The following is a 51834-nucleotide window of genomic DNA, read 5'->3' as shown; positions in this document are numbered from 1 at the left end:
GACCTCTCACTCTCTTCTGAAATCCTGAAATTCTCCCCTCTTGTGGCTGCACCTTACCCTCAGCCTCTCTCTCCTAGTCTGTTCTGCATCCGGGTTTCAAAGAACCGCTTTTCAAAGCACAAAGCAGTTTTTACCCCTGGGGTGGGAGGAAACAAGAGACTCTGTACCTATTTTGTATGTGTATAATAATTTGAGATGTTTTTAATTATTTTGATTGCTGGAATAAAGCATGTGGAAATGACCCAACACATGTGCAGTGGCCTCCGAATTTCCTTCCTGGGACTTGGGGCGGGGAGGACCCAGGGAGAGCCCTCTGGTGGGCTTGCTTTTATTTCCCACCCTCTCTCTGCCCCCATTTCTCATCCAACCTTCTTCTTGCCTTTCCTATGCCTTAGAGCTCACCTTCTCCCTTTCCTTTTTCTCTTTTAGTTCTCCTTGCACTACAGTTCCATCCAGGGTGCACAAGTCACGGGCATACCCACATGCACCTCGACTCCTAGTTCACCCATACTTTAGGCCCACTATCCCATCAACGCAATACTTCTCCATGCTGCAGGCTTGAGACCTGGGGAAGGGTTGTCCATGGCAGGCTCATGGGTTCTCAAAGGAATCCAAGGGGAGGGGACAGGGACTGAGTAGTGAGGCCTAGCAGCCTCTTTACTAGGCTCCTCTGTGGTCAAACATGGGGGGATATCTGGCCTCAACCTACTTCTCGCCCAAAGAAACAAGCAACCCTGTATCGAAGGGGCCTGCTGAGCCTGGAGTGTCAGAGGGAAAGAATGTTCCAGGCTCACTCCTGCTCTTACCAGAGGGAGGTGGCCCTGCCCTCAAGGGGCTCAGGGGCTCTCCTGGAGCTCTTAGAGAGTTGTGGTTAAGGAAAGAACAGGACCCCACACCATGGAGGTGCAAGGGTCCCTGGGGCCTTCGGTGTGCCCACAATGCATGCTGGCTCACTGTGGGTGGTCTGTGAAAATATCCTGCCCTACTTCTGTGCCCTTCTCCCCTTTTTCTTCATCTCTACCAACTTGCTTCTTCTTCCTCCTTCTCCCTCCCTTCCTTTGCCTTTCCCCTCTGCTAGCCTGAGAACCTGAGGCCCCAGAGCGATGGTAACTGGTGTTCCCCTCATCTCAGGAAATAGAAGCAGAGGTATAGTAGGAAGACTGAGAATCCAGAAGGCAGATGTCTGGGGTGAACCAGAAACTCAAGATGAGGACATAGAAGACAGCTTCCCCCCTCCACTTCACCCAGGGAATCAGGTTTGAAAAGGAGAGGCTCCTTTTCAGTCTCCCTTTCTTGTGCTCGAAGAGAGATGGCGAGTCTACAGAGGCCATCCACTGGGCACATTAATACTGTCACTGAGTATTCATGACTATTAATTATGACTTTTAATAATTCATTATTTGCAACTTTACATGAGGACAATTCAAAAAGGGAATTTATCTAGAGGGAAAAAAAGAAGTTAGGGAATATAAATGAAGTTTTACTGATATACTAATTATCCAAAATTAGATTTACTAATAGATAGATCCGTTGATTGGTGATGCCTGTCTTCCCAGAAAACCCCTGTATCTCAGGCCTTGGAACTCTTTCTGGCTAGTCCCTATCTCCTTCTAACCCCATGAGGCTCCATCATTCTGAACTCAGCACCCGAGCCCTACCTGGCTACTACTATTCAATTGTCTAAACTCATTGTGTCCCCCATGGCCCACGTCTGTCATATCAGTCAAAAGAGATGACTGCAATTTCTACATATATACCCACTTCTCATTTTATTTCCCTTCCTATTCCTGGCATAATATCCATAATGTTCCTTCTCCTCCACTCATCCCCCAAGGTTAGATTCAAATATTTCCTCTCCCCCTCTTCTCTACCAAGCGCAGGCTGCCCTCAGCCCTCTGAGGTCCCACGTTGCCAGACCTTTACCCAGACATTATCGTCATGCCCCGTGGTCCTAGTGAACCATATTCTTCCCAATGCGGAGGCCAGGTGAGGCTGTGCAGGGCTGGGCACAGTCTCCAGAGGTACCAGAGAGAGACAAGACCGTGAGATAGAGGTCCCCCCATAGGTGTGGGTACAGAGATGGGGAAAAGTGTGGGTGAGTGTGAAAGCAAGAACAAACTAGCCATGTAGGGGAGCAAATGGCAGCTTCCTGACCTGACAGGTAGCTGGGCAGTTAAAGCGTGGCTCGTGAGATGAAGGAATTCAATTCTTACTTTTACTACTGCAACGGCTTTTAATAACTACACATGGAATGATGGTAGCGGAGCTCTAGACAAAGGAGTAACTCTTGCCTCTCACCATGCATATGCAGATCTACATATGAGTCTACACGCACGTGTGTATGTACATATGTGTAGGTACATGAGCAAATCACTTTGTGTCAGACCTTGTGTGCGGCCCCCCACTGTGGCTGTCACGTGGTGTGGGCTGGTTTGCCCTTTCAATGTGTGCACAGAACAGGAGGGCAGGGGGACAAAGAGATCTTTGTATCACGCGCCCAACCCAAGCCCTCCTTTCCGCTGACATCATAGCTGCCTTAAATACAGATGCCAGACCCTGTTCCTGAGACCCTCACTGTCCCCTGTGTGATGACACAGGACCTGCTCCCAGCTCGGCTCCACCACATCCACCTTTGTTTTTATGGGGATGATGAGTCTCCGGGGGGCTGATATTTTCGACAAATCCAAGTGGAAAAATCTAGGCGGAAAAAAAGGCTTCGTTTTGAGTTTTCACTTTTGTGCTGTTTTGGAATCCTGCTCTCTTTGGGGAGTGACCTGAGCCTGGCTGTCTCCTGGGAGGATTTGCTGTAACCTAAAAATGGTGGGTTTGTCTTCCTTGCTTCAGGCTCTTAATCCTGTTTCTAGCTGTTTCCAAGACTTGCACAGACAGAGCTGAGTGGGGACGAAAGGGAACGACTGAGGGCTGCTAGCTGGAGCTTAGAGGTCTCAGCGTGAGGGAGGATGAGAGGAGTGTGTGGAATAGGTGTGAGCATCCAAGTGCAAGCAGAATGGAGAGGCACCCCTACAACCCCAGGGAGGCCGGGGTGATGACATAAAGGAGTAAAGGCAAGCCTCTGAGTGCTCCCGCGCAGTGGAGGGCTGAGTGGGGGAGAATGCATCTCTTTCTGTGCCCACTTACCTGGAACCAAAGGCATCTATGCCCTCAGGCCCCCCCTACTTGTTGTAGGAGATAGGACATACGTGTCTTAAAAGTTTAGTGGTGAAGGGTGATGAATTAGGGGTGAGCAGGGAGACATTTGAGAAAACTCAGGAAGGTCTGGGTATGGAAAGAGACCAGTATCCCAAAGTCCCCGTGCCAGTTAGACTTCTCAGAGCTGGCGAGAGGCTGCGTGCCCTCCTTGAGTGTCTGCTCCAAACTGAGCTGGCAAATTTGCATGGAGGAGGTGGGGACCCGGGAAGAGGCTAGTCTTTCTGGGAGGGTGATTGATTCTTGTGCACACGGAGATTACAACTCTTTGCAGAGACTGTGCAAAGTCAGGCAGGGAGGGAAGTGAGTTGGTACCCAAGGGAGCTGGACCGCGTGTGATTCTCCCTGCCTAAGAGGATGGGAGGACTCAGAAAGGAGGGCAACTGAAGATGGAAGTCAGAGAAGAGGAAGATGCGAGGTGTGGGGGGGGACTGAAGCCACCTCAGAGGCTACATTCTCAAGTTGCTGCTATGCAGCAAACTTCCATCTTGAGGGCTGTGGGCTTCCAGCAGACAGTGAGCAGCAAGAGCCAAGAAAAACCAGGAAACACTCGTTGCCCCCTTAAAAACAGAATGTGGGGCAAGTTAGAGGGCTCAGCAAGTGAAGGGGCTTGCTGCAAAGCCTGGCAACCCGAGTTGGAGCCTCAGGACCATTATGATAGAAAGAGAGAACTGATTCTCACAAGTTTTCTCCAAACTTCCACACACACGTTGTGGATCCCGTACCCCACACACACCAAGTGTGTGTGTGTGCATGTGTGTATGTGTGTGCGCGTGTGTGTATAATGTTAAAAATTAGATTGTGGGCCTCTCATATATTTTTTCATCTTCTAGCACCCATGTTTAAGAAGAAAGAGAGATGAACTGGAGCTGTACCTCGCCTGGCAGGGAGATTTGTAGCGTTCGCAATGCTGTCTGAGTTCAAACTCTAGTATCACACGAGAGGTGGAGACAGGATCAGAAGCTCAAAGTCATCTACCTCTGGGCAGTATATCTAGTTCAAAGCCTGGGTGACATGAGACCCCATGTCAAAAACAAAAAACAAAAACAGGTGAAACTAGTTTCATATCTTATTTAACCTGATAGAACCCCAAAACCCATTAAACCCATACGCATCTCAGTTCGAACTAGACGTGTTCCCCGTGTCCGCATGCAACCAGCAGCAACATGGCATCAAGGGGTGTAAACTTTATCATTCACCTCTATTCAGAAGAAAAAACAATAACAACAAATTTCCTGAGGCATTGGTGAAAGCGGTTCAGATCTGGCGGGCCAGAGAGACCCACACACTGACTGGAGAGGCTGCGCGTGATAGCGGTCTGTTCCTACGAAGTGCCACCATGCCTGTCCTCATGGGTTCTCACATCAGCCCTGAAGGAGGGCTGACTTCCCTTCTGAGCAACCTCATACTGATGCAGCTATGGTGCGCCAGAGCCACGCTTTAACCCTGTCTGGGCAGGCGTTGCCTTAGGGGCTGAGGCCTGGCGTAGGCGGCGCCCTGTATTCCAGGGTCTGGACGACGTGGTGAGGAAACGCCCAACCCGTGTACAGTCTGGATTTAGAGTGAAGGTGGAGGCCACTCAGGCCACAGAAGCAGGGCCGTCAACAGGACTAGCGGGGGGGGGGGGGGGGGGGGGGGGGGGCGGGGGCGGGAAGGGGGTTGGAGCAGCGTGTAGGGTGAAGTCACAGAAGGGGGAGGGGCTAGAGACAGCGGCTGCCCTTTGTCAGAGACTGCAGGAAGTGGTCCCGAGTGCAATATAGACTCTTACTCTTCCAGAAGAGGAGGCTGGTGCCCAGGGAGCAGAGTGGGTACTGAGTGTGTCTAGGTCCTCCTGCTATGCTGTTGGGCAGCTGGGCGTTCACTTGTGTGTGTCCAGGCAGGGCTCGGTGTCTTCTGTAGTCACGCCATCCTCCCGGCTACTTGTCTGGGCCACTTCCTTTCAGGAAGGCAGCCAGGCAGGCTCCTGTGTGCTCTTTGGAACTGAGCTGGGAACTGAGGCTGCCAAGACCCCAAGGCAAGGCCAGGAAGCCAAGGGAGGGAGGAAGGAGCTGACAGTCTCACTCTCCCACCCTTGGCCAGCCCAGGAAGGCCAGACAGAGGTAGAGGGGAGTGCCAGAAGACCCTCACCTTAAAGACACAGGGACCCAGGGGACGCCAGTCTAAGCCATAGGGACTACATTGAGATGCCATCTGAGCTGGAGCCCTGCCTCTCCATCAGCTGAAGGGCCCCCAGGAAAGGAGGAAACAGCCAGTGAGAAGCCAGAGACATAGAAACATCTGTTTGTTCCGCAAGAAACCATTCGATTAGAGATTATTCTTCCAGCCTTTATTCACGGATATATATACTGCGCTAGCATGGGCGCACGCGCATGCACACACACACACATCACCAACCTCTGTCAATGCTTAAAAACTCGGTTCGATGGGTTTGGGGTGCCCAGAATGCAGAGGAGGTGCAGAAGATAGTGGTAGAGACTTAGCCTTTTGCCCAAAGAAGATATGCAGCCTCCTTAAGAGCTCTGAGCAAGCTGATCTGAAGGTAGTGAGTTATCGCAGCTGACTGTTCACGTCAGTTATGGTTTGAATCCTGTTCTCCATTCTCCTCTCCCCTTCTCATTCCTGCTGTTAAAAAAGAAAAAAACTCTGAGCAGGGACTGGAGAGATGACTCAGCAGTTAAGAGCAGTGGCTGCTCTTCGAGAGGACCAGGGTTTGGTTCCAGGCACCCCTTATGGCATCTTCCAACCATCTGTAACTCCAGTCCCAGGAAATCTGATACCTCTTTTGGATTCTGAAGGACATACATGCAACACCCACACACATATAAATAAATAAGTAAATAAACTCTGATCAAACACACAGACAACAGTGTCCCTCGGGTATTCCTTCCAAACAGCCTTGCCTGCAGATCTTTGTGCCGGGCCTATGCTAGGGCTAATGGGGTAGGGGTGGGGTGGGGTGTGGGGAGCTATTAAGAGGGTGGACAGAATCCTGAACCTAGTACTGGAAGAAACATGATGTTTTGATTGTGAGCCTAGCCTTTAACAACTGAGCCATCTCTCCAGCCCAGAACACCTATCACCCATGAGCCCAGACAGCAACTCCTGTCAGAGAGCCAAGGGGGTTATGAAGGGACTCTAGAAGCCATGGGAGCAGAGGGGACAGGGAGGGTCTCTCTGAGGATATGTGTTAGAGCAGAGACCAAATGACTACCAGTGAAGGAAGTTCTGAAAATACTGGGGAGTTTGAGGCCAGCCTGGTCTACATGGTTCCAGGACAGTTAAGGCTATGTAGAGAGATCCTGTTGAAAGAAAGAAGTGGGGGGAGCTGAGGGGCTGGAAGTTGAGTGTCAGACACCTGCGTGCATTCTCTGAGAGCTGAGATAGGCTGGGCCACCTGTCCTTGTTCCTTTGCTGTCACTCTCTACCAGGCCCCCTTCCAGACTTAGTCTCAGCCTGTCCTCCCACTACAGCGGTCACAAAAGAGCCCCTGTCACAATGCAGATGGCAGAGAGCCCAGCAGGGCTGACCCACTCCAGTTGTGGCGACCTGAGAAAACCATCCCAGGCCTCTGCAGCCAGCTAAACACCCCAGAACTCATGGGGGAGAAACCCCGCTGGCAACACTCAGCTCAGGGAACATTCTAGAATGGCAGACCTCTGGGGCCTAGGCTGGTCAGTCAGTAACACCTCCCAACAGCACCATATACTAAGATCAGCTTCTCCCCAAACACAGTGTGCACACCGAAGTCTTGTAGGGAACTGCGGCAGGTGTCCCCAAACACAGTGTGCACACCGAAGTCTTGCCAGGAACCGTGGCAGGTGTCCCCAAACAGTGTGCACACCGAAGGTCTTGTAGGGAACCGTGGCAGGTGTCCCCAAACACAGCGTGCACACCAAAGTCCTGCCAGGAACTGTGGCAGGTGTCCCCAAATACAGTGTTCACACCAAAGGTCCTGCCAGGAACTGTGGCAGGTGTCAACCAGATCTCTAGGTAATTACAGACCTAGATCTCTTATTTCTCAAACTCCTCAACTCCAGAGAAGGCAGTATATGGGCAGACAGGGGCTTGCTCTGTGACACTGGGCAAGTCACTTACTCTCCACAGACTTTAGCATCCTGATCTAGAAAGTGGGGCTTTCCGGTCAAACCTCATGATCAGATCCACTGAATTTGAGAACAGCAAAACTGACAGGGTCCAAAGGGCAAGTTGGAAGCCTCTGGGGATTCTCAGAAGAAGGGGACACAGTGCAGTGACAACTACTGAGAGCGTGGCACCAGAAGCAATAGATGAACAGAGCAGCGGGTATTTATTCTTGGGGGCTGACCCCAAGCACCCTCACCCCTCTCTACCCTATCCCTCTGCTTGTCTGAAGCAGGAGGTCCAAGAAGGTGAGGAGCTGGAATCCGTGATGGATACGGCCACAGGTCAGCAGCTCTGAGTGGTGCAGCTGGACCTGGAACTAAAAGGGCACAAGGAGGACAGAGGAGAGGGTTGAGGGCACCAAACTCCTGCCTTCCTTATCCTGACCCTCTGGTCCTGCGTGCTTGGCAGTTGTGGGGCACAATGCCAGTTCTGCTGAGTACCTTGCTCATGGGGATGGGCAAGTCAGTGTGACCCCCGCCCCCATATTTCACTATGTGCCCGTGCCTTGAGACAGAGGCTCCCTTATTTCTTGGTTAGAGGATGGCACTGCCCAGCCAGACCCACCTGACAGGGCTCTCAATGCTGGTCCAGGATGAGGGGCACTTGTGCGCTGTCCACTCGAGGAGGCAACCGCTCTCCCGTGCGTACATTGAACATGGGCAAGGTGGAAAGAGGCCGGGGCACCTCACGGCTGGCTGCCATCTGCCGAAGCTCCTCTGTATTTCCGTGGATGGTGCAATGGTGAACCATCTGGATGCTGGAGGCACAAGCAGAAGATCATCAGCTCTTGAAACTGGCCTCTAGGGTCTAGCCTGGGACTGCCTCAGAGCCACCCTGCACCCTGAAGTTGCTGGGAGACTCAAACACATGATGTAAGTGCAGGGGGAAATGGGGAATTCATGGTGCCTGCTTGTGCCCAGTGATTGAGACAAGGGTCTGGGTGCAGACAGCCTGGATATAAAGGACTATGCTCTTGGCTTTAACCCCTTCCTGCCTCCACTTCCTCCAGCTGTACAATGGAGATCATAATAAGTATCCTCCTAGATTGTTGTGCAAAGTAAGAAAAATACAGCTGGGTGTCTGGGATAGTGGCCAGCATAGGTACCGTACAAGATGCCGAGGTGTAGCAGATACCCACATGGAGTATATTATTTGCAGAAGCTGGTATTGGCTGGGACTTATAAACCTAGTGTTTGTTTGTTTTAAGACTTAGGTATCCTGGGTGTATTGAGGATGACCTTGAACCCCTGATCTTCCTGTTTCCACCTCCCAACTGCTAGGATCACAGCCCTGTGCCGCCACACTCAGTTTGTGTGGTGCTGAGGATCAAACAGAGTTTCGCACATACAAGTACCCTCCCACCTGGCTGCATCCCCAGCTATGTGGCATTTTCATATTCCAGTGGCCCTCCTGGTTCCTTCCAGTATTCGGCAGCCTCCCTCAGCATCAACTCCGAACCCCTCTCCCCCTTCCTTCCGTCCTTATGTCAGCCTGGCCATCCCACCCAGTCTTTAACCTCCTCTTATCCCCCAGCTCCCAGCTCTTGAGCCTTCTGGGAATACCTTCCACCAAGCTCTGGATCTCATTATTTATCCGGGCTCCTTGAACCTGGTCTCCGTTCCTTTATACCTGACCTCCCCCCCCCCCCCCCATCCCACTCCATTCTGGCCTCTCTGTCTCTGTTTCAGACCAGAGTTCCTTTGAGCTGTTCCTAGCTCCACCCTCAGCAACTTGGAAACCCCTACAGCAGGGAGTGGCCATACGCATCAGAAGGCCTTTCCTGAACTCCAGCTTCAGGTCTGGCTTTAATCACATGTGACCATCCTAGGTCCTTGCTTTCTGTGGTCCAGGAGCAAGCCACAGTGAGTCTGAGCACCAGGCCGGCACGCCGGCACGCAAACGAAGCATCAGGACTTGCTTTGGTTTCTTTCACTGGGGCTTCTACCGCTTACTGCTTTGTGGCAAATTGCTAAACCCCTCTGTGGTATTAATATAGGAAGCTTTATTTCACTGTATCCAGCCCAGCGGGAGGCTGCCTGGCCTCTAGGGGGAGTTGTTCTCAAGCCTCCTTTACAGGAATCCACCTCATTTGTTGGCTTAGTCTGGCAACATTTTCTGATCACCAAGTCAGAGCAGAGAGTTTGCATGGTAGACAATGAAGTTTTCCACTAGAGCTGCGGCTGAGACAGGAGGATTGTGAGTTTGAGGCCAGCTTGGGCTGCACAATGAAGCCATCTCAAAAACAGTTTTAAAAAATAGAATTGGATTTTCTTAGGGAAACCAAGGCAAAATAATGCCTCTTCCCTTGTCATTCAGTTACTAATAAGGTAGGGGAAGGGTCCCTGCCAGGAGTCCAAGTCCCAGTCAGTGGACAGCAGCTGCAGTTAAGAACCCTGAGGATCAGAGCACTGAAGGACAGGCGGCCTCCTGGGGAAGCACTGGCACTCCCCTTGGAGTGGAGCCGAGGGCCCACTGGCCAGCAAAAGAAGTGGGGTCGCAGATTAAGGCCAGGCAGAGTTATTTAAGCTCCTAAATATGGAATCTGACAAACCGAGTTGTCAGAAACACAACTTTCCATCCCTTGGGGAGGAGAGCCCGTGGTGGGATGAGAGCAAGAAGTGTGTGAAAGAGGGGCCAGGGAGGCAGGTGTGTCAGTCACCCAGGCGGGAAAGGCCTCTCCCACCGCCAGCCCCACATCTGGGTCTCATCGCTCCGGTAACACAAGGGTGGGAAAATCTCCCGAAGAAGAGCAAAAGAGCAGACAGCAAACCCAGTGCAGCCATTCCAAGGGGCTTCGTGTAAGTACTCAGGCAGACAGGAGAGCAGGCAACACTGCTACATACAAACACACGCCCACAGACGCATGTGGTCACACAACACCAACAGACATTCTGCCCCCAGCACACAGTCACACAGGGCAATGCCACTGGGGTGTGGAGAACGCCATGACCAGTTAGATCTGATACAGGGGACAGCCAGGCAGCAGGGTCACTACTGGTGGCCCACTTAAAAAGCAGCAGATATTGTCATAAGTATCTAGTAGAACTAAGTCAACCCAAAACTCAGGCCAGCAAAGGCCGCTGGAACACAGGGCGAAAGTATTGGTTACAGTCAAGAGGGAAGCCAGCCTCCCTGACATCAGCGCTACCACCTGAACCAGGAAGGCCGGTGATGACAACGCTGGTCACAGGAGGAAAGCCACAATGCCAGCAATGCAACTGACCAAATCTGGCATAGGCTACGAAAAAGCTATCCAAATCCTCCTTGCGAAATGTTACGTCAGAATTATTGATCTCAGCAGAAGAGATCTATAAAGTGAAGACAGATAAGGCAGAAAACCCAGCCAGGCCGTGGTGGCGCACGCCTTTCATCTCAAAACCAGGAGGCAGAGGCAGGGGGAACCCTGTGTGAGTTCAAAGCTAGCCTGGTCTACATAGCGAGTTCCAGGACAGCCAGAGAGATTCAGTCTCAAGAAACAAAGACAAAACCCAAACCCTTTGTTTTTTCTTTTTGGTTTCAAGACAGGATTCCATGGAACCCAGAATGGCCTCCAATGGAAGGAGATGAGAGATCCTCCTGCCTCCACCTCTACAGGATTATAGGCATGGGCCACCAGGCCCAGTCTAAGAAAGCATTTTAACAGTTTCGTATGGAAGATTACTTTACATAAGTCAACGAACTGCATTTTACCCTGAGAACTATATTCTCCTTTAAAAAGTATAACTATAGGGGCTGGAGAGACGGCTCAGTGGTTAAGAGCACTGGCTGCTCATCTAGAGGTCCAGAGTTCAATTCCCAATTGGTGGCTCACAACCATCTGTAATAAGATCTGGTGGCCTCCTCTGGCGTGCGGTCATACATGGAGGCAGAATGTTGTATACATAATAAATAAACAAATAAATAAATATTTTTAAAAGTATAATTATAATTCTTATGTTTAAAATGTACTGGAAGAGTTCAGTTGGTAAGTGGTTGCCTACCACACACGAAGCCCCGGGTTCAATCCCAGCACCACATAAACTGTGCGTGGCGGCACAGTCATTTCTAGCTCCCAGGAAGGTGAAGGCAGTACAACCAGAAGTTCAAGGTTATTTTCAGCTGTATATTGAGGCCAGTATTCTACATCAATAAAAAAAAAAATGTATCCAGGCGTGGTGGCACACACAGCACTCCAGAAGCAGAGGCAGGTGGATCACTGTAACTTTGAGGCCAGCCAGGCACACAGAGTGAATTCCTACCCATCAAGGACTATATAGTTTGACCCTGTTTCTGCTATCAGTGGTGGCGCACACCTTTAGTCACAGCACTCGGGAGGCAGAGGCAAGTGGACCACTGTGAGTTCAAAACCAGGCTGGTCTAGAGAGTGAATTCCAGGACAACCAGGGATATACAGAGAAACCCTATCTCAACCTGCCTCCCCAAAGTTGGCCCTGTCTCAATAAATATAAAATGTTAGCATTTTTCCCACCTAGAGACACAAAGTAGAGACTGTTGGCAGTTAAAGGGTGGACTTAAAACTGAGTTGGGTTGGGGATATAATTCAGTGGTTAGACACTTGCCTAGTGTGTGTGAAACCGTGAATTCCATGCGTAGCACTGCTAAATAAATAAAACATGAGGATTCCAAGTGTTCTGGAATCAGTTCAGAAATGCGCATATACGCCATATATACATGGGCATTCCCTGTGTGAACCCTCTGGAGGGTATCTGGCACTTCAGATGTCCCCACTATCTGATGCCTTTAATCCTCCTAAGAAGAGACAATGGGGCTACTATGACCCCCAGAGGATTCTGCCCACCTCACAATGGCCCCCTGAGGTCACCGCAGAAATAATTTCACCAGTCCCTGAGCCCACAGCACAAGTCTGCTGAGGCCAACCGTGGGTGATCATCCTCGGTCCTCCCTCTGGCCATCCAGAAGGTGTGGCCCAGACCCCTACAGAGGAGCCTCTGAGGGAAGCAGAAGTCAGAACACAGCTCACCCACGACTGAGAGTAATCCGGTGGATACTTCCAGCCGCCACCCTGGAGGTCCTAGCATCCAGTGCCCGTCAGCCACCTCCGGAAGAGATGCAGAGAGACACGTCGCTGGCGTCACCATCTGCAGGCCCAAATGCTGCGGTGGCTGTAGACCAGGATGCCAGTACATCAGGGGACCCAAGCAAGAGTGAGACTGAGCCCCACAGCAGCCCTCAAACCCTACGGAAACCCAGCATGTCGAAGGTGATTCTGAGGGCTGTGTCCGACAAGGGGGTGCGCAGCCGTGTGTCCCTTGCTGCCTTGAAGAAAGCTGTGACCACCACAGGCTACGATATGAACCGCAACAGCTGGCGCTTCAAGCGTGCACTCCAGAGTCTAGTGCAGAAAGGCATGCTCAAGAAGGTGACTGGCAAGGGTACCTCAGGCTCTTTCCGCCTGGGTAAGAAGCAAGCCTTCAAGTCCAAGGGCAAGGCCAAGAGACGCCAGCGGAGGGGGCGGAGGCAGAAGCCTGGGCAGCGCAAGTCTGGACCACGCCAGTCACTACTAGGCTCCAGAAAGAGCCATAATCGGCTTTTCAAGGGAGTTCGTAGGGTGGCCAAAGGCCGCCGCTACTAATAAGGCAGGTTGGGCGGGTTGCCAGGCTTGCCACAAGCTCAATAAAGTGGAAATAAAAGCCCAACTTATTTCACAACTGTCTTCTGGAATCTTTGGGGTTCAGAGGGTAGGAGAGGAGGCCATGGACAGGAGGAATCTGAGACAGAACAAGATGGGTTTGGAAAGACATGGTGGGACCATATCTGTTAATGGCAAGCCACTTCCTCTTAACCCATGGGAGAATCAAAGGCCAGCCAGGTATCTGGTTCACAGTGGGGAAGGAGGGAAGAAGGGAGAGGGAGCAGGAGATGGTGAGGAAGAGGGAGATTGGGGAAGAGAGGGAGACAGAGAACAGGGAAGAATGAAAGGGACAGGAAGGAGAAAGGGAGGAAGAGGAATACACACTGGGAGCCTTTGGTCACTTCCCAAGTCCTTTCCTATGTACAGTGGCAGGTCCCCTTCCCCTATGCCACAATAGCCTCTTCTATGATCAGAACACATGAGGACAAGGTCAGGAGGGCATGGACTTAGCCTCCAGCCAGTTCAGGGCCAAGGCTCAGAGGTCATTGCTGCTCATAGTGAAGAGTTCAATACAACAATCCGGGGGGGGGACTCCCATATCCAGCCCCCCAGCTTTGCTTCTACTCACTCAGAGGTGGCCATGTCCCTCTTCAGCCTGTGGAAAAAAATGGAGGTTGGGGGTTCAGTACCAGTCCGGCTTTGCTCCATGGTATCCCAAGAGCTCCTATATAGGAATCCCATGTACGTATATTCAGAATCCCTCCTAGTTCCAAGCCAGACAGCACTGGATCCCCCTCTACCTAGAAAAGGGGCCCCACATTCCTCTTATAGTTGAGCATCCCATTCCCCGAGAAGTATGGCTCCCCCAGTCCCAGAGTGGTCCCTTAGATGTACCAGCCCATTGCCCTCCCTGGCCAGCATACTCACCGTCCTTCACGCCGACAGCACATGACATAAGCCAGAAGCAGGGTGAGCAGTAGAGCCACCAGCAAGGGCACCAAGAGGGTGACCAAGGCATCTGCCAGGAAGTCTTTGCCTGTGGCCTCAGTGGGTGGACAGAAGAACGGGTCATGTTCCAGGATCCCGTCACCTGGAGTAGGCACTTCATCCAGGGGCTCCGGCACTGACTTGTCCACCTGTGTAGCAGAGGCCAGAGCTGACCCAGGGGTAGCTCAGTAGACTCAAAGACACTGTCCCAAGGGAGGTGTGGCAACTACCAACCTATTAACCCCATGTAACCACAGACCTTCTTCCTGCCTGCCTCCCCTAGCCCATGTGACTACAGGAAGAACACTGGATGAGGGGTCAGGGAAGCTACTTCTAGGAGAAGCAGGGAGGTGTGATGGTTAGTGCTGGTGCTAGGTTTGGACTGCCTGAGTCTGAACTCTGAGTAGGCTAGTGCTTCGCAGGGGTGAATTGCCTCAACATGGTTTTCTCGTTGAATTCAGAGTGATGATAGTGTGCTTACTCCTGCTCTGAATCACAGTCGTGAAACACGCTGGGGATCTAGTGCCCAGCACACAACCTTCAGTAGGCTGCCAATGACCAGCGCTACTACTCAGCTCTTCTGGAGTCCCCTTGGGCTGGTTCCCAGAAGCAGGGTATACCAACAATTTCTAGCCAGGGTCCCTTGAAACATCACCAAGAGCCGCAATGAACCCCTTATTGCAGGCAGCCTTGTTTGGTGGTACTTCCTCTGGAAGCAGACAGAGCTGTCGCATGGATGCCCCCTCGCTGGAGTTTGGACTTAGGAACTCTTGGGAGTTTTAGCTGTCTGTCCTGCTGAGCAGATCTGGGACTCAGTGCTGGAGAGTCCAGATGTGGACTGTAAGCTTTGTCGCCCTCTGGTGGCAAGAAACAGAATTTCATATGCGTGCATGCCTGCGTGCGTGAGTGCTCTCTCTCTCTCTCTCTCTCTCTCTCTCTCTCTCTCTCCTCTCCTCTCCTCTCCCCTCCCCTCCCCTCCCCTCCCCTCCCCTCTTCTCTCTCTCTCTCTCTCTCTCTCTCTCTCTCTCTCTCTCTCTCTCTCTCTCTCTCTGTGTATGTGTGTGGTGTGTGTGTGGCTATGACAGAGACCACAGACTGAGGTTGAGACCCAAACCGACCCTATCAGAGAAAAAAAGCTGGGCTAGAGAAATCATAGGTACACAGGACTTGATGAGGCTTATACCCTAAACTTAAACCCTAGAACCAGGATCCCTCCTCACCAAAGATACATTGCACCAGTCAACACGGAAGTAGGGTGCCAAGGTGTCGTAACAGGACAGTAATGGAGGCTGTCCCTGGGCACAACGGGCATAGCTGTCAGGTGATGCCACCATCTTCAGGCAGGTGGAGAAGGGCGTGGCAGAGCCCACCTTGATGTATACCCTGAGAAAAGAAGCCATTGTCAGCATTGAGCACCACTCTGCCAGGGAGAGGCGAAGGTGTCCTGGCAGTAGGCAAGGATGGGTGTGGAATAGGGGTGTCCCACGGGAGACACATCAGGGCCTGGTAGGAGAGGTCACAGCCTTCAAGACCTGAGACCAAGTCAGAGCACCCCACTCTTTATGTACCCCAGAAATGACTTTTAACAGATGGATCTCATACGTCCTCATGGGGTACTGGTAAGTTCAGAGTTCAGGGTAATGGGGGTGTGAGCCCAAAGAGGAGAGAGTGTGAAGGGAATGGGAACTGGTGTGAAGCAAAGAGAAGAGATGGCCACTACCGAGGTATGCCACAGTGGTCATCCGGAAATCAGTAGATGGGTATTTTTTGCCCACTCCCTCCCTAGTCAACCAGGAAGCCTTCCTGGATTGTTCCCTTACCCTTCCTTCCGTCCCTCAATGGGAAGAGGAACACGACCTCCACGGTCCAAGGCCGAAGTGATGTTGAGCAACTGGAGCTCCCCTGGCTCCCAGAGTCCCCCCAAGGCGGTGAGGAAGCGGCTGGCAGGTGTGGAGGGCAGAACCTCTTCCACATTATGGCTGCGCACCAGAAACTCGGCTTGGTATGGCAACCGGGGACCTGAAGAGGCCAAGTCGGCTACTTGAACTCCATCCCTCGAGCTACCAAAGCCTCGTCGGCCCTTATGCGCCCTCTCCTGGATGCCTTGCTCCCCACTGCTTCCCAACACTCTTTCTCTTCAAGACTGGCACCAGAAGAGAAACGGGATAGGAACGGAGGTACCTTCGGGCTCCTCGATCAGCAGCAGCAGTCGCTGTCTAGTGGTGTCAAAGCTGTCTCGGTTGTAGGCTGTGACCTGGGGGAATGGAAGGAGGGCTGAGGAGCGGGACTAAGGGGAAGCTGGCACAAATGGAGCGTATGCAAATAAACATGCATAAGCGCCCAGCCCCACTGACAGGGCCAGCCCTAGGAGGCCCCAGTGGCCACCCCCAGGATGTCTCTGTGCTGGCACCTCGATGACCTGGCGTCCACGATCTTCCGGAGTGGGAGTACCATAGAGGAAGCCAGAGTTATAGGGACTGCGCTGTGTGTAGCGCAGCCACCGGGGCAGGTCTGGATGTCCCTGGAGGTGGGCCTGGTAGGTGAGTCGGACAGTAGGTGGCACCGCTGATGGGAGAAACAGGAGGGGATTGGAAACTGGAGACAGGACAGGAGATCTGGATTGGCACACTCCAGCCCATCTGGTCCCTCTCTCACCAATGTGTTCTGGAAGGCGCAGGAAGGTGGCATGTTCCAAGGGATGCACAAAAACACGACCCACGAGTGGGTATAAAGTTGTCTGCTGGGCATTGGTGTCCCTCAACCCTGCCAGAAGACCTGTGGGGATCCCATAAGCCCCAAACACACAGCTTCAGTCATGGGTAGGGGGTGAGTGCCCTTCCCCACAGTGCTCCCGATGTGCCGAGAGCTGAGGGTTCCTGGCTGCCTCCAAGTAGTGGGCTGCAGGCCCTGCTTTGCTCCATAGGTTAGAAAGTGACAAGCCCCAGACTTTTGTTGGCTTTGGATTCATGGAAGGGACCCCAGGCATCTTTCTACTCCACGGTTAAGTCCACAGTGGGAGGGGACTAAGTTTGGCTGAGAAAGGGGTAAGCTGTGTGTGCTCAGGTTACTTGGGAAAGAAGCCCATGCTGAATGTCTAAGAGGCTGGGGGTCGAGAACACCCTCCAAAGAAGGGTAGCCATTCTAAGACCCCCAACTCCCAGAGAAGAACACAGAACAGGGTCTGCAATGTGGGCCGATAGAAGCCCAGCACAGTGGACTTTCCCAGGCTGCCTCCGCCTTCCCTCTTAATGCCAAATTTAGCCTGGTCTGCCAGAGGTAACGGCCTAGTCAGCTCATTAAAGGGCCCACAACCCTCTTCCCTTGTCCTCTCATGCTCACTCGGGACTCTAGGACACCTCTGCCCTCAGAATTTCCTGTTCTCCAGAGACCAGCTCCCAGCCCCTGGAACCTTGAGTGTCTTATCATTACCCACCCCCCAAAAAAACCCTCTAGGTCCTACTTCACCCACCCCAAACCCCTCTTCTGAGGATCCCATACTCTTCTACCTTATAACCTCTAAATTTTACCCGTCATTCTCTCCCTCCCCTGAAGAAGATCCCCAACTTGCCTACAAGGAGAGGGATCCAAATTACTGCTGCTGCCATAGCTGCCCAGCCTAGCCAGCCCTTTGAGTGACAGAGACAGGGGCTGGAGCAGAAGAGGGAGGGGCAGGGAGGGGGAGGAGGTGTGTCAGAGCAGCTGAGAATGGCCTTGCCCAGAGAGCCAACTCTTTCCATTCTCAGAGTGAGCAATGAATCTGGGGTAGACACTGTCCTCACACACGGTGTCCCCTAGTTGTTTCCCGGTGACCACAATGGGCTTTATTTTGTGTGTGTCTCTTTTTTTAATATTATATATTTGTCCGGGTTGTGGTGGTGCCTGCCTGTAATCCCAGCACTCAGGAGGCAGAGGCAGGTGGATCTCAGTGAGTTCGAGGCCAGCCTGGCCTACAAAGTGAGTTTCAGAACAGCCAAGGCTACCCAGAGAAACCCTGTCTCAAAAAACCAAAAAGAAAAAAAAGAAAAACAATATTATTTATTTAATCATTATTCTGCACTTGTTTCTTTTTTATTTTATTATTTTCTGTGATTGCATGTTTTTCCTGCACATTTGTCTGTGCACCACCTGAATGCAGTGCCTCCCAGAGGCCAGAAGAGGGAACTGGACATCCGATACTCTGGAACTGGAGTTACAGATGATGGTGAGCTGCCTGCCATGTGGGTGCTGGGAATTGAACTCAGGATTCAGGAAAAGCAGCCCATGCTTTTAATTACTGAGCCACCTCCTCAGCCCCTCGGCATGTTTTCTTTTTTTTTTAATATTTATTTATTTACTCATTATGTATACAGTGTTCTGTCTGCCTGTATGCCTGCAAGCCATACAGACCTCATTACAGATGGTTGTGAGCCACCACGTGGTTGCTGGGAATTGAACTCAGGACCTTTGGAAGAACAGGCAATGCTCTTAATGGCTGAGCCATCTCTCCAGCCCCTCGGCATGTTTTCTAAACCACCAATTTGGCTCCATGGGCTCTCCCTTGAATTTTTTTAAAGATTTATTTATTTATTATGTATAAAGCATACTGTCTGCTTGGATGCCTACAGTCAGGAAGAGGGCACCAGATCTCATTACAGATGGTTGTGAGCCACCATGTGGTTGCTGGGAATTGAACTCAAGATTTCTGGAAGAGCAGCCAGTGTTCTTAATCTCTGAGCCATCTCCCCAGCCCTCCCTTGAATTTTGAATTTATTTTAAATTTGTGTGTATGAGTGATTGTCTGCATGTGTGTTTATGAATGACATGCATGCCTGGTGCCATGGAGATCAGAAGAGGGGGTCAGATGCCCTGGACCTGGAGTAATGCCAGCATGTGGGTGCTGGGAACTGAACCCAGGTCCTTTGCAAGAACAGCCAATGCTCTTAACCACTGAGCCATCTCTCCAGAAAGGCCCCCTTTTAAAAGTCTCAATGACTCCCATTGCCCTTGAGTCCCCAGCTCATGCCCAGTTGGTGACTTTCTGGCCCTTCCTCTACTGGCCATTTTGTCTAGAACCCCACCCCCACCCCATATGCCCCCAGACTCTGGCCCTCCCTCTGTTCTTGCCTAGCTTGATATGGCTTCTTAATCTCCTGGCATCCATCCAAGCTCTTCCCACTGCCTGGTATTTCCTTCCTGCCTCGTCCCTTGGGCAGACTTTAACCAGACTGCATGGACGTGTGCCCTCCTTCCTGAAGCCTTTTCCTGTCCCTCCTCTTCCTAAGCTGGCTGCTTATGGCTGAGTCTACGCATGCACGTGCACAAGTGCGCGCGCGCGCGCGCACACACACACACACACACACACACACACACACATCTCTGCGTCAACTCAGCCTCACAGGATTGTGGTGTGGAACAGGTGTTCTGGTCTCCTCATCTCACCACCATTTTATCCCTGCACCAGACATGGGGTCTAGCAGCTAGTAAACGCAGAGGGTTGGTTGACAACTTCCTTAACAGTTTCCCCAGGCCGAGCCCCCAGACCGAGCATCTCCCATGTGAAGGCCTGGATGGAAAGAACCCAGATGGTACCAGCCAGGTGGAGACAAGTAAGCAGAGGAGAGGCTCTCTGGCTCAGCCTGACAGTTCCTGCACACACGGCCTCAAGTCATTCTTCCTTTCTAGGCCTGGGTCCACGACTGTACACTGCATGACTAGTGCTGGCCTCCGGGCACCACTGTGGAGGATCCATAAAAACACCAATGGCAGAATGTGTTCAGCCACCTATAACATAAAGCGATGACAATCCTCCCTGACTGGGGCTGGGGTGATGGTAGGAAGGACAGCTGGTTCCCAGGCATCTGTGTGCACTACCCCATCCCCTATCCACTGCAATACCACGAGGCAGACGTTACTGTAGCCCCATTACTGTAGCAGATGTTACCGAGGCCTGTAGGTTTCTAACTTCCTCCAAAGCCAAGCTGCAGCTGAGCGAATGCTCGGAAAGTGTGTGGCCCTGGGTCCAGCTCCCTCTTTGATGCACTTGATGATGGGTACCACTGAGGAAGAAACAGCCCCCCACCACGACCAGCATCCCACGGTCTTTGCAGGCATGGCTCCAAGCCTCCCGTGTTGCTTGCCTTGACTCACCCTGAACGCCCAAGCAAGGATGTCTGGGACCTGTCTTGGGTCAGGCTTGCATTCAGGTGACTAGTGGGCAAGTTTTGTCCTTGTCCCATCTTTCTTCCCACCTGACCACCCTGCTTATCCCTGGAGAGTCACAAAATTTCCAAAGTCAGCATGCACTCGGGCTCACAGGCAGGAGTTTGTCCCCGGGTCACCTTGCCATCTCCTGCCTTCACCACGGAGATAGAGGAGAGAGGAAAGGGGTTTGGAGGGAGGTACTGAGTGTGGGCGGGGCACAGAGCTGGCAGATGGCCCTGCCCTGCCCCTGCCTCCCGTGTGACACCCTCCCCAGATGCCTTATTGCTATTTTTGATGCCACTCGCTCACACCCTTAACTGTGTTAAGGCAGAGTGTGCCCCAGTGCTACCAACTCACAATAACACAAGGCCCTCATAGGCCAAGCCTCCCGCAACAGAAAAGCTACAGTCATTTCTCTTCTGGTCTTCCCCAAGAACACCCCCATTCAGGAGAGCCAGGGACTGCCCCAGGAATCCACCAGAGGCCCCCAAAGCTCCCAGGTCACAGCTGCTGAGGTAAAATACCTGCAGCCTGTTGGGATCTAGGGAAAAGAAAGGGGCTGCAGAGGCCTTAAGCTTTGCTCGAGAAATCTTTGTTTTTAGGAAACCGGGGCTGAGCATGGAGGCACACTCCTTTAGTCCCAGCACGAAGGAGGCAAAGGCAGACAGGCCTCTGTAAGTTCAAGGCCAGACAGGGCTACATAATGAGACCGTGTCCCAAAGAAAAAAGCAAGGGCTGGAGGGAGAGCTCAGGTTGGGAGCACTTGGCTGTCCTTCCAGAGGACATGAATTTGGTTCCCAGCACCCACACAGGAAGCTCACAATCACCTGTAACTCCAGCTCCAGGGGATCCTGCTAAGTGTGGCATACACTCACACCTGTATATACACTAAATGAAAAAATTTTAATGATTTATTTTTATTTTATGTACATCGGTGCTTTGCCGGCATGTCCATCTGTGTGAGGGTGTCAGATCTGGGAGTTACAGACAATCGTGAGATGCCATATGGGTGCTGGGAACCAAACTAGTCTGCTTGATGAATGAGTAGTCAGTACTCCAAACCACTGAGCCATCTCTCCAGCCAGGAAAAAATATTTTTGAACATGCACAAAATAATAAAATGAGCCCTTATATGTCTATTATCCGCCTCTAACAGTTACCAGCTCCTGGCCAATCTCCTCCTGTCTGTGTCTCCCAGGTCCCCTCTCCCTTTTAGTTTTATTTGCCAATATCTCGGTACAAATCTTTTACAGATAATGACGCTTTCTCTCTAAACACAATCACAAAGGATCACCAGCTATCAAATGTCCATTCTCTCGTAAATTTCATCTTTATTTATTCTATACGACACTGACCTTAAACTCACGGGCTTAAGGGATGCCCCATCTCAGTTTCCCAAATACCTGGGACTATGGCTTCATGCCTTGGTACTCGCCTCATCAGGTTTTTTTTTTTTTTTTTTTTTTTTTGGTTTTTCGAGACAGGGTTTCTCTGTGGTTTTGGAGCCTGTCCTGGAACTAGCTCTTGTAGACCAGGCTGGTCTTGAACTCACAGAGATCCACCTGCCTCTGCCTCCCGAGTGCTGGGATTAAAGGCGTGCGCCACCACCGCCCGGCCCAGGTTTTGTTTTGCTTGTCTTTTAGACACAGTTTCACTTCGAAGCTCTGGCTGGTCTAGAAGTCTTGACTCTCCTGCCTCGGTCTCCAAATGGGATTATAGGTGGTGTATCACAACACCCATACATATTTTAGTTCTTTTCTTTTTTAAACCAAAGTATTTGTTTGCGTTAGGATCTAAATAGGTGGGTACACTTTAACTGGTTGGTAGACGCAAATATTTCTGTGTTTTTATAGGCTTTCCATCATCTCTTTCTCTTTTCCTTCTTTGCATCCCTCGGTGCTCCCCTCCCTCCAACCCTCTCTTCCTTCTTTCTCTTGCCCTCTCTCCTGTGAAGAAGTCAGATCAGTTCTGCGATGCTCACACCCTTGATTTGCTGAGAGCATCTCTCTGGTATTCTACCATGTCCCTCCCACCTTTGCACCATTCATAAATGGAATTCTCTGGACACTGTTATCTTCTGGAGACCGGGTCATATTGAGGTTCTTTCTTCTACAAGTCTACTTTATAGATGGGGACAGGCTCTTCATCTAGAAGCTGGGTATGTGCCATCAGCATTACAGCTTTTGTTGTTCTCTCTTGCAAAATGGTAACACTCAAATTCTGCCACTCTCTTTCATCAGTTGGAATATAACAAGATAGAGAAATTGCTTAGGTGGCACAGTCCATAATAAGAAAGGGTGGTTTCAAAATAATGGGTTGATTCCCCAGCATCCTCCAAACTCTGGCCAATTAGCATCTTTGTTTTCGCTAGTAACACAATCATTACGTTTAAACATATAAGATTGCTTCAATCCATCACAAACAGCATCCCTCCTGGTGTTCAGGGTGTTCCACCTTTAATTTGTTTATTTAATCCTCATCAGATAGAGCATGTGATCCGGCATGGGTCAGGTCTCTGCCTCTCTTAGCTTCATCCCTGTAAGCTCAGTTGGAACTTCCCCCTGCTCCCCTCCCCCCTGCCACCGAGTCCGGCTCTTTGCTAACAGGGTCTCTTTCCTCACCCCCACCCCCACATCAGCGACCATTTCCCCAGCTTCCTATGCCATCTGTCCAACCCAAAGAATGTTGAATGAATGAATGAATGAATGCATGCATGCATGCATGGAAGCATCATCTCCCCAACAGCCTCATTCTATTCTAGTCTCTCTTTTGATCTCTAAGGAGCATATTTCTTTATCTGCATCCGAAACGCATATTATACGTCTTTGTGAGGGACAAAGGAAAGGCATCCTCATCATTGAGACCTTATTCTCGGTTCTGCCTCCCAGACTCCACCCACATCTTTCTCCCTCCTCTTCCCCGCCCCCAGAGCAACAACAAAGAATGCAACTGGGTCAGTCCACCACGAGAGGGCGCGTTTACCGGCTCCAACCCTCCCTGCGCTTGCGCAATGTAAGGACTGAGCTGTGAGTGCTGTGCTGGGAGGAGCGAGGCCTGCGCAGCGCCCACTTCCAGGCTGGGAAAGTACCACCAAGGGGCATGCGTGCTGGACCAGGCCGTTAGCCGAGCGATACATGAGGACACCCAGGACCACGAGCCTGTCGCGTGTGTCGTCCATTTCCCTGTCCAGAAAAATATATTTTCTTATAGTGTGAAAGACTCACGTAGGGGTAGGTGGTTGGAAATAATGCTCACCCCCCCACACCCTCCCTCACCCACCCATCATCTGTCAACATTGGTTTCCAAGGACATTTTCTGTTCCCCCACCAACCTCAGAGACATTTTGGGAATATCGCTTTGAAGACCTCGTACATCTTCCCGACCCCCTTGTTTAATTTTTGTGCTGTCTTCCGCTTGAAAAGGGTTTCGGAGAGCCCAGGCTGGCTGTGTAGCTAAGAATGACCTTGAATTCCCCATCCTCTCGCCTGTGGTGGTGCTGCAGAGTGCTCAGGGTTTTGTGCACACTAGCAAACATTCTACCTGCTGAGTCGCACCCCTTTCTGTAAGTGGACTCCAGGTGCCTCAAGGGTGACCATCCAAGAGCATTTAAACCGGAGTACCGCACTATTCTTGAACAAATTTCTTCTATTACAAGAGAAGGAGAGGGATTGTTCCCGGTGCCTCGGCCATTGCCACTGAGATACCCCCCTCTCCAAAGTGGAGGTAAAAAAGAAAAGAGAGGGCAAAGTGCTTTGTAAACAACTGTAAAGCTCGGGAGAGAGCTTTTCGTTTTGTTTTGTTTTGTTGTTTTGTTTTGTTTTTTCAAGACAGGGTTTCTCTGTAGTTTCGGAGCCTGTCCTGGAACTAGCTCTTGTAGACCAGGCTGTCGAACTCCCAGAGATCCACCTGCCTCTGCCTCCCGAGTGCTGGGATTAAAGGCGTGCGTCACCACCGCCCGGCTCGGGAGAGAGCTTTTTATAACCGAATAGCAATAGCTGGTAAGGGCAGCCCAGAGCAGAGTTTGAGGGTTTGAGAACTGGAAGAGGTCTATCTCTTTTTTTGTTTTTGGTTTTTTGAGACAGGGTTTCGGTTTTCTCCGTGTGGCCCTGGCTGTCCTGAAACTCACTCTGTAGACCAGGCTGGCCTCAAAAACACAGAGCTCTGCCTGCCTCTACCTCTTACGTGCTGGGACTAAAAGTGTGGGCCACTACACCCAGCTTACAAGATATTTATGAATGAAGCACTGCACTATAGTCTAAAATGAACTAAACGGAGCCATGCCGTGAAGGGGTGGGTTTGAGGATTCTCACTGCCATGCATTCTCTGCACATCTAGCAGCTGATTCTATGCATGCCCAGTAAAGATCTCAGCAGAAGCTTCTAACTGATTCTCAACCTCATACAGAGCAGCAAGGGGCTAAGGAAGTGCTGGGCCATTCTGAAGAGGAAAGTAGACCTGCCCCAAAGAGACACCAAGACTTTCTTTGAAAGTGAGAGTAATTAAAACCGTGTGGTATTGGTGCCGGGCTGGACAAAGAGATCAATAGAACAAAGTGCCCAGAAATGGAGCCAAGTGTATGTGGGGATTTGATTTATGATGGGGGTGGTGTAGCGACTCAGTGAGAGAGAACAGTCTATTCAACAAAAAGTGTTGGGACAATTGACTTTTCATACGAAACCTCTTTACGCCATCCATAAATATTAATTCCAGATGGATTAAAGATCTAAACGTGAAAAACAAAACTTTAAAATAATTAGGAGGAAATGTAGGCAAGCCAAGGGTAGGGAAACAGGTCTTACATAAGAGACACAATTCAGAAAAGATTGGGTTTTATTATATTACTGCCCCCCCCCAAAGCCTCTAATATAAAAATGACATTATGAACAAAGCGAAAAGACAAGGAACAGCCTGGGTGGCAATATTGGGGACACATAAAAGAGATAAAGGGTTAGAATTCAGAATATAGAAAGACCTCCCAGAAATCAGCCCTCTAGATGCTGAAGAAGAACGGGAATTCTAAGCCAGCCTTGGCTACACAGGGATGCCTGATCTCAAAATAGGGGCTAGGGATGTAGCTCAGTGCCGTCAAGTCAATCCCCAGCACTAAAAATATTCTTTATCGCCGGGCGGTGGTGGCGCACGCCTTTAATCCCAGCACTCGGGAGGCAGAGGCAGGCGGATCTCTGTGAGTTCGAGACCAGCCTGGTCTACAAGAGCTAGTTCCAGGACAGGCTCCAAAACCACAGAGAAACCCTGTCTTGAAAAACCAAATATATATATATATATATATATATATATATATATATATATTCTTTATCTTTTGGTTTTTCGAGACAGGGTTTCTCTGTGTAGCCCTGGCTGTCCTGGAACTCACTCTGTAGCCTGGGCTGGCCTTTAACTCACAGAGATCTGCCTGCCTCTGCCTCCTGAGTGCTGGAATTAAAGGTGTGTGCCACCACCACCATTACCACCACCACCCTGCTTAATTTTTTTAAAACACAGACCAGGACTAGGTATGGTGGTGCACACCTTTAATCTCAGTATGCAGAAGGCAGAGATAGCTGTTCTCTTGAGTTTTGAGGCCAGGCTGGTCTACATAGTGAGTTTGAGGCCAGCCAGAGATACACACACAGCAAGACCCTGTCTTTATTTAAAAAAAAAAAAGACATATCATCTACATTCCAAACAGCATCATTTCTCTCTTTCCATCATAGGCCACTAGGGCTGGAGAGATGGCTCAGTGGTTAAGAGCATTGCCTGCTTTTCCGAAGGTCCTGAGTTCAATTCCCGGCAACCACATGGTGGCTCACAACCATCTGTAATGAAGTCTGGTGTCCTCTTCTGGCCATCATAGGCCACTGAACTCGGCCAGGCGGTCAGGCTTTGGGGACAGATGACCCATCCCTAACCCTGTCCATGCACTGTGATTGATCAAAACAGAGCAATAATTTTGTTACTGTGGCCAATAATTGATTTGGGCATGGACATCTATAGACTTCTGGTCACCAAGCAAGAAAGGAAGGATATCTGATGGGAGGGAAGTGGTGGCTCTGGGAGAGACTTTAAGGTGACAGGCAGCTCCTACTATCTTCTGCCTCTGGATATCTCCATGGTGTTGCCTGTGTGGCTGCGATCTTGGAACCATGGGGGGGGGGTGTCAGTTTAAGAGCAAAGCTAACATATTTTTTTAATTAATTCATTTATTTTTCAAGGCAGGGTTTCTCTGTGTAACAGCCCTGACTGTCCTGGAACTCCCACTGTAGAGCAGGTTGGCCTCAAACTCAGAGATCTGTCTGCCTGTGCCTCCCCAGTGTTGGGATTAAAGCTGTGCGCCGCCAACCTGGCTTCAACTCTAGGATTTCTTGATATGGAAGATAACCACTTTTGCTCAAATCACCCCTTCCTCTCCCCTCCTCTCTTTGTCTGTCTCTTCTCTCTGCACACGTGTGACTTTGTATGTGTGTAGACCAGAGGTTGATCTTGGGTTTTGTTTCTCAGGAGTCACCGCCCCCCCCCCCGCCCGAATTATTTACTTTATTTCATATGGATGTTTTGTGTGCATGTATGTCTGTGCACCAGATGTGTGCCTCGAGCCCACAGAGGTTAGAAGAGAGGCCTTTGAAACTGGAGTTATGGAGGGTTGCCAGCCACCATCTAGGTGCTAGGAATTGAACTCAGGTTCTCTGTAAGAGCAAGAAGTGCTGTTAACCACAGAGCCATCTCTCCAGCCATCATCGGTCTCATTTTTGGAGACAGTCTCTTTCACTGGCACCTGAGATTTACTGATTAGGCTAGGCTGGCTGAGGGGCCCCTGGGGGTCTGCCCATCTCCACCACTCCAGCTTTTGACAGAGCTGCCCCTACATGAGGCTTTTTATAGCATTCATCAAACGCAGCTATAGGATAGCTAAAGATACGAACTGAAGGGACTTATCCGGAGGAGACCCAGACAATGAGCCCAGTAAACATCTTTACCTAAGTCAGGGCATGCGCACTAAGGCGAGCTATGTCACATCCAGCAGACTAGCAAAGATAAGAAGTCTCAGGTGGGACTATCACCCTGTGGTAAAGCACTGACCCAGCATGCAGAAGATCCTGGTTTTGATGCCCGACACTGAGAAACAAAACAAAACAAAACAGGTAAAAAGCCCAACAAGAGAGGCTGGCTCCATCAATAAAGTGCTTCCCTTGCAAGCATGAGGACTTGAGTTCAATCCCCAGAACTCACATTTTTCAAAAAGTGGGGGAGGGGCGTGTGGCATGTGCTAGCAATCCAAACTGGGGAGGTGGGGACAGGAGGATCCTGGGGTTCGCTGCTCAGTTAGTCTAGCCTAACCAATGAGCTGCAGGCCAGTAAGAGACCCTATCTCAAAAGAAGCGGACAGCCTTGGCGGAGATGGCACCGAGCTTGTCCTCTCGTCACCATGCTCTTCTGCAGTGGCTGTGGTGGGAGGAAGGATGGGGACTCGTCAGCCATAGAGAACGTCTTGGCAGTGACAGCCAAGCTCAAAGTTCAACCACCAAGCAGAAGACTTCCTGGTTGTAGGTAACATCTTGATTGGGTTCAGATAAAATCCCAGATGTGTCATTGCAACCCTGCTTAGGACAGCAAAAACCAGATGCCACCCAAACACTGTTGGAAGGTGAATTGGCAACAGCTAACACTGTGGCTTATAAACCAGGCTAAAATGACGAACAGAAATTAAAATGTACAAACCACAGAGGTAAGTACACATAAGAACCTCCCACTGTCAAAAATCATGGGTGGAGCTGGGCGGTGGTGGTGCACACCTTTAAGGCAGAGGCGCAGGCAGATCTCTGTGAGTTCAAGGCCAGCCTGGTCTACAGAATGAGTTTTAGGATAGCTAAGGATACCACACGGAGAAACTATGTCTAGAAAAAAAAAAAACAACTTGGGTGGCAAAGGTACAAAAGGCGTATATAGCCGCACACCTTTAATCCCAGCACTTGGGAGGCAGAGGCAGGCGGATCTTTGTGAGTTCGAGACCAGCCTGGTCTACAAGAGCTAGTTCCAGGACAGGCTCCAAAACCACAGAGAAACCCTGTCTCGAAAAACCAAGAAAAAAAAAAAAAGACGTATATAGATTGTTACATAGGTTGTAAAGACTAAGAAAGTACTACAGTTTCATGAATATGGAAATGTGTGTGAAAGAGGTGAGATTGTGGGCTAGCACTTGCCACAATTTATGTAAACCCGGCAAAATAAGCCAGGCACAAAAGGATAGCTTCTGTATGATGCTTACATAAGGTACCTAGAGGAATCAAGTTCACAGAGATACAAGTGGTTGCCAGGGACAGCAGGGGGAGGGAGTAGGGAGTTACTGTGCTTGGAGACAGAGTTTCCATTGGAGAAGATGGAAAATACCTTTGTGGTTTGGTTTGGGTTTGGGTTTTTGTTTTTTTCTGATAGGGTCCCTCGCTGCTGCAGAGTAGGCTAGGCCAGCTGGCCTCTAAGCCCCAAGGGTTCTGTGATCAGGAGCATGGGCCACCACAACTGGCTTGATTTTCACTTGGGTTCTGGGGATGAACTTTAAGCCCTCGTGCTTGAACAGCAAGGACTTCACTGAGTCCTCTCCCTAGCCTCCCAAGTTAATCTCATTTATACGTGACCCAATACAGGTATTTGCAAAGTCTGCCGTGATGCTGTTTTCTGAACTTTCCTTATTTTCTAAAAAGAATTCTGTGAAGGAGAATTACCCCCAAAGGAACAAGATAGCTTATATGTTTCCAATCTCTGCCCCCTAACCCCCCAACCAGGCTACTTGAAGAGCAAGGGGCTAAGGTGGAGGAGCAAAAGCTGGCATTCTGGACACTGCACCTGTGCCAGGCTCCATGGGAGCCCAGCAGAGCCTGGTGGAGCCAGTCAGGCAGGAGACGGTGGGCAAGGCCTATGGGAAAAGATGACTCTGGAAGTTGTCTCTTCCTTGCACGTGAAAAATAGTAGCCATCAAAAACATAGAAATGTGAGTTCTTAGCAGTTGGAGCAGGCACTAGAAACTCCTTTGATTTGCTGATGACAAAATATATTTCCTAATCTTTCCTGTTTTTTTTTTTTTTCTCCTGACCTCTCTGCATGTCTCTAGAACTCCATGGCTACAACTACGACGTTGCAAAATACATATTTACAGGCTCCTCTTAGCCCGGCTAAATATAGGCTTCCCTTTAAAGCAACGGAGGATTTGGAGAAATCTCTGCTGTGTCCCACCCCTTCCCCTACCCCACAATGCGCACACGCGCGCGCACACACACACACACACACACACGCACGCACGCACGCACGCACTCATGCACACTGATGCCTCCCTAGTCTCCAAAAAGCATGTGAACTTCGCAAGGGGTGCTAGAGTACAGTGTGAGACTGATGGGAAGAAAGCCAGCAGCCAGAAAAAAAACAGGCAGTAGCAATTTCCCAGCTGTGGGAAGAAGGACCCCAGAGCTCCTCTCCCTACAGGTGCAACAAGAGTCTTGAGGCACACCAAGAAGCAGGAATAAGAGGCACCTTGAGAAGTTTTGAAGGGAGATCACCTTTAAAAAATGATCTCAGGGCAGGGGATGTAGCTAAGCGATGGCCCACTTACCAGTCCTGCGTGAGGCCCTGGGTTCATTCTCCACCATAGAAAGAAGAAACCATTCAGAAAAACTTGAAGAAGTCATGGGCAGAAATGCTTACATACTAGAATTTCACCTAACGAACCTTGAGAAGAAAGCAGAGGCCCGATGTCTCGTGAAAACAGACTTGAGCTGCAGGCGCCGGTGCTCATTCTCAGCCACACACCTGCCCACACTCTTGCATGTGCACCTCCATACATGCTCCAATACACGTGCAGTCGGGGACAGCCCACACTCTGAGCGCCTCTGCTCTCCGTATTCGGGATCTATTTAGTGCCCTCAGTGGCTTCCTGAGGTTGGTGTATTGTCTCCAGCTTACAGATGGAAAAATCTGGCCAAGTCCTTGAGCCTGGAAGTGGCAGCTTGGGGGTTCTAACAAAAATGGCCCAATTTCAAAGCCCTGGTTTATTCTGCGCTCCACAGGAAGTGGGAGACACCCAGGGTCATCCACGGTCAGAAGATTTCAGACCTTTCAAGTTGAGCGTGTTAGCAACTGAGGAATCCAAAATGACTAGCCCAAGGCCGTCTAGAAAATGGGAGGAGCCAGGAATCAATTCAGACCTGCAGAACCCTGGCCTGGTCTCTAGAACTATGGTCCACTGCTCACTCCTTCTTGTTCCCTGTGACTAGGTTATTCAAGGGACTCTAACCCTCTCAGGCAATGCCAAGCTAGAGTTGAGCTCTCCTATTTGGAAGTGTAGGAACACAAGCATATCCTCCTTGGATCCCAGAACTAGCTCAAGGCCCTGGCCAACAGCACAGAGGAATTGGAGTGAGTGCTATGGACTTACCATAGTACCAGGCAAAGGGGCAGCTTCTTCTCTGATGTCGGGGGGGGGGGGGGGCAACCTACTTTCAGAAGTTGTCTCCAAGGCCCAGGGCTGGGAAGAGCAGCCAGCCTTGGCACCCAGCCCAGGCCTGAACCCAGGGTGCTGAAGGCTGGGAACTTATCGTACATCAGGTTCTCCCTACCCGTCTTCATCACCACCTTTGCTGTGACACCTAGCATTTAAAGCCAGCAGGCCTCCAGGCATGATCCTCCAAGAGCACCTTCCCAGAGGGCCCTCATCAGATGGGGTATAAGAAAACAAGAAGGGCTTGGCCAGGAGAGAGGGAGGATTTCGGCTGCCTGCTGCGGTTCCCACGTTTAGCCATTGCTGGGAAGGCTTCTCTTCCCCTGTCCCTGGTCATAGGCGTCCCAGGTGCTGGCCACTCTCCCAGGCCTCAGTTTTAACCCCTCAGAGCACAAAAGAGATAGGTGACTTCTGCAGAGTCACACAGACCTAAGTGATACAGTCAAGACCTGAATCCTGGAACCACTCCACCTCCACACAGAGCCAAGGAATGGAAGGAATTTCCATCCCAAGACCACCAGATACAGTGGCCATGACAATCAAAGTTTCCTCCACATGGGCCCTGGGGAGACCCAACGTTTTAAATTATCCTGGGATGCTAAACAGGTGGGAATGGGTGAACCTGATGGCTGGGACAGGATGGAGGAGGTAACACCAGTGACACGGGTGCCCCACTCTTCTCATGGGCAGATTGTTTGGTGCCGGACTCCAAGGAAAGAAAGAGTGGCTGCCGGGTGATGGCGCATGCCTTTAATCCCAGCACTCGGGAGACAGAGGCAGGCAGATCTCCATGAGTTCGAGGCCAGCCTGGTCTACAAGAGCTAGTTCCAGAATAGGCTCCAAAGCTACAGAGAAATCCAGTCTCTAAAATCCAAAATAAAATAAAATAAAATAAAATGAAGAAAGGAAGGAGGGAAGGAAGGAAGGAAGAAAGGAAGGAAGAAAGGAAGGAAGAAAGGAAGGAAAAGAAAGCAAGGCTCCCCTTAAAGCTTCTTCCTAAGTCCCAGCTTGGGTGCTGCATCTAGGAACCCTGGAAAGAATCATCTGTATTTATTAGCCTCCATTACCTCCATGCTCACTTTGCTTTCTCACATCCCTTTAAAGGGGTCTCACTCTGAGAAATCTCCGGACAAGGGAGACCTGAAGGTACCTATTTTAAGTCCAGTTCGCCGTCAATTTCTCTGCTGCCAAGGATATTGGGGGAAGGGGCCAACAGCTGGTTCTCAACCAGTCCTTCCACCTGGCCCTCCGGAGTGTGGGCACAGACCCCTTGGGCTGGAACCAGATAAGATGACTCACCACAAAGGGTGTGGGAGATTCTGGGCAGAACACTCAGGGGCCTGCGCCCTCCTCCAATCCACACAGGAGCTGTAAGGACACTCTGCTCAGATTCCCAGCTAGCAACGGGGTGAGCAGCAGGGCTCACCCAACTACCACAGTGGGAGCTGGAGACGTAGCTCAGTTGCTAGAGTGCTTGCCTAGCATGCTGGAAGCCCTGGGTTAGATAATCAGGTACTCAGGGAAGTAATCATTCAAGCCTGTAATTCCAGCACCCGGGAGGTAGGGGCGGTTAGAGCAGAAGTTCAAGGTCATCCTTGGCTACAAAGGCTAGGCCAGTGTGGGATACTCCAGACTCTCAAAGAAAACACACACACACACACACACACACACACACACACACAACTACCAACCAACTGCCATAGTGTGGGGGTCGGAAGGTGGAGGGTTCAAATCCAAGACTTAAACTTAGGAGCAAGTCCTAAAGCTTGTTCAGGAAAGAGGGCTTCTAAGAGGGTCAGAAGGTGAGGAGGGCCCTGGATGTTTTCTTTACCCTGCACAAATGCCCCAAGTGCAGAACTGGGGAGCGGTAAGTCTCCTGCCTGCTGTGCAAAAAATATAGGGGGCATCTGAAAGCCTGAGGTCCGGCTCCAGATGAGAGCCAAAATCTTCCCTCTCCTGGCACACTACTCTAGGGAGCCAGTCCAGTGGTTTTTGGCTCCTCCCCATCCCAATCTTCAGGGTTCCCAGGCGGTTTCCCCACGTCCCATCCCCCCACGCGCTGAGCTCTTTTGCACGTGCTATGGGTTAGTGTCCCACAAAACCCACACACCGAGAATGGAAGGGTAGCAGGATTCCCTCCACCAGCTCTGCCAGGCCCACCGGAGAGAGTGGGAAAACGGGAAGAGGAGGAAGAGGATGGAGGGGAAGAGGGGCGGGGGAGGAGGCCGAGGCCGCAGGAAGGCCTGAGTTGCAGGAAGCAGCTGGGGGGGGGGGGGGGGGAAGGCTTTGTGCCTGAGTTGTTCTCTGGGTCCTAGCGTCCACTCTGTTCATCAGTTCCTGGGATCTGCAGATTGGAACAACATAATTATTGGATGGATCCTCACCGCCCGATTCCAGGCAACTGGGGAGGGATAAAGGGCAACACCAGGCCCATGTTGTGTATATGAGGAATGAAGGAACTCTAAAGCTGTGTTTTCAAGAAGGGATTTATAGGATATGCACACACTCTTTTTGTTTGTTTTTTGCTGTTTTCGAGACAGGGTTACGCTGTATGTATAACAGCTCTGACTGTCCTGGAACTCGCTCTGTAGATCAGGCTGGCCTCGAACTTACAGAGACAGAGATCGCCCTGCCTCGGCCTCCAGAGCGCTGGAATTAATGCACCACCACTGCCTGGCTCATGTGTGCTCTTGCTCTCTCTCTCTCTCTCTCTCTCTCTCTCTCTCTCACACACACACACACACACACACGCACACAGTGACAGGAATCCTTTAAATCCGAGACCCCAAACTAGAACTCTCAATAGGGAAACTCTGACCCTAGGTCTTTCATTCCTTTCAACTTCCCCCAACACCCTCCCAACCCTTCCTGTTTTGAGAGATAGGAGGTCTCCGGCAGGTTATGAAGGCCAGGATTGGACACCCCTCCCGAAGCCTGGAAAAAAAGTGGGCAGGCGAAGAACATCGTAAGACTTCCAAAGGCAAAAGGCAGCTTTGATAATCCGCCATTTGAGCAATGTGCCCTGCCCCCCCCCCCCCCCCCATCCTTTTCTTCTTTTCTCCTCGGCACCGCAAGTACTGCGGGGCCAAAGTTTTACATACTGGAAGGCTAAAAAAAAAAATCCCTATGGGGAGTAGTTAAAATGTAGACTCCCAGGTTCTGCCACTGAGATTCCCTGCACCAAGTTTGGAAGGTGCTAGCTTTGACCTAGCACCCAACAGTTTTGATGCTGATTGCCCTGAACACTCTAAGAACAGTTAAGGGAATGATTCAGGGCCCCTCTTCACAGAACCCCTTCACATTGTGGGGAGGATCAAGCCAGCTGGGAGACTGCTGTGTCTGGATGGTTCCTCGCTCCCAGGGTTAAATGAGGGTACGCCTATGTGGGTTGTGAAAAGCCGCCGAGTTTGGGATGGGAGGGTTGGAGAAGAATAGCCAAGGTCCGAGGAGAGGCGGAAGACTGTCCGCCAACTATGAGTAGGAGAGAAGAGGAGACAGGGTGTAAGGGAAGGGGAGGGCTCACAGGCTCCGGCCCCGGAAATCCGATCCCTCTAGGACCCAGTGGTGCCAGTCCCCCAGCGGCGGCGGCGAGAAGGGCAGCCGCTCGGTCTCCGGCAGCCGCGGTTCAGGCTGAGCTAGAGAAAGACCGAGGCTCGGGGCGCGGGGGGGGAGGGAGGGAGGGAGGGAGGTGCGGCGGAGCGACCCGGGTCAGCGGAGCAGCCACGGGCGCGGGGATGCCGGGCACCCCGAAAGCCAAGGCCCCCGGCCGGAGTAGGGGGCGCCCGCGCCGCCAGCCCCACTGACACCGCCTCGGAGGATGTGAGCCGGCGCCGCGGCCGCTGCTTCGCGGGCTGGGCGCGCGGTCCCAGCGGCTCCAGCCAGCCTCCGCTTTGCCAATTTGGGTGGGGGCGACCGCACCAGGCCGCTTGAGCTTTCGAAGGGGGCTGGCTGTCTTTGGCAGCTTGGTTGGGGAAGGCGACCCACACAGGGCGCTCGGAGATTTTTTTTTTCTTTTCATTTTTTTTCTTTTCTTTTTCTTTCTTTCTTTTTTTTTTTTTTTTTTTTTTAGAGCAGGGTTAACTGTTTTTTGGCAGCTTGGTTTCTGGGGGACTCTATAGAAGGCCTTTCGGGATTTCTTTCTTTGGGGGGAGGGGGCGGTGGTCCCGACTTGGCCAGCCGCCTGCTGGAGGGGGGCAGCGGGGAGCGGGGGGATGCGAACCCGGCTCCCCCCACCATGATGAAGACGGAGCCTCGGGGGCCCGGGGGTCCCCTCCGGAGCGCCTCCCCGCACCGCAGCGCCTACGAAGCGGGCATCCAGGCACTGAAGCCTCCCGATGCGCCCGGGCCCGACGAGGCACCCAAGGCGGCCCACCATAAGAAATATGGCTCCAACGTCCACCGCATCAAAAGTATGTTCCTGCAGATGGGCACCACCGCAGGACCGCCGGGTGAGGCGGGAGGCGGCCCGGGCATGGCCGAGGCCCCGCGGGCGTCCGATCGCGGCGTGCGCCTGTCGCTGCCGCGGGCCAGCAGCCTGAACGAGAACGTGGACCACAGCGCCCTGCTCAAACTGGGCACCAGCGTGTCTGAGCGCGTGAGCCGCTTCGACTCCAAGCCCGCGCCCTCGGCGCAGCCGGCTCCGCCGCCGCACCCGCCGTCCCGGCTGCAGGAGACGCGGAAGCTGTTCGAACGGAGTGTCCCCGCGGCCTCGGGTGGCGACAAGGAGGCCGCGGCGCGGCGGCTGCTGAGGCAGGAGCGCGCCGGCCTGCAGGACCGGAAGCTGGACGTCGTGGTGCGCTTCAACGGCAGCACCGAGGCGTTGGACAAGCTGGATGCTGACGCCGTGTCGCCGACAGTCAGCCAGCTCAGTGCGGTCTTCGAGAAAGCCGACTCGAGGACCGGCCTCCACCGTGCGCCCGGGCCCCCCCGGGCGGCGGGGGCGCCCCAGGTCAACTCGAAGCTGGTCAGTAAGCGGTCCCGGGTGTTCCAGCCACCGCCTCCGCCTCCTGCCCCGTCGGGGGATGCCGCGACCGAGAAGGAGCGTGGCCCTGGAGGGCAGCAGCCCCCACAGCACCGAGTGGCCCCTGCCCGACCGCCGCCTAAGCCGCGGGAGGTGCGCAAGATCAAGCCGGTGGAGGTTGAGGAAAGTGGGGAGTCTGAGGCCGAGTCGGCTCCCGGGGAAGTGATCCAGGCCGAGGTGACCGTCCATGCAGCCTTGGAGAATGGCAGCACCTCGGCCACCACAGCCAGCCCCGCACCCGAGGAGCCCAAGGCCGAAGCGGTCCCCGAGGAGGAGGCAGCGTCGGTGGCGACGCCAGAGAGGGGGTTGGACAATGGCCGGATCCCGGACGTGGCACCTGAGGAGGTGGATGAGTCCAAGAAGGAGGACTTCTCGGAAGCAGACTTGGTGGACGTGAGCGCCTACAGTGGACTCGGGGAGGACTCTGGGGGCAGTGCCCTAGAGGAGGACGATGAGGAAGATGAGGAGGACGGGGAGCCCCCCTATGAGCCGGAGTCAGGGTGTGTGGAGATTCCTGGTCTCTCAGAGGAAGAAGACCCGGCCCCGAGCCGGAAGATCCATTTCAGCACCGCACCTATCCAAGTGAGTGATCCCCCTGGGGCCCCCCCGCGCTGCCCCTGCCACGTGCAAGTGGTCGCCCCCGCCCAGACATCCGTGTTTGGCAGGCTGAGTCAGCCCCTGCCACCCAGTCGGGTTCCCAGAAGTTCCCGCATTGAGGGGGGCGTGGGGAACTTCCAGCTGTTTGTCAGAGTGGGAAGGTTTTCGGGTCTGTGATTGTGAAGGTGGCCTGCTGCGACCTGCCCTCAGGTTCCTCCCTTGCTGCCCCGCCCAGCATCCCGCCCTGTCCCACGCCTACTCCGGGACACCTGCTCTCTCTTCCTCCCCCAGACATTCTTTCTTCCTGAGGCTGCCAGAGGCTGGGACTTGGCTGGCCTGAAGAGGTGTGGGACGTGTCCTCGGGATACGTATGGCCTACTGTCAGGAGAGAAAGATGGGGGACACTTCCTGCTTCTGGATCTACAAGGCTGGTTCTGCCTGGGATGAGAGAGTGGGGATCTAGGAACTTCCCAAAATAGAGATACAGGGGACTACAATCCTTCCCTGTCAGTGCCCCCACCCCAGCTTTGGAGAAGTGAAAGAAGGAAGCGGGCTGTGAGGGTGAGCTGGGCCATGGCCTTGTGACTGGGGCTGGGGGAAAGACCCTACACCTCAGGGTCTCGGCTAGGCCAACTTCTCATGTCTGGGTTGCACCTGAAGGAGGTTTCTTATGTGGCCCTTGAAGGAGCAGGCCTTCTCCAGGAGCCACAGGAAGAGGGTGGTGGTTCTGGGAGTTCCCCTAAGGGGCCAGGCAGACTTACGTTGCCTAGAACCTTATAAATCCTTCCCCTTTCCGTGTTCTCTGGGTACTTTAAAAGAGGATGGGGCCTTGCTTGGAAGGGGGTTCAGCCCCCCTTGTCTCTAACACCGCTGTTGGTGATTGGTTTGTGAACTGTGCCAGTCAGTTCTTTGAGATCTTCTGAGTAGTGGTGGCTGAGAAAAGATGTTCCCTGGGGAGAATTTAGAATAGAACAGGAGACCACTCCCATTTCCCACTGCCTTGTGAGCTCAGCTGGCACATCGGTGATCTTCTCTCCCCACCCTGTGCTCCACTGTGCCTAGCACCTGGCCGGCCCGGGTGGGTGGCTGCATACAGCACCAGGGACTTTCCTTGGCCTGGACCCTGCCCCTCCTCGCCCTCCCCAGTCAAACCCCTTGTGTTTGCTTGCAGTTTCCATAGCTACTCGTAGACAACAAAGCTGCCCACGTTTCTCTCACCCTCTGCCTACTGGCTCCAGGCCAGCAGAGGTCTAAAAGGTTAAGGGTGGCCAGCCCTCTCTTCTCCCTGGCCTGTTCCCTCTGAACGCAGGGGGATCCAGGAAGGAGCAGAGGCCATTGCCCCATCCCGATAGGTTCTTTGAGCAGCCCCATGCCCTCACAGAGAGGGAGTGTGGCCTGGGCCTCTATAGCTGACGCCTTACCCTGATTTTTTGGTAAAAAATAGCACATGATTTGGAGCATTGCTCCGGACTCCCTGGTGACTCTGAAGCAAGCTGGCCACTAGAGTGAGAGCCAAGGCGGTGCAGAGGCTGAGTGTCTGACTTTTGGCCTTTCTGGGGCGTTCCGCCTCTTCCCCACCCTGGCCTGGGGCCCCAGACTTTTCTCCACTGCTGCCGCTGCACTGATTTTGAAGCCAGGGTTCTCTGCCCCTCCCTGACCCAGTTGTCACCATTATGGAGGTGGGGGTATCTATCTACTCAGGGCAGGGAATACAGTTCCGAGCTGTCAGCTAAGGAGAGACCAGAGCCTGGGGTGTTCTGAGAGCAGGAGTGACCAGTGGTCTGAGACCCCTTCAAGGGGCAGGCTGCAAAAGGTGAACAGGTTGACAGAAGATGAGGCCCAGATCCGTGTTTTAGAAGTCAAAGTGGAGGGGGTGGAGGGAAGTGGGGAGGGGTTGGTCGTCTTGGAGAGGGCTAAGGGATGCTGTCTCCTGGGTGTAAAGGCCAGAGGCCTCAGATGCAAAAGTGGGCCAAGGCAAATTCGTTGATCCAGGTTTGTGCCATTCTGTGTCCTAAAACTTGGAACAGCTTTGCAATGGGGACGAAGTCACTAGTGACCTACCTATTACAGCCCACCTTGACTTTGGTGCCATCCTGCCCTGCTACTGGCTAACCAACCCCTTGTGACCTTGGGTAACGGAATAGGGGGCCTGTTGATCTAAGGGCCTGGGACTGCTGACCGGGTGGCCAGATGTTGGAGCACAGTCCATTGGCCACTGCACAGTGTCCAGATGATCATGAAGGGCCTGATCCTGAATATCTGATAATCACTGTATAGTTAAGGGCATTGAGCTAGGTGAACACGCAAGCCCCAGCTATGCTCTGGCCAGTCCTATAAGCATCCTCTACCTCCCCCCATGGCCGTGCACCTCTGTGGTGGGGCTAGAGGTTTGAGATGAGATTTAGCAAGCCCCAACAAAAGCTGGAACACAGGAGTAACCCTGCCTACCAGGGTGCCCATGGGCATGCTCCTGAAGCAGAGGAGGCCCTGGCATGGGTCTTACTGGAGACAGTCTCTTTCCCTAGTTCCTTCTAGCCCATCTGGCTGATAGAGTTGCCTCTACCCCTCCTGCCCCGACTTGACATCAAGTGATGCCAACCTATCATGTTTAGCAGTAAAGCCAAACAAGCCATGGTCCCTAAAAGGATGCCCATTAAATGCCTAGCATCAAGTACCCACAAAGTCCTGCCTCCTCTTCACTAGTCCTGTGAAGAGGTCCAAGTTAGACCCCTTGAAGGAGAGAGACAGCAGAGGGGCACAAGGGATAGGGCAGAGAGACTGCCACTGCCCCATGATCCTTGGTCCCTTTGGGCACCAGTCTTGGAGCCTGTGCCTGATTCTTTGGTGCCTGTGGACAGCAGTATCATTCTTCAGGGACACAGTTCTGGCGTGTGGAGGCCATAGGAGCTCAACTTTCTCCCCCACTCGTACTACCTGAGGCCCATTTGAGAGTCAATGGCATTCCCTTCTCCAAGGGGGTAGAGGGACCCTCTTTGCTTCCTCTCCACCCACCTCCCAAGGCCATCCACTTCAGCAGCTGGGCAGGGAAGGGTCCTGCTGCCTCTGCCTCTCCCCCCCTTCCTCTCCCCTCCCCCTCCCCATCTGGCATCCTCCAGTGTCTTCTCCATCTTTCCTCCCCTCCTCCTCTTCCCGTCTTCTGCTCAGCTTGTTCCTCCTCTATGTATGGCTGTGTCTTTGTGTCCACCCTCAGCTGTCTAGCTCTTAGGTCTTGCCTTTTCTTCTTCTTCTCTACCTTGGTATCAGAGATTTCCAGACTTTGCAGTCTCCCCAGGAGGGTCCCGTCTAGCACTACACAGACTGTGGAATGGATCTTTTGCTCTCTTGCCCCTGGGCTCTAGAACTGGATTCCTTGTGAGACTGGTATAAAGAAAGGGCCTCAGGCAACTGGGCAGGCCCAGGGGCTCTTCCTGCCGGCTGTGCCCTTATCCTCCCAGGCACCTCTCTGAGGACTGCTTCTCCCCAGGTCTTCAGCACCTACTCCAATGAGGACTATGACCGACGCAATGAAGATGTGGATCCCATGGCAGCCTCTGCGGAGTATGAGCTAGAGAAGCGTGTGGAGAGGTTGGAGTTGTTTCCCGTGGAGCTGGAGAAGGGTGAGAGGCCAGGCCACTCTAAGGAGCACACTAGGGACTTCTGTGGTGCTAGCCTCTGTCCTGCCTCCCTTGTGGGTGCCCATGTGCTGCACTTCTGCCTCCAGCACCTACTGGCCGTTCTTGGCATTCCTTGTCAGCATCCATGGCCACTGGTGTCCCCAGTGTATGGCCAAGGAGTGATCCTTGGTGAACATATCTCCTATGTACCATGTATGTGGTCCTGGACTCTGTTGGAGGTACGGGGACAGGTAAAAACAGGCTCCAAGGCGGGCAGTGGTGGCACATGCCTTTAATCCCAGCACTCGGGAGGCAGAGGCAGGCAGATCTCTGTGAGTTCGAAGCCAGCCTGGTCTACAAAGTGAGTTCCAGGTCAGGCTCCAAAGTTACAAAATAAGAGGCAGACTCCCAGGGAAATGGCACCTCTAACTTCAGCCTTATGTGCCATCATATGTACTGGGAAGAACGAAAGGCCACTGGTAGGGCATTTGACAGAGCCTCACCATGCTAACAGATTCTCTGGCCAGGGATGCCTGAGCTGAGCTCTGAAGAGAAACGGTTTGGAACGTGTGTGGTAGAACAGAGAGTTACCTCTAGCACAGGATGAATGTGTGACCAGGGTGGCATGAACCATGGCGAGAGCATGGTCTTTTCTGAGAGAGACTGGGCGCTGTTGTCGGGATTGGGAAAGCTATTCTAGAAAGATCACAGTGGCTGGGTGGTGGTGGCACACACCTTTGAGGCGCCTGTGCAGACACAGGAGGATCTCTGAGTTCAAGGCCAGGTTAGTCTACAGAGAGTACCAGGACAACCAGGGCTACACAGAGAAACCCTATCTCGGAAAAAAAAAAAATCAAATAAACAATTTAAAAAAGAAAGAAAGATCCCAGTGACCTGGGTACAGGGAGGGGTCATAATGGATGATGAACCCGGTAGTGGGGTCAGCAGTAGCATAGTGAAATGATGGAGCACAGAACTGGGAGGGAGGAATCTGGATGCTTCCCAGGCCTGGAATCTAGTGGATAGTGGTGCCATTCAGACCTCAGGGAGTGTTGATGGGAAAGGTCATAGGTTTGGATGCTAGAGATCCATGGGACAGACAGGGCAGGTGTAACTAGGCAATGGGTCTCCATGTTTGGTCATTGAAGCTCTGAGCATAGAAGAGACTAATTGAAGAGAGACCAAAGGCTTAGAGCTAACTCCTGGCTCAACCCCCATCCCAGCCACATACCCTATCTGTACACACAATAGTCTCCCATGCCCCAGCCACCCTCACACACCTTGCTGTCTATCACTGGATAGGGCAAAGGGCAGGCAGTAGTCCCATTGGCAAAAAGGGGGTGGGTAGAACCATGGGTCTTTCCCTATCACGGGACAACTCCTAAGTTTGGGGATTTCTGAAAGGAAGCTGTACCTTGGAGTGGGTATAGGATAGAGGATCCCTGCCAGCCATGGCTTCTCCCCTTCTGCCTCACAGACTCTGAGGGCCTGGGCATCAGCATCATTGGCATGGGGGCCGGAGCCGACATGGGCCTGGAGAAGCTGGGCATCTTCGTCAAGACCGTGACCGAGGGTGGTGCAGCCCATCGGGATGGCAGGTACCACCCTTGTCCCACTTCCTTCAAGTCCCTATTAGCAGTCACCCCTGGGGGGCAGCCTCTAGGAGGTCTGCATGTGTTAGATTTGTCTTTGGATGTTCAAGGAGCACCGCTGTGCAGGTGCTGTGCCAGGCTCTGGGGTGACAGCCACGAACAGATGGAAGCCCTCCCCAGGGCCTGCACATTCTGTGGGGGAGGGGTGTGAAGCTAGGCTGTACCTAGTACGGTGTGTACTGGCTTAGGGTGTGTGTTGGCTCTCGTAAGAAGAACACAGGCTGTGTGTCTGGAATAAGACTTCACATTTCTTTCCCTTAACAAATACTAAGGGCATGACTCTCGCTGGGTTGGTGCCAGGCCCTGGCAATCGGTGTAGAGGGCCTTGCCCTCAGAAAACAAGTAGTGTGATAAAGTAGACAGATACTAGACAGAACAAACAAACGGGCTGAATGGAGAAGAATATGAAGGCACAAAGTAGGAGGGCCGGCCATTGACAGGGCCGGCTTCTTAGAGGAAGCGATATTGAAAATGAGAGCCAAAGGCCAAGCAGGAACTAGCAAGGCAAGGGAGTATATCAAAGGTTCCTGTAGCTAAGTAGAGTGGCACATGCCTTTAATCCCAGCACTTGGGAGGCAGAGGCAGGTGGATCTCTGTGAGTTCAAGGCCAACCTGCTCTACATAGTGAGTTCCAGGACAGCCAAGGTCATACATGGTGAGAGCCTGTCTTGAAAAAACCAAAAGCAAATATAAAAGGTTCCTTGTGAACCCAGGGTCTCATGCAGGCAAGACCAGCTCTGCCAACTGAGCCTGAGTAAAATGGGTTCTAAGACTGGGAACCAATGGCAGGAATGGACGTAGCCAGGGATCCAGATGTGGATAGGATTAGGCTCGTTCTGGCTGTGTGTTGCTCATTGTCTGTGCATAGGTGTGTGCCTGCGTGGGACATCTCTGGTCAGAGGACTGGGGTTCTGTGACTCAGAAGGATTGTGAAGGGCACTAGAGCGCTGGCATCCATGCCCCTCTTTACCAGACTCTCTGTTGTATGTCTCAGCGGGGAGGAAGTAGAAAGTGCTACAAGGCTTTTCCCTCAGGAAAGTGGGTGAAGGGTTGACACCCACACCCTCTCCCTGTGACAGAGATGAGGGTTGAGGGCTGGCTGACTGTAGGGTCATGTTGTTAGAGGCACGGGTACCTAATTCAAAGGGTTTTTGCCTGCAGTGGCCTAGGTGGCATGGGGGCAACAGGAACAGAAAGGATGACATCCTTCCTGGCATTTACTTCTCCCTCCCTTTGCAGAGCTTGGCTATGGTCACCTGTTTGCTAGTAAAGCAGAAGTGTGAGCTCATAGGCTAGTGCCCACGTAAGAATGTGAGCTATAAGGGTTATAATCTGGCATTCTCAAGACCTCCCAGGAGGTGGAAGCAGAGGAAGGAGGTGCCCAAGTCTTCCCCCCATCTTCTGCATCCCCTCCCAGGCAAGGCTACTACCCCGCCTTCCTCTTCCATGTGGGGAGCCAAGACACCCCCACACCTGAATTTTGTTGGAAGTGTGCAACTTTGTGGATGTGGATCAGTATGTGAGCACGAGGGGGGCATGCTTGGAGCTCACACATTTGGGAGGACATTGGGGTGATGGCACACGTGCTTGTGTAGAAATGAGGTCTGAGCATGTCACGTCACCCTGTTGAGTGTGACTGAAGAGACAAGAGTGTGGTTGTTACAGGAAGTGTGCCTGCCACCTTTCCTGGTCCTGGATAGCTGCATCCGTGTTGCCTGACCTGCTGCTGTGAGGACTGGCCTTCAGCAGCTCAGAAATTGAGGCGAGCCATGGAGCTGGTGGACGAGATTTAATTCTCTGGGGCTGGCGAAAGGGAACATACACTCACACATACACACACCCACACACCCCGTTAGGGACTATCACATCTCTCTCTCGTTTCTTTGTTTCCTTTTTTTTTTAACCTCTATCCAGATGTATTCTTTTTGTCTCTCTTGATGTCTTCCTTTTAACTAACTGTATTTTTCCCTTATAGCGTATATATCCCATCAGAATCTTTCAAATATAAACATTACAGTGTGGTTACATTCTATTTTTTAAGTGAATGATTGATGAATACAAGTAAATGCTGTGGAACAATCTTCCTTAAAGCCATGAGCCATGTGGCAAATGAAGATTAATAGAAATGGGTTAAATTAAGTTGTAAGAGCTAGTTAATAATAAGCCTGAGCTATTGGCCAAGCATTTATAAATAATCTAAGCTTCAGTGTGGTAATTTGGAAGCAGCTGCTGGGATAGGAAAACTCTGTTTACAAGTAAACACCAACATGTTTCCCATTTCCCTTACATGATTAAACATTTTATGTATTACAGTTGAGAAACAAATTATTTTCAATAACCCATACATTCATGTCCAAGTAACTTGTTATAATTAACAGGGTGTAAGCAAGCAAGGTATTTTCTCAGCCAGTTCTTTTACTGGCAGGCTGCATTTTGCAGTTACAAGGAAAGGATCAATCACTTTATTATTTATTTATCTTAAAAGGTAATCTTATAAAAAAATCTTTAAAAAAAATCACAAATCTAAACTTTTAAATATGAAAACAGTCAGCTCTACTTTCAATCCTCAGGGTGCATACCCATTTATCAACAGCTTTTTATATCAGGAAGTTAAGGGCAGAAATGGGTAGAAGAAATTAATCATCACCTTTGATCACCAACCCGTCCTAGCAAGAAAGGCACGTCAGCTAATAATAACCAGAGTACTTTTGTTGTTTCTTGACCTCAATGAGTCCCTCACTCAAATAAGTGCCATTTTAAACTTTAAATTGTTCCCCAAGACTTTCTACTTCAAAGCCATTAATAAAAACACCTCACCTAACCTTACTAACAATTCTACATTTCTAAACTCTTTCCAAGAGTGGTGATTGAATCGTTAATCTGCTGCAGCAGCAATGCTTGGAAAATGTCAATTACTATTCTTGTATGTACCAGTACCACTGCCCAGTGAGGGGCTAGATACCCCTAAGAGTTTTCACATAGCTCATAAATAATGAGGGATGACCATGAAGGCAACCATCAGAGCTATGCTCGATAACAGCATGAGGTCCTCAGGACACATAGACCTTGGGGCTTTGTGTCTCCAGGACTCTACTCAGGAGTGGATTTGCCAACTGCCAAGCCGTGTTCCATGAGTTCTAGTGCTGCCTGTTGGTCCCCTTGCATGGCCCCGGGACACCTGGCTGTCTTCTGTTCTCACATATTTTATGCTGGAACCTTGTGGGGACTAAGAGTCCACCCTTGCCCCACCTCCTGTTCCTCTCAGGACACCCTAACAAATGTCACTTCCTCTAGGATCCAAGTCAACGACCTGCTGGTGGAGGTAGATGGAACAAGCCTGGTGGGGGTGACCCAGAGCTTCGCAGCCTCTGTTCTCAGGAACACCAAGGGCCGAGTGCGGTGAGAGCCCAGAAGGGACCAGGCAGGAAGCTGGCCCCTCGGGGAACCAGTTTCCTACCAGAGGGACTTGGACTTGCAGCCCCTGCCCCAGCCCTGCCTCCCCATCCCTGAATCCCTGGCTTCTGCTCACCACTGCAACTCAGGCTGCCAGGCTCTCCTCTTGGCTTATTCTCCTTCCCTGCTGCTGTCTCCGGCTCACCTATTAAAAATCCAAGATACGCCGGGCGGTGGTGGCGCACGCCTTTAATCCCAGCACTCGGGAGGCAGAGGCAGGAGGATCTCTGTGAGTTCGAGACCAGCCTGGTCTACAGAGCTAGTTCCAGGACAGGCTCCAAAGCCACAGAGAAACCCTGTCTCAAAAAACCAAAAAATAAAAAAATAAAAAAAATAAATAAAAATAAAAATCCAAGATACGCAAAATGCTGCCAACCAAACTAGGTTTCCTGCCTAGAGATCCATCTTCCCTCCCAGTCCATCCCATGTCCTGTTAGGAAGGCTGCTCCATTGGGTTGAGTAGAAGTTTGTGTGTGCCTTTGGCAAGATACCTGGGGATCACTCCTTGCCCCCCTTCTAGAGGGTGCTGGAGAGTAACAGGATGTGGGTGACTGGGGGAGGAGGAGTTGGTGCCTGGAAGTCCCACTGTTTCCTCTCCGTGCTAATCTGTAGTTGCCATCATCCTGCCCCTTCCTGAACAGGGGCTTGGAACATACCCAAGACACACCTCTAGGGTTTATTCCCTATCCCCTAGGATGGGTCATTTTGGCCACTCCCCTGCTTTGCTTTGTTTTGTTTTCCTATGCTGAGAGCTCCTGAGCTCATGTAGTCCAGCCCAAAGTTCGGCTGACATCCCCTTCCCAAAGCAGGCTGGGAAGGCTAGCAGGTCTTCCTGCCTCTCCTGGGAGGCAGCCCTGTGAGTGCCCCAGCTCCCCCATTCATTATTAATTCCACAGCTTCTGGACTCAGGCTCTCTCTTCCCCTCCCCTGGGAGGGCCTCGGTTTGGAGGGAGGGAACACCACAAAGAGGGCAGTGGCATTCCCAGCTGTAGGCAGGCTGGGATGACAGATGACTCTGGTGTCCCTGCAGGTTCATGATTGGCCGGGAGCGGCCTGGAGAACAGAGTGAAGTGGCCCAGCTAATTCAGCAGACTTTGGAGCAAGAGAGATGGCAGCGGGAGATGATGGAGCAGAGATATGCCCAGTATGGAGAGGATGATGAGGAGGTAGGGGCTCTGCATGATTGCCCTCTGGTGGCTAAATGAAGCGGTGCAGTCATTTGCCTCTACTTTTTTCAGGCCCCTTAAAGAAACTCAAACTCCAGGGGAGCTTACACTCTGAGAGAGAGGAAGACCCTCCCCTCAGAGGACCCCTGGTCAGACGGAGGAGTCCCAGTCTCTGTCTTCAGAGGGTCTCCCTGTAACTAGAAAGAAAGCATAGTTCCCTCTGAGTCCTTATTCTAGAGCAGGGAAAAGCCCTTAATCAAGGGAACCTGATCTCGGGTGAGGGATGGGTCTTCAAGGAAGCTGTGTTCAGGAAGTTTCTCCAGAATCTTGCAGTTTGCCTGTCCTAGCCATGGAGACTCCCCTGGCCAGCCACCCCCCTCGACACGAGCATGCTGCTGCTGGTCTCAGGCCTGGCGGCAGGGTTGCTGAGGGAGGTGGAGTCAGTGGGTCCACGTTGTCTTCATCCCTCCACAGACAGGAGAGTATGCCACCGATGAGGATGAAGAGCTGAGCCCCACGTTCCCAGGGGGCGAGATGGCCATCGAGGTGTTCGAACTAGCAGAGAACGAGGATGCACTGTCCCCTGTGGAGATGGAGCCCGAAAAGCTGGTGCACAAGTTCAAGGAGGTTGGAGGAGAGGCTCTGGGCGGTGGGGGAAAGCAGGTGGGTAGCTGGCCCTAGGCGCTGAGTGCCACCCTCTGTCTGCAGCTCCAGATCAAGCACGCCGTCACTGAAGCGGAAATCCAGCAGCTGAAGCGGAAGGTGAGCGTACACGCGGACATGTACACATGGGTGCGTGTCGAAAAGCTGGGCTGAGGGCTGGAGGAAGGAGCCCAGCCTTCCCATGGGCACAGCCTCCCATCCCCAACAGACAACATTCCACGATGGGCTCCTGTGAGACCAGGGATAGCAGGATTAAGACCCCAAGCTCTGGCCCATCTGTTTCATTCATTGGGTCTCCATCCCCTCATATGTAAGGGGAGGATAAAAGCACTGCCAACATCATAGAGCTACATAGGTGAGAAATCAATGAGCTGCTACCTAGACATCTGCAGCAAATGCAGGAAGTCTGCAGCCTGGTACAGAATCAGTGCTTGGTCAGAAGTCAGAGTGTCAATGATGCCAGAGAGATAAACCAGCTCTCACTCTTGGTGTCCGTGTTTACTGCTCAACGCACATCCACTCTGCACAGGCCTAGGGATAAGAGAGGTTCTTTGACTACGTAAGGTACAGAGGTGCACATAGTGACATATTGCAGCCTAAATCCGTGGACCCATTCACCCAGACGTCTATACACTCCTGTCTGCACAGACATTATTTTCTGTGATTGATTCTGCCAGGGGCATTGGCCTGAATAGGTAGATCCACTCTGCCTTTGAGGTCACAGAAACACATGAATATGACCACCCTTCAGGGTGCCTGACCTAGGAAGAATGTTTGAATTGTCACCTGGGCCAGCAGCACACATGCTGGTGCTAACAGCACCAGCTGGTGACACACATGGCTACTGTACATGCATACCAGATGCTTACAAGCACATTGGGTACCCACACACTCCCAGGCATTGTAGACACCAGACTCTATATTGAAGGAGTCCCAACTCCCACGGGGTTTCCAGTGTAGTGGAAGAAACCGATCCCAGGGGCCATGAAAATGTAGAGCAACAGGGATGTGTGTGTGCTCTCCCACATGGATGGAGGGGGCAGGGAATGAGTGTCTGGGGCAGAGAGGAGGGAGATTCCGGCTGACTTTGGGAGAAGGCCTCTAGGGGATGGTAACTGTTCCTGTGGGGAGATGTAAGAGGCAGCTGGGTGGGGGGAAAGTTAGAAATGGCACTGTACAGACCTCTCCCCTCCAAGAACTATAGCCTTGGTTCTACAGGCATGGAGCTGTGGCCCCTAGAGGTGTTTTGTTTTGGAAGTTCACCAGCTAGGAAATGGGGTGGGGACAGGGCTCATGAGTTGAGAAGGACTTGGATATGATTAGAGGCATAGGCAGGGCCTAGGGTGAGTCAGAGTACAGGTCAAGCGTGGGAAGGAAGGGCAAGTGAGACTAGATTTTTGAGGGTGTTTTCAAAGCATGAAGCTGAGGGTGGGTCCCAGGTGGTTTCAGGTTCAGAAAGCAAAGAGGCATTCAATTGAAAGACACCTAGGCTAACTTCTAGACAGCCAATGCCGCTTCAGGCAGTCGATCCTTGTTCTTGTGTCTTAGAGTGTGTACACCATTGACTGTTGTTACTCCCTGATAAGCTCTGTAGGAGAAGGGTTACTGAGGCCCTAAACCAGGAACAACCCCATCCAGTTTGGGGGGCTGCTGCCCTACTGAAGTCTCAGCGGGCTTTTCTGGGGAAATGATGAGCAGCAGGTGTACGAGGAAGGGTGGATGAGGCATTCCTAGCAGAAGGAACAGTACCTGCGAAGGCCCTGTGGCAAGTCTGCGGCTCCACAGGAAGGCTTGAATTATCTAAGCATAGAAAACATGAGGGTTCGTAGCAGGCAAGGCAGGACAACCAGGAACTGGAAAGTGAGTACTGGGTCTGCTGTGAGGCAGTGGAACCTTCTCCCAGGCAAGCAAGCCAGGAAAGCTGGCTTCAGATGAGGGAGGGTCCTATTTGGGGCATGGTACCTGTGAAAAGCTGGGAAGTGGGCTGGAAGTTAGGTGCAAGATCTGGCAGGACCTAAGGGTTTGGGGCTCTGCATAGCAGTGGTGTGGGAGGTGGGGCCTTGTCTTGAGGAATGGTAGGGAGAGAGAAGAATGCAGACTGAGCTGTTGGGAATGCAGGTCACCTGAGAGCTGGAGAGGGCCTGGATTGTTGAGGATCTCCAGGGTAGGGGCTGGTTAGCACACCAGGGCTGCAAAGGGTGCGAGCTGGTGGTGACGGTTTCATATCTACCATCTCACTAGCCCTGAGGCATATCACTCCCATCTTCTGGCTAAGGCAGAAGTTGCTGATCAGTGACTCATGGGTGCCTGCTACCCCCAGGTCAGCCTCAGAGAGTAGTTGGGGGCCAGTAGCCTCCACAGGTGCATGAATTTCTAAAGACTGTTGGTTTCCTGGCTCACTCTGGTCCCCTCTAACCCAGAGCTGCTCTTTCTTCATAGTTGCAGAGTCTGGAGCAGGAGAAAGGGCGCTGGCGGGTGGAGAAGGCCCAGCTGGAGCAGAGTGTGGAGGAGAATAAGGAACGAATGGAGAAGCTAGAGGGCTACTGGGGTGAGGCCCAGAGCCTGTGCCAGGCTGTGGATGAGCACCTGCGGGAGACTCAGGCCCAGTATCAGGCCCTGGAACGCAAGTACAGCAAGGCCAAACGTCTCATCAAGGACTACCAGCAGAAGTACGTGTGAGGAGCTTTGCATCTGAGTTCAAGCAGGACGGAGAGGCCTTCAGTGGTAGTCCCCACCCCAGCCTTTCTCCAGCTGAGTAGGGAGACAGACACAGAGTACAGAAGTTAAAGGGCACCGTGGTGGGGCACCTGAGCTGGAATGACTGAATACCAGACCCAGGCCTTAGAGGCCCTGGGAAAACCTGCTTCTCTCTGAACTGAAGCCACAGCACAAACCCTAACCCATTATCTCTTCCCTCCCTGCCTGTCTCCAGGGAGATCGAGTTCCTGAAAAAAGAGACTGCCCAGCGTCGGGTACTGGAAGAGTCGGAGCTAGCTAGGAAGGAGGAAATGGACAAGCTTCTAGACAAGGTAGAGCCTGGGTGCCTTGGGTAGCCTCCAGAGGGAGCAGCATAGACGCCAGAACCAAAGGAGACCACTCTGTTGATGTTTGGGAAGGATTGTGTTGCTGGGGTCAGAGCTGGGGGTTAGGGGCAGGACGCATGCTCAGTGGCCAAGCCTGATATCCCCTCTCTGTTTTTTAGATCTCAGAACTGGAAGGAAACCTGCAAACCCTGAGGAATTCTAATTCTACTTAACAGGAATCGCTCCTTGACTGGACAATAATAATCCACTCCCATTATCCACACCCCCTGTCCTCAATCCCCACCCCGCCCCTACCAGCCTGGGGACAGGTGCCCCGACTTCCCCCACTCCTCCACCCCACCTCCCCCAGCTTCAGGGACCAGAGGGCCCATATCACAGGCCCCTTTAGGGTGGCCCGGGCAGACAATGGTGGCTGGAAGAGTGGCCTCCTTGTTCTACGGGGCTGAGGTACAGAGGCCGAGAGAAGCTGAGAGCTGACCTGGGTGGTGGATGGACACAAGGGCCTGCAGACCAAACTGCCAGACTTTACAACCTCCAGCCTGTGTCTCTGGACCGGAGTGGAGCTGGGGCTCTCCCAGCATCTCACCACTTGGAGGCTGCTCCCTGCCCACAAGGTCCATGTGGCCCCTGGGCCTCTTGACTTGAGATTCGACTTTCTTGGCCCTTTCCTCTTCCCTCTATTGTGCTGTCTGTTGCATTCTGGCCTCAACATCTCCCACCCCTGCTCCCCATCCCAGGAGGGATAGAGCCCACCCTTGAGCCAGAGGCTGGGCCTGGTCCTGCACTGATTTCTCGTATCCTTGGTGGGAGGGTAGTGCTGGAGTAGGGAAAAGGATGAGTCCAAAATCCAGTCCCTTTCCTAGGAAGGGCAACAGCCCTCAACTTCTCCTTGTGCCTCCCCTTCCCCAGGTGCCAAATAGCCATAGCCTCCTCCTGGAACTGTCCTGAGGCCACTCGGGCTCAGGTTTCCTTGGTCTAGCCTAGGAATGCCAGGAGGGAGGGAGGTCAGCTTAGGTGGTGTGCCTGCGGAGCTCTCGCTGGGGAGCTAGGCCCTGCTCAGGGCCACACCTGGAAGCCTTGTATTACCATCAAAGAGACTCAGCCTCCCCTCCCCTTCCCCACCATTTTCCAATGTTATCACTGGAGGGTAAAATTTTACTAATCTTTTTGGAGACCAGGGCTGCTTGCTGTCAGCCTGCTTTCTAAGTGAAATTGACTCAGTTTCCCCACTTTAACCCCAAATTGGGGCTTGGACCAAGGGAGGTGAGACCCTCTCAGGTACCCTCCCCTTTCAAAATCCATCTCATTTTGCCACTTCCACAACCCCTGCCCCAAGCCTAGGTTTCTGTTTGTTGTTTTTTTGGGTTTTTTTTTTTTTAACAATCCGGTTCTATCCTTTTTGGCTTCTTCTAGACCCTGTAAATAGACCATACCATCAATCAGTATTTCTTGCCTCTCTTCCGCCCCCCAGACGTTCCCCCACTCCCAGAAAGAGCTGGCTGTCACAGTGCCCGGCCCCTGCACTTCACCCAGGCAGATGGAGGGGGCGGAGCCGGGTGGGCGAGTTCTCGATGTACTTCCGGTTTTGACCGGCAGCGCTCTTGCCCCGCCCTTGGAGGACCCCGTCTCTGTATATAATATATATATATGTATGTATTGTTCCTGGTTTTGTACGGACCATGCCCTCTGTCAGGTCGTCCCCATAAAAGCAGCCCCCAGAGCCTTGCTGCCTGGTTTTTTGATGCGCTGGAGGGGGAAAGGGGAGGAATATCAGAAGGTCTCCTTTTTCTAGTTTTGCCCAGGACCTAGAGAGGATCTCAATGCCGGTTCAGATCTCCAACCCCAGTCTTAGCAAACTCACTTGCCACCATTGCCCAGGTTTCATAGGGTCTCTAGACAGGTTTTTCTGGTCTTCCTTTCACAAGGTTTTTAGAGCAAGCCAGAGAGAGGATAGACTGAAAAGGAACTGCCTACTGAGAACTAAGCAGTCTGTAAGACCCCAGAGGTCTCCTATGAAGTACCAGGAGGACCA

The 51834-nt window shown here is 52.1% G+C and overlaps 3 protein-coding genes across 5 annotated transcripts; 2 read left to right on the top strand and 1 right to left on the bottom strand.

The window, feature by feature from the left end:
- Positions 1 to 5518: 5518 nt before the first annotated feature.
- Positions 5519 to 17557, bottom strand: Sgca (sarcoglycan alpha). Of its 3 annotated transcripts, none has more exons than XM_041665397.1 (10): positions 17499 to 17557; positions 16586 to 16705; positions 16341 to 16495; positions 16112 to 16184; positions 15751 to 15949; positions 15151 to 15313; positions 13871 to 14079; positions 13572 to 13598; positions 7915 to 8107; positions 5519 to 5829 (listed from the first exon to the last, which is right to left on the bottom strand). In XM_041665397.1, exons 1-9 carry the CDS (start codon positions 17533 to 17535, stop codon positions 7927 to 7929), a joined length of 1164 nt encoding a protein of 387 aa, XP_041521331.1. In that variant the 5' UTR covers positions 17536 to 17557; the 3' UTR covers positions 5519 to 5829; positions 7915 to 7926. The 3 variants fall into 3 exon arrangements, with proteins under 3 accessions (XP_041521331.1, XP_041521330.1, XP_041521333.1); XM_041665396.1 differs by having other exon boundaries at positions 5519 to 5826; XM_041665399.1 differs by lacking the exon at positions 5519 to 5829 and adding an exon at positions 7452 to 7666.
- Positions 12419 to 12943, top strand: LOC121456600 (spermatid-specific linker histone H1-like protein). The gene has a single exon (XM_041664898.1). It carries the CDS (start codon positions 12419 to 12421, stop codon positions 12941 to 12943), a length of 525 nt encoding a protein of 174 aa, XP_041520832.1.
- A 16703-nt stretch (positions 17558 to 34260) lies between the features above and the next one.
- On the top strand, positions 34261 to 51522 carry Ppp1r9b (protein phosphatase 1 regulatory subunit 9B). Its single transcript, XM_041663803.1, has 10 exons — positions 34261 to 36195; positions 39695 to 39827; positions 41302 to 41422; positions 44771 to 44875; positions 45960 to 46095; positions 46570 to 46722; positions 46804 to 46857; positions 49198 to 49427; positions 49691 to 49787; positions 49961 to 51522. The coding sequence occupies exons 1-10, from the start codon at positions 34828 to 34830 to the stop codon at positions 50012 to 50014; spliced, it is 2451 nt and encodes an 816-aa protein (XP_041519737.1). The 5' UTR covers positions 34261 to 34827; the 3' UTR covers positions 50015 to 51522.
- Positions 51523 to 51834: the final 312 nt, after the last annotated feature.

The sequence above is a fragment of the Microtus oregoni genome, unplaced genomic scaffold (genome assembly GCF_018167655.1).
Source record: "Microtus oregoni isolate MIOR12 unplaced genomic scaffold, Mior012 000015F_ref0000493, whole genome shotgun sequence".
NCBI classification, from domain to species: Eukaryota; Metazoa; Chordata; class Mammalia; order Rodentia; family Cricetidae; genus Microtus; species Microtus oregoni.
Note: the sequence above shows the minus strand (reverse complement) of the source record. Positions and strands in the feature narration are given on the sequence as shown.

Excerpts from the sequence above, each read along its gene's own strand:
- LOC121456600 (XM_041664898.1), top strand. The coding sequence starts at position 12,419 with ATGCAGAGAGACACGTCGCTGGCGTCACCATCTGCAGGCCCAAATGCT.
- Sgca (XM_041665397.1), bottom strand. The coding sequence starts at position 17,535 with ATGGCAGCAGCAGTAATTTGGATCCCTCTCCTTGTAG. Across the intron at positions 16,496-16,585 it reads GCGCCTTCCAGAACACATTG|CGGTGCCACCTACTGTCCGA; the intron begins GTGAGAGAGGGA and ends TTCTCCCATCAG. Across the intron at positions 15,314-15,750 it reads ATTGAGGGACGGAAGGAAGG|GGTATACATCAAGGTGGGCT; the intron begins GTAAGGGAACAA and ends TTCTTTTCTCAG.
- Ppp1r9b (XM_041663803.1), top strand. The coding sequence starts at position 34,828 with ATGATGAAGACGGAGCCTCGGGGGCCCGGGGGTCCCCTCCGGAGCGCC. Across the intron at positions 36,196-39,694 it reads TCAGCACCGCACCTATCCAA|GTCTTCAGCACCTACTCCAA; the intron begins GTGAGTGATCCC and ends GCTTCTCCCCAG. Across the intron at positions 46,096-46,569 it reads ATGGAGAGGATGATGAGGAG|ACAGGAGAGTATGCCACCGA; the intron begins GTAGGGGCTCTG and ends ATCCCTCCACAG.